At 24.7% G+C, this 72,089-nt stretch overlaps 4 protein-coding genes across 7 annotated transcripts; 1 reads left to right on the plus strand and 3 right to left on the minus strand.

The window, feature by feature from the left end:
* Positions 1-5,783: 5,783 nt before the first annotated feature.
* Positions 5,784-13,774, minus strand: LOC129610308 (serine protease 7). 2 transcript variants are annotated; one of them, XM_055522846.1, is made up of 6 exons: positions 13,554-13,774; positions 7,047-7,460; positions 6,909-6,959; positions 6,770-6,830; positions 6,415-6,701; positions 5,784-6,204 (listed from the first exon to the last, which is right to left on the minus strand). In XM_055522846.1, exons 1-6 carry the CDS (start codon positions 13,639-13,641, stop codon positions 5,906-5,908), a joined length of 1,200 nt encoding a protein of 399 aa, XP_055378821.1. In that variant the 5' UTR covers positions 13,642-13,774; the 3' UTR covers positions 5,784-5,905. The 2 variants fall into 2 exon arrangements, with proteins under 2 accessions (XP_055378821.1, XP_055378830.1); XM_055522855.1 differs by lacking the exon at positions 13,554-13,774 and adding an exon at positions 11,832-11,926.
* A 9,771-nt stretch (positions 13,775-23,545) lies between these two features.
* LOC129613380 (CLIP domain-containing serine protease B8) lies at positions 23,546-30,848 on the minus strand. The gene is made up of 4 exons (XM_055527417.1): positions 30,498-30,848; positions 24,678-24,774; positions 24,307-24,614; positions 23,546-23,883 (listed from the first exon to the last, which is right to left on the minus strand). The coding sequence occupies exons 1-4, from the start codon at positions 30,784-30,786 to the stop codon at positions 23,546-23,548; spliced, it is 1,032 nt and encodes a 343-aa protein (XP_055383392.1). The 5' UTR covers positions 30,787-30,848.
* Positions 30,849-44,243: 13,395 nt separating this feature from the next.
* Positions 44,244-51,507, minus strand: LOC129610137 (tyrosine-protein kinase Shark-like). 3 transcript variants are annotated; one of them, XM_055522530.1, is made up of 5 exons: positions 51,132-51,507; positions 48,143-48,248; positions 47,198-47,277; positions 46,689-47,117; positions 44,244-46,202 (listed from the first exon to the last, which is right to left on the minus strand). In XM_055522530.1, exons 2-5 carry the CDS (start codon positions 48,222-48,224, stop codon positions 44,478-44,480), a joined length of 2,316 nt encoding a protein of 771 aa, XP_055378505.1. In that variant the 5' UTR covers positions 48,225-48,248; positions 51,132-51,507; the 3' UTR covers positions 44,244-44,477. The 3 variants fall into 3 exon arrangements, with proteins under 3 accessions (XP_055378505.1, XP_055378513.1, XP_055378523.1); XM_055522538.1 differs by lacking the exon at positions 51,132-51,507 and adding an exon at positions 48,566-48,584; XM_055522548.1 differs by lacking the exon at positions 51,132-51,507 and adding an exon at positions 48,378-48,446.
* Positions 51,508-52,566: 1,059 nt separating this feature from the next.
* LOC129609926 (uncharacterized) lies at positions 52,567-54,500 on the plus strand. The gene has a single exon (XM_055522218.1). The coding sequence runs from the start codon at positions 53,045-53,047 to the stop codon at positions 54,179-54,181; it is 1,137 nt and encodes a 378-aa protein (XP_055378193.1). The 5' UTR covers positions 52,567-53,044; the 3' UTR covers positions 54,182-54,500.
* The last annotated feature ends 17,589 nt before the right edge of the window (positions 54,501-72,089 follow it).

Here is a 72,089-nt window from a genome sequence, read left to right on the forward strand (position 1 = left end):
TAGAAATCAAAATTGCACTTTGGTGACGGTCATCCTGTATAAATATTGTTCTTGATACTCTTTGCATAATTTCTAAGAAATCATTTCTGCAACCCATACACTTCAATCTCTTATTGCAATTTAATTATCGGCATTCATACAACTTTTCTTAAAATGAACAAAATTAAAAAAGAATTCCATTGCATAATGTTTTCTTAAAGTCTTTTTAAACTTAAAATATTTAAGTGCCGTTGAACTTTTATAGTTCCCGTAAAGGATATTTAATACAATTTAACCAAATCCCTTTATTATTGTTTGTGTTTCCTTTCATATATCTCAATTTATTGTGAATTTTCCTGATATAATAATCTTTTCGAAAAGCACAACTCTACTACTACTACTGCTATTACTTCTGTATACTAAAAATGCATTAAAATAAAAAAAATTCGCATAATACGATCGTTAAAATTCAGTTCAATTTTAAGCAAAAATCTGCTTACCATATCATAAATCTTTGCATATAAAAATTAAAAAAAAATTGTTAAGGTAAAAATATAAAACAAAAGAAAAAACAAAAAATGTAAAGGAATTTTTTACGTTTATCCTTACAAAAAAATAAAAGTGTATCCATAGATATTTTTGCATTTTATTTTATTATAATAAATTATTATCCTCCAAATCTTATAAGGATACTGAAAAATCGTTATAAACAGAATTTCATTTTTACCGATCGCATTGCATACAATAAGGGAGGTTGTGTGATGGCACCAAATTTCGGATGTCGAGTTTTCAGTGGGAACGCACTTCTCCATAGTACGGAAGCGTAAAGAAACTATTTTAATTCATAAAGAAAGAAAGATGTCTGTCTGTCGGTCTATATGTGCATGCGGGTATCTCAAGTCCGATTTGAATGAAATTTTATAATATCTATGTGAATTTATTATGCCACGAATTGATCAATCAGTGAATTATGTCAGACTCTTAGAATATAACAGACCTCGGGAACTGGACGTTTTTGCGTGCCGATTTTACACTTTATGCCTATCTAAAGTGAAATAATCAACGAATTTCTTTGAAATCAAATATTCAAATTCGGGATATTAAAACAGTGAATCTATAACTTTTTTGAAAAGATCAACAATGCTTGGAAACGAATTGCGGGCCTATTTCCAACTTTTTGCCATATTTACGGATGGGATTTCTTGAAATTTGAGTTTTGGTTGTTACTGAAATTTGGTACTTTTCAGGAACTTCGGGTGGCACAAAGCGAAACTCTATTAAGAGCCAGATTTAAACTTTTCTAGGTTTGTTATTTTAAAGCTTTTTATTTTCTTTAAAATTGAAAGGAAATGTTCAAAAGCATTTTCATAATCTTCGGCAACACTTTTACTAAACAAGGCAATGCACATATTGCGCTTGATTATACGCTGATCACATCAGATTTTTTGTTGAGTTTATTGTTGTTACATGTTGTTCCGAGCTCTATATTATTATGTTTAACCTTTTTATACAAAAATGTAGCAACGCCAATATTAAAATTTATTAAAAAGTGAAAAAGAAAAATCAAAAATTTTTCTTTTTCACATTTTCAATCGAAAAATATTTAAAATTACTTTAATTTTCCATTTTTTATTTTTTTTTAAACTTTGTTTTTATCCTACCATCGCTTCACCTCATCGTTGTTGTGCTTGTATAAAATTATGTAAAATATAAAATGCAGTTAAAGAGATTTATTGTTATAGTTTTAACATTATCAACATTAACCGCCACTAAAATTTATTTAAGCTCATCCGAATCCGATCAGATTTCATATTCAATATTCTTTACCTATATACAACCATTATACATTTTATATGTTTATAAAATTACAAAATTATGGTGTGGTAACATAATGGTTACTAAGAAGGTACAATTTATTATTATATTAAGGATTAAATTTTTCTAAAGGACTAAAATTATCACTTCATTGTGAAAGAATTGTAGGAAAAGTTTTTCTTTATATTTAGTGATTAACTGAAAGTTTCTATGAACACAATAGTGTACATGTAGTGAAAATTTCTTTTAAAATTTAATTTTTTTTTGGAAAACGAAAAATAGCAATAATAAAATCTCAATAAAAATCCTTGTGTTTACTTAAAATTATTCCTTATACGCAATGGGTGTATCATCTTAATAAAAAGAAAAGCAATTTACGTACAATTTAAAGTCAAATCAGACGCCATTAAAATTATTTATTGATGGTACACGAAATCACCGACAAAACCAATATTAATATAGCAACAATGTAAACATAAATTTAATATAAAATATATACACAAAAAATTTTATTTTATTCTTTTCATATAGTTGCTATTTTTCGCATATTTTCACTTAAAATTATTTTATATTTTTTATATAGTGAAAAAAAGAAATCATAATAATTTTAGTTATTATAATTTTCGTCGCCATTCTCAAATAGGGTATAAGTACACCGGGATATGTAAGTGTTCAGCTCATAATAAATTCTATGAGAGCATTGAAATTTAATTTCTTTATTTATTTAAATTTTATTATTTCAATATTTATTTATTCACTCATCCTTACTTTTTATAAAAAAAAACAACTTTTAAGTTGGTCTGTATCAATTCGGTTGGTGTTATTTTTAACACAAAATGTGTTAGCATTACTATAAATTATATTATTTTCCCCAAATTTTAAAATACATATTATTATATTATAATCTCATATTCATCAACTCATACCCCATATATATGTACATTGTAAAATATTTTGTATTGGAAAAAAATTTGTGTAAATATGACGCGATTTACAATAAATCTGTGTTTAAAGGCGCGAAAATCGTTAATATAGCAATAAATATGTAAATTAGATATACTATATAATATGTATATGTATAATAAATATAATATAACAGATATTTATATTAATTTTAATGCAAAATAAAACCATTAAAAGTGTGCCAGAAAGAAAACTTTTAAATATATGAGTGTGAATATGTAATATTTAAAATTTACGAGATGTTCTCCTGAATTAGAATTAAAATAATGTTGCAAGATTTTGTAGTGAACAAAAATATCGTATAAATTTTTTCCACAATTAATAAATTAGAAAATTTTAAAAAAAGTAAATTTTAATGGAGAATAAAAATAATATTTGGTACATTATCTACGCGTATTTGAATGTTATGTATGTATCTATCTGCGCGTATGCGAATATGTGTGTCAGTATAAAAATTTAAAATCTATTAAAACTAAATAAAGTAGCACAACTTGCCCGATGTAATTGTATTAATACGTACACCAAGCATGTCAAACTCGCGGCCCGCGGGCCTCATGCGGCCCACAACGAAAAAATTTGCGTCCCACCAGACAATATATTTTAAGCCAGATTTGAAAACACTCGAAAATTAGCATATGAAATTATGTCCATGTTTGGAAGTACTTATCGGTGCGAGCAGTTATTTTCACTTATGAAAGGAAATAAGTCTCCAATCAGATCGAGAATTACTGACGTTCACCTTGGGTCAGTTTTAAAATTAATCACTGCGAACAAGATTTCCCCCGAAGTAGGAAAGATGGTAGCAGAAAAGAGATGCCAAATATCAGGGAGAAAATATTAACTTTACTTTCTTTTTTCTTATTAGTATTTTTTAAAATAAACCTACATAAATGTTACTATAAAAATTTAATTACTTGTTTTCTTTTTTTGCGGCCCACATAATCTTATTACTTTTTTATTTGGCCCGTGTTAGGATTTGAGTTTGACATGCTTGACGTACACGTTCAGAAACAATGTAGTATAACAATTCAAACGGTTTCAGTATGCCAATATATTATACAATATATTACTAATGTAACAAATTTACGATAAAAAATTGTGGTGATCGCAAAATGATCATATTCTTAAAATACTTAAAAAAAAATTGCATAAATTTAGGAGGCCACTTTTTTTTATTGTTAAATTTTATATTAAAGTTAATGATTTTCAATTTTTTTTTAACATCTCTTTTGCATTGTTCATTTTAGTTGAAATGGAGTGAATGATGGAAAAATTGTTTTTACTTTGCGAGCCGGTATAGTTCAATCCCAATTATAATTCATGCAGGGCCACATTCAAATTTTCAAAAATTCTGTTTTACATCTCATCAGTAATTATTATAGATATACAAATTCTATATAAATAGATAATTCCTTCTTATGAACAAAATTGTAGATATTTTAAAACATAATTTGCATTTGCTCAACCAACTTGAATATTATTTGGGATTGTTAAAGAAAATTATAAAACTGACTTCAAATATTAAATAATGATCAAATAATCTTAAATTCTCAAAATGCGAAGAAGTTTATTAAATTTGGGCAAGAGTTTTTTTTTTAAATTTTAAATATTTGTTTACACTAATATTTGTGCTACGCTATAATGATCTTTGGAAAAAATTGGTGCAATTTTCTATAGTGTAATGCTAAAAGCATAAAATCTTACTTCTTTTATTTACAAAATTTTATAATTTATAAATAATTTAAACTTCCAACTTTCAAATAAATTTAATTGAACTTTTAATTGGGGTACTCACACTTGGGTCTGGTAGAGCCCAACAGAATTTAATTTACAATTCATCAAATGTAGCGTAAACAATTTGAGAAGTTTATGTAAATTTTTAGTAAGAAGTTTTACTGTAGGTATATTTTCACGAAACAATGCCTTAAAGTTGTTTAAGTTTGAGAGACCCCAGTGTGAGTAATATGCAAATACTTGGATTTTAGTTTTTTTTATTGGAAACTTATAAAGAAATTAAATTTTTTACTCCAATTTTGGTTTTTGTCCCGATAAGAAAAGAAGATAAGAAAATTACCTTCTCTTGTAAATTCTGCTTTTGGATCATTTGAAATTTACATAGAGCATCTATTTCTCTGATAAATTATAAATTAAATAACTGGCTTTGAATAAGAAATAGAATTGATATTGCAGGCTGGAGTTAATTTTTTAAGAAACCTAGGCTTAAGCAAGAAAATAAATGATTTGAATAGTTCTGGTAGTCTGGTAGACCCCAGTGTTAGTAAATTGTTTTACGAAAATTAGTGTGACTGCGTAAACGGTTAAAATAAAATTCTACACATTTTGAAATCAAGTTTTTTGGTAATTATATTTAATTAAAATTATATTATGATTTTAGTGTAACAAATCTTGGTAATTAATTATACATTAACTAAACTGGAATATTATTTATTTAACAGTATAAAATATTTAACTAGATATTGAATGCGGTTTATTTTGAAAAAGTCTTTAAAAATTTTATTAATACTATAAAGTATAAGTTATTATAATAACATTGTTTTTTAATTTTATATGTACTATAAGATTATGATCTCAATTATATAAAAGATTTATTCTCATAAAAAAATCATATTTAATTTCTTATTTTAAGAGTAATCTGAAGCTTTTTTAATAAATAAGAACATAAGCAAATCTATAATTGTACCAGTTTTTCTGTATAACAAAAAACTTGGAGCACAAAATAGAACGATTTCAGCTGACTTCTCATTTTTCGAAAGTCGAGTATCGTTCGATATTAATTTTCCAATGCAAACTATATAATCATTTTAAAGAGATGAGTTTAATTAATAATACTGGAACCGCAATATGGTCTATTTATTTGGGCAACCTTTTTAAAATTCCTGAAAATCTGCGAATATTCAATTTTGAAGCAGTTTTTTCTCCAAAGCTCATAAAATATTTTCATTTACTTTTAAATAAAACGACACAATAATTAGGTAGAAAATGTACTAATTCTATAATATGTTTCTTTTAATTTTAAAAATTAATTTATCAAAAATCTTATAATTTACTACTTGAACTAAATAATTACATTATTAAAAAAAAAAACATCACAATTCAAAAATTCAAATATCCTAATTAATTTTATTCTTTATCTAACATTATTTCTAATCCAATTTTCATAACTTGATACTCTAGTATGAACGGCTGGCCAATCTTTAAAACCACATCTTATACCAAATGAAACTATCCCTTCAATAACATATGAATTTTTATATACTCTCATCAATGGACCACCAGAGTCCCCATCACAACTATCTTCTCTAAGAACACCACCAGCACAAATTTGTGTATCAATAACATTTACCATTTTAGCACGAAATTTTTCTGCACATTCTTCTAAAGATGACGCTCGTACACTTAGTTTTTGTTTAATAGTTGCTCGACGTGCTAATAAGAAACAAAAATTTAAAAATAGAAAAAAATTTTACAAAAATAACGTCAAAGAGATAGATGTCAATACAAAATTAAAAATAGATAACGTAAATAAATAAATTATATGGCATAAAAACCACAAAATCAAATTAGAATAAACAGAACAATAAATTTATACACTTGTAGACAATATTTGCAAAATTATGTGTTTGAAAATAAAATTACCATTTAAAGTTCTTCCCCAACCAGCAACAATAAGTTCAGAACCTGGACTAGGTGGAGTTGATTTAGCCATAAATGGTAAACAAATTGGTCGAATAAAATCCGTGAATAAAATTGAACGATCCATTTTAACTAAACCGATGTCATTGTGACGATGAACATCATTATCTTTAAAATTTTCATGTGGTATTAAACGTTCTATTCCGACTTGCATTGCTGAATCAGCACATAGTGAACCTGAACAATCAATTTGTTTTGTAATATCGTATTCTCCAAGTCTCACATATTTTCTACAAGATGGTAAATGGTTTTACAAACGTTATAAAATTAATTATATTCTGTTTACAAGTTTACTTACAGTTGTCCAACTTTCTGAAATATTGACTCTTTAAGGCAGTGTGCAGCTGTTAAAACATAACCTTAAAAAAAATTAATTAATTTTATTACAAAACCTACGTATTACTCACAAGGAGTGTTTAAAAACTGTTAATACTTACGATCATTAATCAAAGATCCTCCGCAATTCATAGACATTTGACCAGTGCTGGCTGTATAAATAAAAAAAATTAATGTTAGAATACACAAAAACAAAAATCTAAATTAATTCTTTTCAGAAAAGGGTTAAAAAAAATTACGTTTTGTATAAATAAGTAACGCCATCCATGGAAATTCTTCTAATGAAGCATCAGATCCACCATAAATTTTCGGTGAAATACCTTCATTTCCACATAATGGTGGTTTTGGAAGTGTAGCCGAATTTCCATTTGATCTTAAACGTGGTTGATTTTGTGAAACAGGAGAACTTACACTTGGAAAAGCTTCATCATTGTTAGGATTTACACCATTAAGACCATTAAAATTATAAAAGCCGACATCATTATTACAACAAACTAATGGAGGTCGTCCAAATCCTTCATAACATTCAGCTTGACGTAAAAATGCTATATCAGATTTTGATAATGGTTTTTTCATCGCAACTGATATTAATGGTGGACATTCATATAGAGACATACAGTATCCGTATTGACCATTTGGATTTAAACATTGTGCTAAAATAAAAAATAAAAATAAGAAAAAACTTGTTGAATTTATTTAATTTTGTAACATTAATTTTATAATTTTAATATTAAAAAATTTGTAAGTTTATAACAGAATTGTCACTATGTTCATAATGTTTTCAAGTACAAAGGCAACATAACCATTGATTTTCGCATAATATTGTGATAAACTCAAAATATTTTTATTTATTTTCAATTAGGGTATATTTTGGGCACATTTAAAGTTCATGACATTCGAAGTATATGAGAGTGACATAAGCTAGAGTCATATAATTGAGGGAGATTTCAAAATCTTTTATTAAGTTAATGAACAAATTACTATTGTAAGGTAATTTAGAATTCAACACCCTTGTCTGTCATAAGTAAATTTTGCTTTACGTAACAAACTAAAATAAAAAATTCCCAAAAAAAATTAACAACACCATCTTCATTTAATTATTGTCATTAAACGGTTTTTCAAAAAAAAAAATTTTTTGAAACTGGTTTTTACGTTACAAAATTTTGATTAACCCAAACCTTATGTTAGGTTGGAAATCGTCTCAATACCACAACACGTTACTTTTAATTTGTTTTGACTGGCATTTTTAGAATATTAGTATGCAAATATTTGAACGAATTTGTAGCTAGAGATTTAAAGATTTTTTGCTAATAGGTTTTCAAGTTTTTTTTTGTGTTTTTAGTTTTAAAAATATATCTTAATTAATTGTGACTCACAATATGTAAAAAAAATGTTAATCTATAAAGTATACATATAGGATTTTTAATTATTATTAAAAAAATTCCTTTGATTTATATATGATTCACTTTTTTTAATTGAGAAGTTTTAGTGTTAAATTAATTTTTTTCTATTAATAATCGTAACATTACTTTACAATAAATATTAACAAAAATTTTAAATCTAAATTTTGCGGACTTGCAATAAATAACTATTTTGCAAATAATAATTAACACAAATCTGATGTGGTCAGTACATAATCGATCGCAAGATGTATTGCCTAGTTTAGCGAAAATGATTTATAAAATTATAAAAATGTCCTTTAAATACTTCTTTAGTAAAAGTAGCTGTTAGTTAACACACCTACAAAGATGTCAATTTGGTTCTTAGTAGAGTTTCACTTTATGTTATTCGAATTCCCTGAAAAATAATTCGTTAGTTATTTTCAGTAGCAAGCAGACTTCCAATACTAAATTTTAACAAATTCTGGCAACTAGTTCCGTAGATATGGTAAAATCGAACCTCACTTCGGTTTCCGAGACCTGACCTCTCCAAAAAAATTGTAGCTTTTTGGGATATGACAGATTAAAATTCAAAGAAATCAGTTGATTGTCCAATAAAAGCAAAATACGTTGATATTAAATATAGTCAAAAACATAAAATCGGGCCGTATAGTAAAGATCCAGTTCCTGAAATCTGTCATATCCCAAAATTTGATGAAACCCTCTTATTCTCGATAAAAATTCAGATATAAATTTTCATGAAAATGGATTCAGCCGAACTTGAGAGACTGATCTGCACAGACTAGACCAGACAAACATCTCTCTAAACATACTTGTTTACGTTTCCATAGCATGAAGAAACATGTGAGATTTGGTACCATCACATAGCCTTCCATATTGTATGCAACGCAATCGGTAACAATTGCAACACATATTTGGTACTTTAAATAATAGCGGTAAAAAATTAGAACTTTACAAATTTTAAGTGCTAGAAGATTTTGCATAGTATGTATTGTTAAAGTAAAAAACAATTTGAAACTTTTTCCATTGTATTTCAAAAATTTCGACATTTACGTATTTTTTTCGAATTTTAAGTACATATTTTAAATGATTTTATTTTTGATTAGAGAGTAAAGTTTTGTGGCCTAAAAAATATACATACATATATATTGATTAATATATGACTTTATTTAAAGTTATCAAATATGTATGTACTTATGTGTAAGTTATAAACTTGCATTGCTTAAATTCGCATTTACGGTTCTGACTGTGAAAGATCTTTCTAGTTTAAACTGCACTACTAAAGTAAACTCTACCAACAGAACTACTAGAGTAGCGCTGCCAATAAAAACTCTGGTGTCAAAATCTTTGTTGACAGAACATTTTTTGCAGTGTTACCAACAAAAATTGAATACTTTTTACAGAAAACTGCAAAACCGCTCTGCCATTGTAGATCTTTGTTAGAAGTGCAAACGCAAATTTAACCGGCAAGATCAATTATTCATGTTCATTGCTCCTACGTGCAATTTATGACAGATTAGGTATGTACATAATATATTAACATCATTTAAAAAAGAACAAAATATAATACGAAAAATATCATTCTCAAACTTAAACGGCTCAATAAACTTGTTTCCTCTCTTAAAATAAAATTCTTATTTTTTTTATTCTTTAATTTAAAAGTATAATTTTATTATTAAAATCGTGTTTATTTTACATATTCTGATCTAGATTAAAATGAATAAAATTATTCAATTTTATTATTTACATACATACAAACATATGTAAAATGAATTTTGCACATGCGAGTAGAATTAATATGGTTATTGCATTTAAATGTTTTTAAAAAATTCTTATTAAATTTAAAATTCAACATAATTGTAGTTTATTTATAACTACAAATTGCATTTGCATAATATGTGTATTAAAAGAATTGACTGATTGAATCAGAAATACTTGGAAGTTTCTTGAAGAGGATATACCGATTATACCTTATATCCTTTTAGATAATTAATCGTAGTTTATTAAGAATTTTAATTGACATAATCTATGTAATATTATAACAAATAATTTTAAAAACATTTAGAACGTTATTATGTACATATATTTATGTATATAGGTACAGTCATTGATCACTTATAAGCACGTCGAAAATTGCACGATTTCCGTTGTTAATATGCGGCATTTCTTATGAACGAGGTTCTCAGCTTTCTACACATGTAAATAGCATGACAAAAATTTCAGATATGCAAATAAAATTTCGATTTTTTATAAGTTTATTGAAGTTTTAATTTAAGACAACTGCAGCGTCAAAGCTCAATTTTAGATCATTCAAATTTTAGATTTTAAATTTATAGACGAAAATTGTGCAGCTTTCTTTTGGGTGTAAAAGGACAGTAATGAAATACAAAGAGGAAAGACCTCTGTCTCTGAATGTATTTATAAGCGTGTATATACGAATTCGACTGTATATTCAATGTTATATGTCATGAAAATATATAAAGATGTATGTAAGTGTACATATGTATTCAAACTACAGATATTTAATAAAATATCCTCTACGTAAGCCCAAGATTTTGGAATATGCTCCCTATGAACTCAAAAATACTTAAATATACAATAAAATACACGCATACATGTGGTCACATAAACATATTTGCTATCATCTTAGTTTCTAGTTATGATTTGGTGGATAATGAACCTCATTTTTGATAATTCAATTATTTTTATTTAATTTGGAATATTAAGTTTAGTGTACCCGTGTACCTTATTAAAAACCGTTTTAAAAATTACTTCCCTCAAAAAAAATAATTAGGTAACAATATAGTAAGTATGAATGGTAAAAAATTTATGGAAAAAAATCATTTACTAAAAAAAAGGGTGAAATATAAGCACACTTGAATGCTTCATACCAAATTATAATAAAGCAATTTGTTAATTAAAAAAAATCTACTATTCACCACCTTCATTATGAACAGTTATAATATGCGAGCACATTTATTCACACATATATAAAATTACTATTATCGTAAATTTTTTTTTTTGATTTTTTTTTGGAAAATCAGAAAGCTTATAATTGAAAATTTTCAAGTTTAAAACGCAATATAACTACTTTAGTTTGGGTTTTTTATATTCATTTTTTTTTTTTGGAGAATAATTCATAAATCAAGTATCTAAAATCTAATTGATGTTAATTAATCAAACAAAGCGAATAAATTGCTTTTTCGAGATGAGAACTACTGAGATATTTGTATTTGTAGGTGATTTGCGAAAAGGCAAAAGGTTAAAATTTTAAAAAGAAGTGAGGTAAATGAACTTGTATTTAATTAAAACAAAAAAAAATTGAGGCAGTCTCATTAGTATATTATCGCGATAATTAATATATCAGGAAAAATTTCAAATACTATTTGTGAAAATGAAATTAAAATTGTTCATTCACAAAAAAGATGAACGAAAGCCAAACATTTTAGAATTAAGTCAAATCAATGAAACGACTGGGTACGAAAAGGCATATTGCTAAATTACACTGAATCATACTATCAATGAGCTAGTATACTATTTTTGGTAAACATATTTCTATAATAAACCGTCCTACCTATCAAACTATTTTATTAAATAATTTACTATAATATTTTATTTACGTACAATTTGACTTGATTTGCGGTTGGATTCGTTTAGTAGGATTTGTAACACTTTTTAATTTTGTCCGTTGATGATTTCTTTCTAATGGAAATTTTAATACTTGTGATGGTTGTTCTAAATATCTAAAATTTCTAAAATCATTTCCATTTAAATTATCTATATTATAAAATTCATTGATATCATAATGATTGCAGCATACTAGCGGATATCGACCATATCCATTATGACATTGAGCTTGTCGTAAAAATTCGATATCATATTCTGTAATAGGTTCTTTATTTGCGATTGATATTAATGATGGACAATTATATATTGAAATACAATAACCGAAATGTCCATTTGAAGAAATACATTGAGCTGAAAAAAGAAAATTTTTATTTTACTGAAAATTGAAAATTTTGTGAATTGAATTGAATTAAAACAATAAAATAAATTAAAATAAAATAAAAATCAAAAATGTGTTTTTAACAAAACTTTTAAAATAAATAACAAACTTAATTTTTAAATTACCGAAATTGCGCAAATCAAGAACATTTAAATTATAAGTATCAGAAAATTACTTTGGGAACAAAATAATATTTTAATTAATTCTTTTGTTTTAACAAGTTAAGCAATTGAATTTTGTTAAACTTTCGTATAACAATTATATAAAAAAAAATTAAATTTTCATTATTAAAATTTCTATATAAAAATAAATTATATTAGGTCGGAGCTTAAGTATTCCAATTAAATAGAAATCAGAAAACTAACAAAAATTTTAAGTAAGAGTACCTAAATATATTAGAATGGAATATTTCACTAGATATACTATGTATAATTAAATTGTATACGGATCAGGAAATATATATAACAATGAATAATATAATTTCTAAGGTAAATCTGGGAAACAAGTTTTCTGTATTTTCTGTCGAAACGACTAAAATCATGTTTTATGTTTCTAATGACATTTCATGCTTCTTTTCAATGATATTTTAATTTACATGGTCACTTGTGCATAATTGCCTTCTTTATAGTTATGAATAATTTTATTTTCTTAGTATATTTTCCAAAAAACAAAAATTATTTTTTATTGTTTGTAGATTGCGAAAAAGTAAATGTAATTGCTATTAAATTCGTTCTTTTTTTATCCGCAAAAATAAGTGTGAAATTGCAATTTGTATACAGAAATTGGATTTGAAAAGATCATCACCCTTTTTAAAAAATTTTCAGAATATTTAGTGGGAATAAAAATGTATTTATAAAATTAAATTCTCTGGCGTATAAGAAAAATAGTAATTAAATTTAAATTGAATTTCAATCAAATTATGCTTTGATCGTAGACTTTACGTGCTTTTTTGCTGTACTTGTTCATATACAAATTTCTCATAGGCAACATTGAATAGCATTGAACAGTGTTTTGTTTCTTAAACTATATCCATTGCTAATATTTCACTGTATATAATAATCGAGATTATAAATTAAATTCTTAAAAAATTTTAAATATTTTACATTTAATATTGATCTAAATTCTATGAATAATTGAATTACTAATTATATTAGTAAATTATTTTTCCATTGTTTCAATATGATTCATTTTTAAATTGCATAAAATGACATTTTCCTATATTGACAAATTGTACCGCATTTTATAATTTGTAATTTATAATTTTAAAGATCACGATCAAAAATTTACAAAATTTATGTATTTATCTCTACATATACACATATTTATTTAAAATTACTTACAATGCACATTTTGTGAAAATAAACTAAAGCACAATAGTATAAAAATATTGCTAGACCACTTTTTAAAATTCATGTTTTTAATTGACATTTTTTTTTATAATATTGTTAACTTTTTTGGTTTAGAGCAGGATTTTTATTTTAATAAATAATTTTATTTTTCATTCAAACGTTACATAAAACACCTGTAAGCGTTTTAATTTACTTAATATGTTAAAATGAAAATAAAAGCTAGTGTAATTCACTTAACATCTAAAGTCAGACTATATTAAAATAAAATTTGTAACTGGTATTTAATATATAGTGATGATGAATAATAGTAATTTTGTTGTTCTTTTACTTATTGTTTTTTTTAATTTGATTTGATGTTAACGCGACCACTTGACCGAATAAACTGGCGATAAGACATTGTCTTTTTAGTCTTAAGAAAATAATTCTTTTCGGTATTTTTTTCTCTGATTTCTTATTTTTGTTCATATTTTTTTTTGTGTTTTATTCTGTTTTTGATTTTACTAACCACCTTAATTTTTATTTTTTATGTAAAAATTTGAAAAGCTGGTTTTAAAAACAGCTTGTATTCTGAGTCTAAGTGTTACCGGCAATAAGTTTAACTTAAGTAATTTATTGTTTTATTTTGGTTTAGTTGCTTAAACATATTATGAGAGGTGAAAAACGTTATACTAAATTGAATGATTTGCTTACACATACCCTTATTATTTCAATTTCAGTTGGTTCAACTTCTTAAATTAACATATTCAATAAAGTAACTGATTCGTTGAATTCTTTTAAGAAATTTAATTTATTTTATTCTAATTAACATTATCTTACGTAAAGAGACTAAACGGGCAAGTACACACATAGTTTATTATTGCCATTTTTTTAGTATTCTTTTAGTATTTTCTTAGTCAAATTATATAAACTGCAATTAGCAAAACTGATTGTTTCAAAATATCAATTCCTCTGTTAAGAAATTTATTTCCATTGATTTTACGGAAAAACAAAACAATTAAAAATGTTTCACTCGACGTTAACCGATTGAATTATACGTTGACAAAAGCAATCTAACTTTAAAATAAAACCTAGTAATCATAGCTGAAAAAAATTTTAAAACGTGTTTAAATTGTAATTCGGCATTTTTTTACAAAATTATTTATTATTTATTAAAAGGTACTTACCATTCAATAAAATTTTGTAATATTTAAAATTAGTGTTTAAAGTTTCATTTGAGACTGACCACATATCTGTCAAGTCTTATGCAGCTTAACTTTATTAGTTTGTGAAATATATTGAATATATGTTCTTGTACTTTAAGGCAGCTATCCAATCTAAACGCGTTGTTCAAAATATTTCACTTACAAATGAAGTTGTCTTTAGCCGAAAAGAAGAAATTTCTGAAAGTTTGATGGTGTTTTCCGTTTCCGTTAGTTTTTGAGTTATCGTTCTAACAGACGGACGAACACACATGTTCATATTGCAAGTAATTAATATTAATTATTAATACACCAAACTCCATACACCAAAATTAATATAGTATATACTTCATTGACAATGATTTACACATAAGAAAATTCTTATACATACAATGTCTAAGCAGCATATGATTCACTATAAATTGCCAGTAACATTAATTGAGGTACAGTACATGTCTACACAAAAATATCTATGCATATATTGTACTATATAAGTTATGGTAAAAAGTAAAATTAAATGAAAAAGAAAAATAAAAGTGCGAAATTAAAAAATAAGAAAAAAATCATAGGTCGGATATTACCGGTTAAAAAAATGATGAAAAAGAAAAATAAGAACTTTATAAATAATGAAAATAAACAAACAAGGTGAAGGCGAAGGCGATCAAAATGTTATTGCTTGAAACCAAGTTAAAATAAAGTGTAAGAATCAATTTTGTAATAATCTTCATTGAAGGCAATTTTAAATGGACATTCGTTGATGAAATTATATATTTACTTACATGGACGAGATATTTACATTCATATGGGCATATTTTCAAAATTTTATGCATCAGATTGTATTTTTAAACAATTTTATAGTAGGATGCAATATGTTGCATCTTTAAGTCATTACTAAAATTACATTAAATTTTAGCTATGAACTTTTTAGAAGCTATTCTTTTCTCAAAAAGAAATTAAATATACACAGCAAATTTTAAAAACAACGTTTTGAATAAAAACAAGGTTCGTAATCTACTAATGTTAAATATCTACATATCAGGCTATTAGATCACGTATCTACATATCAGGCGAGCAAGAACCAAGTATAGAAATGATTTTTCGATGTATTTTGAAGAAATTTAAAAAAAACAATACTTAATTTATATTCCGAAATATTCCAATTAAATTTTTTTTTATTTAATTTATGATTTTCATTTTTTTTAGTAGGTTTTTAAAAGCTATCGAGAAATATTATAATTGTTACCGGCCGCATTACATACAATAAGAGAGGTGATGTGATGGCAATAAATTTTGCAAATCGGTTTTTGGTGAAAATGCACTTCTCCATGGTAGAGAAATGTAAATAAACTATTTAGCAAACTGTCAGCCTGTCAATCTGTTTGTCTGTGTTTGAACGCGTGTATCTCAAATTCGGTTTTCATGAAATTTCATTAAATTTTATATGTAAGCTTGTTTTGATTATGTAACGGATTGATCAACATTTGAGATATATCAGGCCTTGGGAACTGAACTTTTTTGAGGGCTAATTTTAGATATTTGCGCATATAAAGAGAAATTCAACCGATTTCCTTGAAATTTAATATTTAAATGGGCTAAAACAATAAACCTGTAAATTGAAACTGAACTGGGGGTTGATTTTACATTTTTTATCATATCTGCAGAACTAATTGATGGAATTTCCTGCAATTTAATATTTGAGTTCTGATTGTTACCGAAACCTAGTGGTTTTCAAGGAATTCGGATGGCTAAAAGTCTATGAAATTCTATAAGACTCAAATTTACATTTTTTTCTAAGTATGTTAACTAAAAGCTTACTATTGCCTTTAAAATTGGTATGAAGTGTTTAAAAAGCATTTTCGTAATTGTCTGTAACACTTTCGCTAATTGCGGTCAGTTATCTGCTGACCACATCAGATTTTTTTTTCTTATGGGAAAAAGAAATTGTTGAAATTGCTTTCATTTTTTTTTAATTTTAGAATCAAATATTTTTTTCTGTAATTCGCAATACCTTTTTATTTGAAAGACTGAAGAAAAATTCGGTTGCGTTATAACTTGCATTTGAATTTTTCAAGCGGATTTATATTCTTACCGATTTTATTGGAATTTGAACATAAAATATTTAAATAAAATTTTTTTTACACAAATAATTTGCTTGTGATTTTCCTAGAGATATGGAAATTATTTTTGATTTACTCTCTGTTTGCACCATTTCCTGCTCCATTGGCCAGTTGATTTTCATATACTCATTATATCAATAAAATTGCATTTACAATTGCAAATACATTTTTGGTTTTTCGAATTTAGTAATTGAAATTCTTGTTTTAAAGTTCTTATTAAATATTATTCTTATTAAATATTAACGCTACAAGATGTCATCTAAATAAAAGTTTATCACATTCATACCGTTAGTGAATTCTTTTAAGATAATTAATTAATTAATAAAATCTTCTTGCGCATGAATCTTTATGTTTATTTGTTTATCATCGACCACAAATGCTGTTTGTTTATAACATACCCACAAAATTAGTTGTGGTTTCCAATATTTTCTTAATTTTTTTCCCTATCAGCTAACACATAGTTACGAGTACACATTTATGTAAACATGTGTATAGGTGGTAACAAAGTATGTCTTTAAATGTAATGAAAATTTGACGTCAAAAACGTATATATGTATATGTATTATAGTAGTCAAAATTAATAAATCATTAAGAGGTTAATATATTTGGTATTTCAAATACCTGTTTATTTACATATTGATAAACAAATTCAAAAGATAATATGTAGATTAAAGCTGCTCTTCTATTCATCCATATGTGTATATATGAATGAATTTGTGGTTATAATATTATGCTAATAATTTATACAGTTTATTGAAAATTAAATTTCAAAAAATATTAAAGATGAAATTATGTGATATACAAATAAACAAAAAGTATATTCAACTTAATGTCGTCAAACATTAATTGATGTTGATCATTTGATAATAATGAAATTGTATTCATGATTAGTAGCTGTACTAATTATTAAGTATTCCTTAATTTCCTTACTAATTATTAAGTATCCTTAAATTTGTTACAAAATTTTGGAAATTTTTGTTTCCATAGCTGTTTCTGAAAAATTATTCATACACAGGTTAAATTTTGCTAATAATTTATATCTTGGACTCACTAAACATTTTATTCAAATTTATTTTTTACAAAATTTTCCATTTTAATTTTTTTCCACGGAAATCATGCTTTAAAAAAAGAAACAGGACATTTACTTTTTTTTTAACAATAAAATATATGGGCTGGCAATATAAAAATCACTTGAAAAGCACATCTTAACATCGTAAAATCATAAAATTTCAAGAATAAGAATTGTCAATGGTCTTCTTACTCAGTTATCATTAAAACATCGAAATAAAAAACAAATTAATTAGTAAAAGTTTTGAGAAATTTTATTTCATCGGGTTTTTCTGCACAAACGGATATTTCGACAAAATATCAAAAATTTGTATTTTAAGTAATCAAATTAAGAACGATAATAAATAATGAATTTGAATAAATAAGAACAGGGAGGAAAAAAGTTAATAATTTGGAAAATCCATATTACTCGAGAGAAATATGAAAACGATTTCACTTGTAATCATTTATAAATTTTGTATATTTTTGGCATTCACTTCCCAATTATATTTTATACTTGGTTAAGTTCATGTATACATACGTTAACTTTATACGTTTTCTTATGCCGTATAGTACATTATGCCTTGTTTTGTTGAAATCAACAGAAATATACGAAAAAAATCTGATATGGTTAGCGAATAACTGAGCGAATTGGCGATATGTTGTGAAATATATTTTAAAGTTTCAGTAACTACAATTATTCACCTACATATATTAATTTGAATAAATACTTACAAGATAGTAAAAATATTTTTTGAAAATTTTGAAAACCTCTTTTGTAGATTTCATCACTAAATATTGTGGCATATAAAGTAAGTCTCTTAATAATGTAGCTCCGAAAATGTAAAACCGCGTGTTAAGAGATTTCCAATTGCAATGTTGATGAGCAATTTGTTTACTTTCGTTGCTTACTTCCATAGACAAATTGAAAAAATTAAAATATTTAGATAAAGTTAAGTCCCCGAGTCCTACACTTACCTCAAAAAAAAATTGTCACTTTCGTTCTTTTGACAATAAAACCTGAAATATAAGAGAGTTTGTTAATATTTTTTTTTTAAATTATCAATATAAAAAATTTACCCTCATAAGAAACATTCAGTTTTCTGCTTTTTCCAAAGAGCTTCTGGACTCGTTCTTTTGTCAAACAGAAAATACATAAAATATCCATAATGTACATATTCAAGGAAAGTTAATGGGCGATGGCATGAATAAACATAAGAATTTTGTAGAAGATTAATTTTTAACATAAATAAATTAATTCTCTACTAATTTTTGTGCTCTCAGCAAAGTAAACTTTGCGCAGTATTTATTTACATAAAATAAATAATGATTCTACGGAAAAATCCAAATTCTCAATACAATTGGTTTATTTTCAATGAAAATGTTTTATCAAACTAAAATTGCATAAGTTTGGGCGAAACACGCATTTTTAGTAAGAAGATAGTATGAAGATAGTTATGTAGAACAGAAACAATATTTTTCGTAAGAGTAAATTACATAAATATAAGCAAATGATATTTTATTAAACATATAGCAACAACAAATTGGAACATTTGTTTTTTCATATTTATCATATTTATATATAAATATTTGCATATGATATAAAACTAATGTTAATTTTGAATGTTATAATGTCACTAATGTCATTGATTTAATAATTTATATACTGACTTCAAATTACTGATAAAAATTTTAAAATGATGACCATGCCATATAGAAGATATTGCAAGCTAAATTAGTTATCTTAAGTTTACTAACCGCAAGATTATATTTTAATTGCAACCTGTTTCTAATTTGTTGAGGTGACTTAGATTTTATTGACAAAAACATTAGAAACACAAAGAATTGTCACATTTGTGCTCTATTTCCTATTTCATACATTTTATGTGCCTAATATCACATTGAACTTGTTTCTGACCTTTCAAAACCACAAAATAATCGTATTGTAATATATTGAACAGAATTTTTCTTTCTTTAACAGTGAGTCAATTTATAATTTATATTTATAATATATTTAAATTCTTGTACATGGCAATAAAAAGTATAAAAATTCGCAACTTTTTAAATGTTAAAGTTAAAGCTTCATATCGGCTTGCACTCTTAAATTATACATTTTAATTAAAAAAATACGCTTTTTTTATTAAAATAATTTATAATTAAGACTCATTTAGCCCACCGAAATGCAACTGGTTGTATAATATATTCGTGTGACCAAAAGGAATACTCGCTAAAGTTGATTATTGTTAACTTTGATGAGAGAAAAAATTACAATTTACACAATTTTTTTTAATCGTTTTTTTTTAATGTTTATAATTGATAGCAAGACTAAGGCTCAAAAGCTGTTAATTAGATTGTGGAGTTTACTTTAATTTTTCTTTAATTTTTGTATATTTTATACAATTTAAGTGACTTTAATTTATTTTCAAAATTTTCCATTTAACAAATTCCACTTTTTCGCTATTTCCAAATTGTTTCGAACAAATTTTAGAGGCTATAGCTGGAGATCAGTCAGGGAGTTGGGCGCGAGCTCCGCAACACTAAGCCTCGCGCAAACTATCTGCACCTCCTGGCGGCCAGAGCAGGACAGTCACACAGTATAGCGTATGTATCGTATGTATTTCCTCACCACTATCGCAGAACCTACACAATTTGGAGTCCGATTTGCCCAGTTTATGCAAGTGATATTTCACCGGACAATGCCCAGTGAAGTAGCCAGTAATATCACGAACCCGGTTTTGATCCATCCCAAGCCAGTTGAGATCTGTTCTCACCAGTTTGAGAACACAAAAGTAGGTGTGTGCCTATCTTTCTGCCCTATTTATTTTTATATTATTAGAAATGTTATTATGTACAGTGTCAATAATTAAAACCAACTGTTAAGTGGGGAAGATTTTCATATAACTTAATAGTAATGCAAATATTAATTTGTAAAACTTATTAATACCGGAACGACACTTAAATACTTAATTTTTTTGTTTTATTATTTAATTTCTTCTCTATTCCTCCAGTAATATTCCAATAACACATTAAATTAATTTGAATTATACATTCTAAATTTTTAATATTGTATAATTATTTCTACATAAAAAGGTTCAGTAATGGTTTACAGCTCACATTAAGCTCCAAAATTTTTGATCGAATTGCCAAAAAAAAAAAAATTACCAAGGAAAATTCGCTTTAAATTATTTAATTAAGCATTCAATCTGTCAAATAATGTATATGTAAGTCCAAATTAACTAAATGAAAAAAAGCAAGCTCAGCAAAGTTACCATTACTGTTTGTATCATAACATATTTTTCGTGTAATTGTCGTCTACACTTTATTAAATATATTTACTACGTATAAGTAAATAAAAAGCACCCAATATTAATAATGTATGAAGTTTAACACTCGCATTGTATTCTAAATAATTTTTGACCTAAAATTAAATTTATTTTTAAATTTACTCGTTCACATATTTAAATTAAAATTAAAAATAACACAACATGTACTTTACATTCATACAAGTTTCAAAAGTTAAAAACAACAACAATAAGAACTGAAAAAAAAATCAAGTCAAGTTCACGAACGTATAGACTGTTTATACAGTTTTGTTAGTGCACTTTCACTTTTCTTTAAAAATGAAAGAAAGGCGAAGCAACGAATACAAAAACAGTACGGAAAAAATAACAAAAAACAAATAAGAAAGCATTTGTATAACTGCAACAAAATATAATAACAAAACAAAAAAAACTATTATTTTTCGGAAATGACATAAAGCATATTGCATCATCACCTATACTTACATATACTTGAAGTACTCACACACTCTTATATTTTCATATATGGTAAAAGCTATTGTTATTAAATTCGATTTTTGCTTCTTAGTATATCGTATGTGCTTTCACCACACTACAATTTTAATCAACAAAATAAAAAAAAAATACATAAATAAAACATAATATGCCGGCTTCAGTTAACATAAACATTAATTAAGTTTTTGTCTGCTTGTTTCCTATCATTTTTCAAAGCTTCTTCGTTTGTATTTTGATCACCTACATGTACACATACTATGACACTCCTTTGCATTTATTAACGGATTATTACGAGATTATATTTACTGATTGACAAGTAAAATACGAAAACAAAAATTATTAAAATATAAAAAAAAACATGAAAACGAAAAATTATTATGCAAATAACTGTTTATATTCAATAATCGTCAGCGGCAGAGTCCCACTTTAATTTTCGAAGAAAAATTAAAACAAATTGTCATAAATGTAATAAAAAAAAATAACAATAATTATGATTATTAATAAAATTATTTTAAAATTTAAATAAACTGAATATAAGATTACCAAGCTGAAATTATTTGCCGAAATATTCCGAAGTAAAAATATTTACAAAAACAATCTATCAGACAACTAAGCTGAGAGAGTAAATCAAAAGCCATTTCTAATTTTGTTCGAAAATCAGAAGGTTTGTTCAACAATATTTGTGTGAGGCAAAATTAACTAATATTTTAATTGTGCTGGTTTTATTATATTTTGGTGCTTCATCACCAAAAGTCGAAACAAGTTGATCGAGACACTCTTGTCTCGATAATCCGCGCCGAAAATCGTAAAAAAATCATCGCACGAAAATTTTCACGGGACAATTCCATTTTTTGACCGAGATGAATTTTTCAAGTCACTGTAAACAAAACAATTCGCGCTCGAATGACAAAACGTTCTGAGTGAAGTTGTCCTAAAAAATGTCAAACTTTCCAATGGAAGTGTCAGATTGCACCTGGCAGCACTAGTATTGCCAGGACCCGAAATATAAATTGTGACCCTCGTACTCGTAATTTGTAGAATACGTACGTCGTCATTTGGATTTTCTTCAAAATTCTTTGGAAAATAATTTCAGCGTTGGTTTACATATATGACATTATACTCGGCATTGGATTTAAGTATTCGGATATTGTACGGCAGTTTTTATATTTTCATATTTTTAAATTAGTTATTTAAATCTGTTATTTAATTTATTATTAGTTAAAATTAAATTGTACTAAATTATTGAGAATATTCCAATTTTATATTGTAATCAACGAATTATTATATAATTTAAATAATTCCAAACAACAATTATAAAATAAAAAGGAAGTATGTATATAGTTATGACAAAATATATATGAAAACAGTGAAACTATATTGCTATTGAAATTGCATTCGCAGTCCCATTACTTTTTCTGTTCTTGTTACAAAATTAAAAATTAAGCTCTTGCTAAAAATTTTAAATTTTAGAAATTCATTTTGCTTTCCGTAATTCTTTTGTTTTTTTTTTTTTTAATTTCAATTTTAAACCACAATCACGCCCAAATTTTATTTAGATTTTTGATAAATTTACATGAATTATTCTACTAAAAAATCGAGAACTGTAACTTTTAAATATGTTAAAAGTCAAGCATTTTAATCTCATTTTGTTAATAAAAAAAAACCATTCTCTTCTCTTGAGCTTTCTTCTTCTTAATATAACCATAATTCAAAAAAATTTAATTAAACAAATTATTTCTAGCTATTTAATATTATTTATCTATATAATTCGTTAAATATCTAAAATAACAATAAATTATATTAAAAAAAAAAAAAACAAAAAATTCTAAAACATTTAGTATAGTGCATTATTTTCCAGAGCCATGCATTACAGAATGTATCCAGTCAACGTATTCAGTAACATTTGTATATACAGCCGGATGACCTGCTAAACCACATTGAGAGAATCCATAACTAACAATTCCGTAAGCGATCCATCTGTATACATTTTTATCAAAATACATTAGTGGTCCACCACTATCACCAGCACATGTATCTTTTGATAGTTCACCACCAGCACAAATTTGTTTATCAGTTATTTCAGCTCCATGTTCTTTTAAAATTTCTGAACAATTCTCGTTGGTTACATAAGGTACTTGCAATTTTAATTTGATTGGACTTCGAATATTTGGAAAATAATCATTGACTAAAAAGATAAAATAAAACAAAAATAATTTCTGATTAGCTATGGATATTGAAATAAAAGTTTTATTGAAAAGTTTGAAGTTCTTGTGACCTAAAAGTATGCAAATGATGTGAAGAGAATTTTGCATCTTGTTTTTACCATTGTTTCAAATTGATCAAAATTTAATAATTTTAAATTCAATATTTGTAATTATTTCATAAGGTAGTCTTTTTTGAAAAAGCAGAGGCAAAAATAAAACTATAAAATTATATTATAAAATTCAAAATATAAAATTTAATTCAAATGAAAAAGAAAAAAATGAATGCATTGTTCAAAACAATACTTGATTATAAACTTGTGTCAAACAGCTTAGAAATAACATTAGAAATATAATGATTTCCAATAAAAAATTTAAAAATATAATGTTTATTGGTTTAAACTTACATAAATCAGTACGTCCCCAGCCAGAAACTGAAAAATATTTTCCCTCTTGAAATGGATTCTCTAGCATTTTATTACTAAATTTTGGCAAGCAAATTGGCATTATAAAATGTGTAAATGAAACATAATTTTTTAATCGAATCAATGCAATGTCATCAGACTTAAATGGTGAATCTTCATTATAATTCGGATGAACAAAAATTTTATCAACTTCAACATCAATAGCAGCATCAGCACAATTCAAATAATTTTCTTCTTCAATACAATCAGGTTGTGAATTTACATTAAATTCACCGAGCCTTATTAATTTCCTAAAATTAAATAAAATAGTTTTCATAATATTATTTTATGGTTAAATTTATATACGTACGTACAATCCATTCTTCTTCCGTACAATACCACCTGTTACACAATGTGCTGCTGTTAAAACAAAGTTATGACTAATCAAAGAACCACTACAACCAAACTCATCTGGAATTAACAAAAAAATGTTTTATATTTATTATAAAATATTAAAAAATATTTCTTTTTCGGACTATTTTAATGTGAATACTTTAAGGTAGAAAGAATGCATACATATTTAATAATTCAGGAAGTAAAATAAATAATTTCAATGTTAAATTGTAGAAGAATATCATAGCGCTTAAAATTAAGAGATCTAGCTTTATTTGATGTAATGCCAGTCATATATAACGAATGAATACATTGCATGGCAACTCTTTTCTGTTCTCTGTAGCTCATCTTTATTACGAGTATTTTATATGTTCTTTCTATTGAAAATCTTTTCAATGTCCTCGCGAAATGTTCTACGCTTATTAAAATTTTGGGTATATAGATAATTTTACGCATTTGGCAGAATTTAATTTGGCAGAATTTTTAATAGCCGACGTCAATAAAAATTATTTAACAATAAAACTTATAATTTTAAAACGCGCTTAATCTTATAAATATATATACATGAAAATCTGTTATATTTTATATAAAAATTATTTAAACAGATGTTTTACTAATAATTAAAACTGAAAGTTTCAGTTTTAATTAAGAAAAATGTTATCATTCTATGTTTATATTTTGACATTATTCATACAGCATGAAGGAATTAATTGCCCACATTTTATAATTAAAATATTATTTGAAAAGTCTGTTTGATATATTATATGTACAGTTAAACAGATTACGATTATTAATTAAGGAAGATATTATTAAATACATATTTGGATATAAAATTAATAATACAATGGCCAAGGAATTTGTTCCAAGAAAATTGATTTTTCAATAATAATTTTAGAGAAATTTATGATATTTGTTGAAACTTTCACTAAAAATATAGAGCAGAATAGAAAGATATTGCTTATAAAGTTTACAAAACCAATAAGAACTTAAAATATTTTAAATAAGAACAATTATACAATAAGTATCGTGCGTTTATTGAAAAAAAATTTATTGTGTCCGGCGTATAACAAACCGCACAACAAAGTATCTGAATGATATTTGAGAATAATTTACAAAATTTATTTATACAAGATGATTCACTAATCAGTAGCATACAATATACCATCAGTTAGGGTATCAGAATAAGGCTAAAATTTTTGTTAAGAACTGGGTGTCAAACCTAAACGATTTCCGGGATAATTTCTACTTGTTTAAGCTTTTTTGCTTATAACTTTCCTTCCGCAGAAAACAGAAAATTCAAATGAACAGTTTCTGAAAGGGCTTGAAAGAGCCATTACTTGATTTAGAATTTTATGTATTTTCGGAAAAACAAGCATTCGAACTTTAGGAAAAAATGTACGAAATGTCTTGTACGAAATTTTTTAAAACTTTGAATTTTTTTACAGATTTTTACCCAGTTGTTTTAGTTTTAATTTAAATCAAAAACGTTAAAAATTCTTTTATAAAGTACAGTCATGATTTTAAGAGCGTTAATAAATCGTAAAAATCATAAAATTGTCACTATTTTTTATTTTTATTGTTTTTAAATGCTGTTATTTTCAACTATTCCTAATTTGATTACAATAGTCACTCTGGAAAAATGTTGACATTTTTAGGAACCGTTATTTTGGTAAAAAAAAAGAAATTTTAAGGTTTTTATTGAAGTACAATAAATTTGCCTAGTTCTGAACAAAAATTTTACTCATTTCTGATGTCCCAAAATGATGGTACGAGTATATATTATTCCAGTGATTACTGAATCACCCTGTATATTAGTTTATATTGTCATTCTAGTATGTACAATATATGATTAGTTATGCATAACTAAAGTTGAACTACGATACTGTGAACGTCACAAACTCCTTTAGACAGTTGTTTTATTGTTTTTTATTTCTGTATATTGTTTTAAATGATTTAATCCTTTAAGCCGCTTTAAATTCGTTCATCTTTTAAAAATTAAAATTCTGAACCACATATTATGTGTTTTTTTATATAGAACCGGTGTTGATCTTATATATAGAATATTAATATAATTTAGAATAATTAAGGTCTTATATTAGGCGTTAAACATGAATAAAATTAATATGTACATTTAAATTTTATAATTAAGATATTAACATGACGTCAGGGAAATCACCGAACTATAATGCTTTCGTTTAAGTATTTAAGACTATAAATTATAATTTTTTTGTTTTTTTTTTTTTGAAAATAAAGCCTAAAGTCGTCTAGAAGAATTAATTTGAATATTTATAAAAGAATATTCTCTTACGGCTACTGTTTCAGATTAAGATTAACATTTCAACCTGATAGTTAGTTGAAAAAAAATAAGAGTAAATTAATTAATTTGTAAAAAAATTTGTCGTGTATTAATTTTATGAAATAAAATAAGTGATTAAATTTGATACCATCTTAATATTATATTTGTAGAAAAATTTTATTCATTTGATTTAAATGCTGCATTAGTGAATTCAAAAGTACAAAAAGTTGATTGATTACAATAAAAGTGTTTATAGTGCTTAGGGTTTGTTAAAAATTTTCTAATCAAAGAATTAATTATAATTGACTATTCTAAAAAAGAACTCGAAATCGTTTTTACATTAGGTAAAATTAAAACTACAATTTATTGTCGCTTTTCACTATAATTAACAATATTACAAAATAAATTAATCAAATACTTGCTTATTGTAATAATCATAATATAAACAAGATAGGTGCCTGCTAGTGTAACGTTGATTATCCTGGATATTTTGGTTGATTAAAGATTTATAATGTCTATTCAAAAATTTTACTTACTAAACCAGACAAACTATTGATTATAACAAACGGTTAATGAGTAGACGATGATATAAAAAATTGTGCCTAAATAACATTTTAATAAAAAAAAATTAATAAATAAATTTTTAATTAATGAAATATTTTAATAAGAATATTTGGAAGGTTTTCCGAAAACAAAAATTAATTTGTATGTGATTAAATAATAAAATAATTTATAACTCTCTTTGATTCCAAATTATTTATACGTTGAGTTCGTTCCAACTACATGAAATAAATTATAGGGAGTAGTTAGAAGCAGTCCGTAAATAAACGCTTTTCTCTCTAAAGTAGGATTGCTACACAGGAGTAATAAATAGCAAATATAATTTTAATTTAAAAATTTAATGCCATCTACTGAAAGTGTGAGTATTGAAAGAGAAAGAGTAAAAAGAGAGAAATAGTGAGTAAAAAATATTTTTCTTCACTTGTCTCTGCTATTCATTAAATTGTTGCTACACTTTGTAGGCAATGTTATACCCGGGTATTTTGGACTGCATTATACGTCCTTTAAGTTTTTTACCTTCTTCTTATTAAGCATAGCTTAAAAATTTAGATCTGTCATAAATTATGTGCGTATAATGATACTATTGTTCCGCCTTTTAATAAAGTTTTTTTTACAAAACAAAAATCATATTTCCAGTTTCTTTCTTTTAGAAAATTTTAACTCCGCCTTTCAATACATTTGTTATTTTGCATACACATTCTTTATATCTTCATACCATAAACAAAACAAGATATAAGCCTATACAAAAAAATAAATCTTTTGTTTATAAAATAAATTATTTAATTTTAAAACCAATCGGAATCAATAAAATTTAAGTGGCGCGAAATTTTTCCAATATTTTATTAAATAAAAACAAAAGAAATTCTTGTAAATTTTTTTTGATGGTACTTCCCCCCTGAAAAAATGGAGTAGATATTAATTTAGAAAATTTTTATAATATTGGATTTTTTTTCTTAATTTGTTTTACAAAATAAGACAAAAACAAAAATGATGATAAAAATTAAATAAAGAAGAGAAAAGAAGAGAAAATAAAGATAACCGGAAAGGACATTTTTTTTTCTCCATAATTTATTTTTACACGTGACTCAATCAGAATGCCTTTGACTTTATGTTTTATAATCTGTTTTTTTTTTTATTTTTATTGTTATTTTGTTATCTATACCTTAATTAGTTTATGGGTATCATAGGTCAAGTTTTTGTATAAAATTATTTTAAAATAGATTTTTTAATTAGGTTATAAAAGTCAATAGAATTTACAAATTTGGATGCAAAAAAATAAATAACGCGTGTAAAAAGAGTGCTATTGGCTTCTTTAAATTTCACACAAAATTGTTTATTTTTAATATAAAACTTTAACGATATAGCTTTCCTGAGATTTTATTTATTATAAAATATGGTGGAGTTAAATAAATAATGGTTAAACTCATTCGATTTTATAAATTTCGAAATTCTGGAATCCAAATAAATCAAATTCTGGATTATTCGAATTTCTACATCACTCCTTTTCTCCTATCTAATAAATCATACGGAATTCCACTACGGCTATTAAATGGAATTCCATTATTTAGAATTCCATTTACGGTTTATTTGAAAATTTTTAGCACTATACTAAATTAAATTTAGTTTCCATTGATTTTAAAACAAAAAATATATCACAGGTCAAGCCTTAATGAAGCTTTTTTAAAAATTGGAATTAAAAAAAATATTATATTAATATATTACAACATTTAATTTTTCTAACTGAATTTGTGTTGTTTTACTAAAATTCATAAAAAAATTTAATTTTATTTAGTTTGAAATATTTTAAATTATTATTTTTACTTTTGAATTTTCTTTTACAATTGAATTCCGGAATTATACCGGAATTCCGGTTTTAATTCTATGTAATTCCGATAATTCCGGAATTTATATTTTGACAAAAATTGAATTCTCTACTTTCAACGCAACATAATTACATAAAAAAAAGTTTTCTTTTAAGTATGCAATGCCGTAAATCACCCAAAATTGTAAATAATTCCGACTCTCAAATTGCCGTAATGCTACAACTTAAAACTGAAGCAATTAGAAGTCATAAACTGAATTGAGTAAATGAATAATATTGTACTGCAATTTTGGACTCAAAATAGACTTTCTGCCAATGGTCTATCCAGTTCAAAATTCAGTTTTTAAGAAACTTCATCAAGGAATTTTGAGAGTATTTATATTTTTTGTCTATTTTTGTATTTTTTTATGGCTTCTTTTTAGTGTTTTTATTCCGGTATATATTTTATTATTATTGTTAGTTATTCTATACGCGACCTTTAGTTTTTCTATAAATTAATTTTTTGAAATGAAAAATTGTATTATGAATTCTAAAAGTTTTTTACAAAATAATTTTTCTTATTTTATTTTTAAATTATTCGTTCAAATTCAATTTTAATACTTGTACAATTCCTATAATTTATACTTTTATAAATATTAAATTTTTAATAAATTTTTATTCATTAAATATTTTTAATGAATTAAATTTAATTCTTTACTGCTTTTCCCAGATTTGATTTTTTAATTAAAATTTTCTTATAATTTGAATTATATTAATGTATACTTTTATGAAATTCGAATCAACAATCGATTATAATTAATTTTCATAATTTTAAGCTTTTTAATAATCACGCAAACTTAATAATAATTTTTTAATAAGTTTTTCTTTTTAAATGTTAATTTATTTGCAAATGATTGCAATAACAAAAAATATTACATTATTATTATAAAAAAAATGTAAAATAATTTAACATAAATTTCACTTTTATAGCATATGGTAAGTTTAATAAGTATTTGCTCGTGGTAATTACTATTAAAAAATCAAATACTATTCTGGAAAATTTGCGTAAATATTGTAACAATATTATTGAAATATTTAGATATAATTATAGAATTTTGCATTTTATAGCATTAATTGACTTACCAGAATTATAAAATATTAGTGCTAACCAAGGATATTCATCTAATTCAGCAATTTCACCACCATAAATACGATTTGTTATTTGACGTCCACAATCCTCATACATTGAATCCATTCCATTTATTTTTGTACTAGCAGCACCTACAACAATTTTTCTAATATTATTTTTATTTGTATTTGTAACACCCATTGTAGCTGAACTACTATATTGTACTCTATCACTTAATTTTGGTGTTAAAAATTTTAATGTTTTCTTTGTTGAATTAATTTCACTTGATGTTTCCGATGACATTTCATTACCAACTAAAATTCGAGGTTTTACAATAGGTTTTGTAAAATTAATAATAGGATTTAAATAAGTTTCATTATCAGATTTAATTGAATCTTCAGAACGTTTATATTTATTTCGTATAGGACAGCATACATGTGGTATCCAATTTTCTAAATTGAAATTATTTAAATTTAAAAATTCAGTTTTATTTTCACATTGAATTCTTTTCATAAAATTTATATTTTGTGAAGTTAAATTATCTCTTAGATCACGTAGTTTTAAATATGGTTCACATAATCCAATTGGAAGACATTCACCTAATTCATTTTCATTTGGTATAACACAATATATTTTATTAATATTATTAATATTAAATGTATTAAAAGCATTTATAATAAATGGTAAATTTAAATTATTAGTAACTGAATCATTGGCATTTAATAAATTTGTTTGTTGTATAATAATTGTTATCGTATAAATTAAAAATAATGTTAAATGTTTTTTTATTGTACAATGTAGGCGTAAATAATTATTATTTAATAATTTTCTCATTATATACATTTTAAATTAAAATTTTTATAATTATAATTTGAATATATATTTTTTTTATTACAAGCTATAAAAATTTTTAATATTTTAATAATAACTTCCGAATTGTAATATCACAAAAATATAACTGATCAATATGAAATAAAACTTTTCACGTAATCGCTTGATTTCACAAGGGCTTTTGGACTTTTTCTTCTATTTTCAATCGGCTTATAAATAAAAACGGTGGTGGATTTTATTTGGTAGCATTCGTTTAAAAAGCTAATTTAAAACTGATTACGATCAAACTTTCTTAAATTAAGCTTTAAGGTACATTTTATATTTATAGTCAGTTTTATGGATTATATAGCATCATTTTGTATCGTATAACATAATATAAAATAATCACAGGTGGAAAATGATTTTGTTTCTTTGTTTGTTTTATTGTTTATATTTTGTTTTTTGATAATATGTAAGCATAACAATATTTTCGAACTTTTTAATAAGTTATGAATAAAATAGAAGAAAAAAAAATAAATGAACCTGATAACAATCTTTTTTTATTATTGGTTTTTTATGATTCTTATTCATCTAGGAATTTTAGTGTGTTTTCAGGTGATCTTTCTTTTTTTTTTTTGGGAAAACAAATATGAAAAATTACCGATATTAATGAAACATAAATTAATATTTTTATGCAAAAATATAGAATATTAGATCATCTTAAATGTAAAGAAAAATTATTTAATAAAATAATAAAGTATTGTTTTTTATGGTAAAAGCAAAACGAAAACAGAAAAAAAATTTCTTATAAAAATGTTAAGATAGGTCGCCGTGATACAAAGGGGAAAATTATGTCTGAATTTTAGAAATTAAAGAAATAATTTAAAATTACTTATGCATATTTAAAAATTTCGTTATTAATTTATTATTTTATTACAAAATTCACATAAGAACCGATTGATGTATTTATTAATACAAAAATTGATATATATATATGTGATTTAGTTGAATAATTAGATAAACAAATTGCTATCAAAACATCCTGCAATTAAATCTATTAACTCTCATTCATAATTATCTTATAAAATTTATATTATCATATAATTTAATTACTTCTATAAAATACCCTTACATGTCCTAGAAATACCCAAATAAAGATACAAATATATGTATATGTTAAAATTTTTGAATATTAATAGATCTAAACCAATATAACCCGCTTATGGGTATTAAATATCTGCAATTTAAAATAACCATGCGCAACACATCTCAATATTAAATAACTAAACAAAAGAAAAAACATAATTTGATTTTTTGGATTTTTTCGATTTAATTTTGTAGTTATGAATGCGTAGATGAATGATGCCTCTAAAATCTATTTTAAATAATATAGCATATTAGGAAATTTTAATTAGCAAAAATATTCACTTTTTGAATATATAAAACAAGTTTAAATTTTATTTTTAATAATTATTTTTCTCTTTCAATTAATGTATTCGGAAATTTCAGAATGATTGCGGAAAACTTCTTAAAAAATTTGTTTGTCACTTTTTCTTTTGTCGCACTATCACTGTAATAATAAATATTAATAGATTATTATATGCAAAAGTGTGTATATTTACTATTTGCCTTTTTTAGATTCAATGTTACGTGGGTACAATTATTGTATAACAAAAGAGTAAAAAATTTTTGTTATCAATACAAAAAATTTTAGTTTTGCAGTAAACAAAAAATTGGAAAGCTTTCAATACTATCTAAAGCTCTAACTATTTTTATAATATCAGAAATTATTTATACATAGCACAGTAATATAAGAATAACACACAATAAACGTAAGCTTTGGTAATTTTAAGTAATCATTTTCCTTGTTTTTAAAATTTATACATATACATAGTTAGAACAAGATAGATATAAATGTATATGTACAAATATTGAGAAATAAATGTTGAAATAATTGTTAGTAATTGTTAATATTAAGCAAGTTCGTAATATGTATTTCTGGCTAAAACATAAATTCTACGAAAATTACTTAAAGTATCTGAATATTTTGTTACTCTGTATTTGTGAATGTAGAAGAAGGTCAAATTAATTTCAAGTGGAGACGAACACAATTGAAAACATTTTTAATAAGACTATCAGAGATGTAGTCGGAGTTTTTAATATAAGAGAAAACCTAAGTAACCAAAGAAAATTATGCATTGAATACAATTTGTGTGGTTAAATATTTTCTTCAGTATAAAGATTTTTCAGTAAAATTTTCTAATAAAATGAATATATACTTAGAGTTTGGTAAATTTTTTAAAATTAAAAAATTATTTTGATTTTTGTTTTCTAATTTGAATCAGAATCCTTTTAAATGGCAATGAGGAAGGTCTGCATCGATTGCATTTCTATAAATTTAGGAAAATATATTTTAAAATAAAAAACTTTCTTCCTTTAGCTATTTTTTTTGCAAACAACAAGAAAATATTTAAAAAGATTTTTATAATAATATTTTTGGATGAAAATTTCTTAAAACATAAACTCTATACATTTTTTTAAAAATCATGAAAGAAAATGAGAATTGCTCTTCCTGCGCGGTTGCTTAAACTTGCAACGGCAGTGACTTGTTATAAAAATGAAATACGAGTACATAATATTTTTAAAACAAATTATCAACTTTTTTAATTTTTTGAAAATGTGGCTTCGCATCACATCTGTTATCAGAAACACCCAGATAATGTTTTAGAGCAATTTATAAGCCGTACGAATTTGAATGACGCCGAATGATACACAAAAATGTATATATAAAGTTTATGTATATTCTATAACGTCATAGTTCTTGACTTTCTTTTCCTTTTAGAAAAAAAATTTGAACTTTTCAACAAAACATCAGCAGCAGCAATTTTTACTTAGCTTCTAATAGAGTAATGGCCGAAACTAGTCCATAGGCTTAAAGTTTTTTGTTATGTTCAAAATTTTAAACTCCAATTCATATGATAATATTAAAGACAGAATTTTTTTTTCAGATTAAATAAACAAAACAAAAAAAAATTTAAAATTTTACCTAAAACCAAATAACAATGAAATGGCCAACGATGAATTTTTTAACAATTAATAATTAATATTCATAAAATAGGTAAGTTATACTAATAATTTATTAATTTTAAAACCACAAGTATTTCTTAATGCTTTTACGTCAATTAAAATTTCTATAAGAATGTATACTCGTAACTATAAATCAAATTTCAAGAAGCATGTGAAAAAACCATTGATCTTTGGAAATATTATAGGTGTGGTTTAAATTTAGAAAAAATATTTTCTTACACAAACTGTCTATATATGCCATGTTTCAAAATAAATGTGGTATACTAATTCTGTATTCTGGTTTAAATTTTTTTTTAAAATTAAGGACAATATGCATGTAACATCTAATATAAATTTTAAGAATTTTAAATTATCATAAATATATTAATAATTAATGATGTTATAACGTTTACTTTACTCTTAAGGACATAAATTTCGAATTTTGATTGAATTTTATTTACGCAATAATTTCATATTTTATTTTTTCATTAAACTCATTTTTTGTTTATGATTTTATTTATATTACTTCCATACATACGTATACATGACATATATGTACATAAATATAATTATTTAATGGAGAAAAAAAAAAATAAAAACTCCTTGAAAATTTATGCCACCAGAAATAATTTCTAATTTGATGTTATAAGAACGGTGCTAGAAAGAAAATAAATTAAATTTTATAATAGAATTTTAAGAGGGTAAATGAGAAAAAAAAAATTTAGGGCATAATAATAACCAGAATAAATAAAAGTGGTTTTATATATAAGCATAAAAGAAGTAAAAATGCATGATTATGTAACTTGTGTTTCATATAAGTACCTATGTATACGTTATATATATTCATATGACGTTGTCTTGTCATCAGAATAAAAAATTAATATTTATTTTCCTGTTGAATATTTCCTATAATGTAAAGTTGATTTTCTTAATTCTAATATAGACTATATAAATAAGGACTATTGAGTTGTCCTGATTTTACATTACTTATAATATTACAAAATACGTATATATAAAGAAGAAAGTTTTTTCATAAGGGGAAGTTTTTGTATATTTTTTTTATATTCTTAAAAATTAGAGGAAATACTCATAAAAAGTAATTTAGAAAATTAACTTTTAAATAATTTAAAAAATAAAGAAAATTTTTTTAACTTAATAAATTTAACATATTTATATTTATTTAATAATCTAAATAATATAAAAATAAATACAAATTTAATTAATAAATTAATTGTGCTCGATACAAAATTTTATCGATTAAGTATTTCGGCACTCAGAATTCTTAACATTTTCGGGAATATCTATGGAGTGGTAATATTAAAGACATTATAAATGAGGGATCATCATATCTTCAAGCTAAATTATTCGATAAATAAAAATTCATTAAATTGATCAATAAATTCGTTAAAATTCGTTAAATCAATATTGATTTCAAGCTATTTATTAGATCTTTCAAAAGGTGTGTGTTTGAAGTAAATGTTTCTTTCGGAACGGAAGTTATAAGCAAAACAACTTGGACAAGCAGAAATTGTATGAAAATTCGTTTAAATCCCTGTTTACTTTGAAACCCTTAAGATTTAGTACTTTTTCCAGAATAAAAGTTTTGACAATGGTATATGTGTTTGTATGCCTTCCTTAATCACCCCGTATATAAGTATGTATATATAATTTTATATATATGTATGTATATTGTATGCACAGTATGTAAACGTATAAGTGATAACATTTAAACATTAAAGTATACGAAGGAAATCTTTAATTCTAAAAGAATATTTATTGAGCAAATTCAAATACGTATAATATATTTAATTTCGTTAATATAGATCCTTGCCATTATACAAGTATTACACATTTATTAACTAATTTATTTCTAAATGTTAAAGTATATAATGTATAACAAAATAAAAACTTTTAATAATTTAATTAAGTTCTAAACGAGAAAATTTCATTTTAGCTGATTTTGCAACAAATCAAGTTTTGATTAAACATTAATCAATTTGCTGTACGAGGGTAATCGAATCCTTTTATTTTGTACTTAAGATTGAAACTTTCATTCATATATCTACATACATATACCTATAAATAACAACGCATATACGAGTACAATGTAGCAAATGAAATTTAAGAAATATTTATGGCTTTAGTGTAAAACATTGAATTCGATTTTATATCCTTTACCATTACACACGTTTATTATGAATATAGTATTGATTTGTATATATTTTTCTATAATATTATGTGATATTAAGGTGTCCAGTACCAGAAAAACATTGATTAATGAATATTTAAAAATATACTGATACATTAAGAAGAGGAAAGGTGTTGAAACAAAAGTTGAAAATAACAGACCCATATTTGCCGAAATGTTGTTCAGTAAATATGTGATTATTTCTGTAAATATAGTATAAGAAAAACTTACTGCGACGCTAATTTTAGAATTAAAAATTTTCAAAAAAACTAGTGCCAAAAGAAAATTTCTTTGTTTTAAACCTAATTAATTAGAATATACTTGCGCTAATTGGGATGTAGTGGATTTAATGCATTGGCCACGTCAAGAAAAAATTTTGGATTAAAAAACAGTTTTCTCGATTTGTTTTGATATATTAAAGAGCTTTAAAAATGTGACTCCCTGTTCCAATATTCGCAAATTAGTAACCTTATATAGTTATATAAAAACTATGCATATAAATAAACATATTTATGTATATAAATTAAATCATAGAAACGACCATTTATTTTAATTATAAACAAATAACATTATCTAATTTTCACAAAAACTCATTCTGATGTCCGTTTATTACTCGTATAGGTTTTTCTGGTAAATCAGAAGGGAAGAAAAGTGTTGAAATCTTCTTCTTGAATATTTTTTCCTGTTTGTTCTTCGATTCCAGATAAATTTATATACCAAAAATTACAAAAAATTCTACTTCAGAAGATTTATAGAAACAATTTAATAATGGTTTTAGGATTAAATTTGCTATTCTTTAAAATCAGAAAATTCCATCAATACATTTGTTATTCAATTCAATTTTTGCGAAATTTTTAAAATGATTATAACAAGTAATTATCGTTATAAATGTGTAGGTATGTATATGAAATTAAAAATTTCAACACAAATTTAATATTTACGATATAATTGAAGAAAACAATCAGTATACTTTAATGTAATGGAAAATACATTTACTGTAATTAAATCAAACGTAAAGTAACCTTATAAATTGTTCTCAAATATTTTTCACCTAATTTAATCGTTAGTTAACCTAATTTGTACATTTTTGCAAATTGGTATTATAAATTACTTTATAATCTAAAGTACACTGTTATATATTTTATATACATAACAGTGTTTTGTAAGAAGCAGTTATTTGTTGCTTAGCAGGAACTTTGAAGGCTTAGAAAAGAATTTGCATGTAGTATCAGGCAGGAAGGCACGCATCAACAAACTTACAAACTAGCAATTTCGAATATTTATTTTCATGGTTTTCTGAATATTGAACTAATTGTGTATATTAATGCTTATATTGTGTTCAAATAATTTTTCCACATATATTCTAAATTTTGAAGAGAAAAAATGTTGTGAACTTCAGAGAACTTAATAGTTCTCAATTTAAAATTTCAAAAACTATATTTGAACCTTTTATCCCTTACGCTTTATACCTCAAAGTAAATGTATAAGATATATTTATGTATCATATAAAAAGAATAGTAATTACTTCACCCCCATAAATTAGGAAAAAATAAATATTAAAAAATATTTACTGTCATTTTTATTTTTTTGACAATATCCGTTTTTCAGTATCCTTATAGTCTTTGAATTTTTGCACCATAAAGCAAAAAAAAAAAACAAAAATTTCAAAAGAGAGAAATTTTCCATACAAAATGAAAAAAATAATATGAAAATTCCGGAAATTTGGTTCGTTTAACTTGTGTTTTGTTAATGTCTTCATGGTGCCATTACCATCATCCTTATTATTATTATGTAGTCCTGTATTAAAATAATATTATTACAATCTATAGCATTTACAATTCAAACTTTCATAATTTTTCAAAATTTCTCTATGTAAAATTTTAAACAGCTCTGATAAAAATTTAATAGAATTTTCTTTGCAATCGCAAATAATTCGTAATTTTAGTCTTTATAATCAGTTGAAAAAATTTTAAATTAAATTTTAATTTGTATAAGATTAAAATTCGACCAAATTGTTTGATAAAGCAAAAAGCAGCTTCAATAATAATTATCACAACAGTATTCCTAGGTGCATATATACTCGTAATACAGTATTATAAATATATTACATATTAAAATAGTATGTATGAAAATGAAGCCTTATGAATAGTTTTATAGTAATAAAAAAATATAATCAATTATTATATAAATTATATGCTTATAACAAATAAAATAAAGGCAATAAGCATTAAAGTTATTGTGGTAAATTCGATTTCAAATAACATATTTCCCTTTAACACATATGTATACATACAGATATAATGTATCAATACGCTTCTTAAAATAATCTTATATATTTTCATAACATTCACATTATTGTAATATTTATTATATGAAAAAAGGATATTTAAATGGATAACCGTTAAATGAAGCATAAAAAAAGTTAGTTTTTAAGCGATTTATTTAGGTTACGACTGTCTTTTGTTGCATAACATAATATACAACTCAATATTTTGAAATTTGGAAAAAATTTAATATTTGAAGAAAAATCTCAACCAAAATATCTTTTTTAAAACGTTATACATAGCTTATGTATTCTGCCTTTGAAATCTGTAACCTTAAAAGTGTACACTTTATCTTTGATTTAGTTTATTTGGCTTATATAATTTTTACTTAGAGTATAAAATAAAAATTATTTCTGGAAACCGTCCAGTTTACAACCGAATTATCTCGGAAACAGTAAGTTGAAGAACAACTCAAATTCTTTCAAATTATGAAAAAAAAATTAATAGAGTAAATTTTTTAATAATTGGTCAGTTTATGAAAAATTTGACATTATTTTTATTTTTTTTTTATCACTTTTTTTCACAATAACTTTTTAAGGAATACAGCCTTCCACTGTATATTTATTTTTTTAAGTTCGGTTAATAATTATGGAAATTCTGCCCATTTATGTCGATACATCTTTCAAATTATCAGTAAGGTTTGGATTAAGCATTGAAAAAGTAAACCACACTTTTTTCAATACTTAGAACTTTTGAATTTTCCGATAATTTTTTAAGCAAAAAATTATTAGTTTAAGAGTTTTACATACTCTTTTAAAAAAATTTTTTAGATTGTGGATTTTCCAATTGATTTTCAACTCATGAAAATATATTTAAACAATCCTTACTTTAATTTATACAGGAATTCACAATACTTTAATATTCTTCTATAAACTAATAAGCAAAACGCTTCAGTAAACCTTAATCTATCCTAAATTATACCCTATATCATGAAAATATGAATACAGAAACTATAGTTTTTAAAATATTATTAAAATTAGCTTTAAGAGTTATATGGCAGCCAACCGAAACCCTTAATCCATTCCACAAAAATATCTGGAACACTTTTCCTACATCTAGTTTTATTATTTGATCAAATATTTAAAATTGGTTTTAAGTATTATATGACAGGGCTACCTAAACCAAATAGTTCGAAAAATTTCGTGTTATCATTTCCTAAAGTTTGAAATACATATTTCAGATAATCTTTTTAAGTTTATGGCAGCAATCCGAACCCGTTGTTCAAATTACATAATCCAATTACAATAATAGTCGTACTTGGCAGAAAAGAAACAATTTCTAAGAAAATTGTTTGGTATTCAATTTTTCTTTCACATTCTTTAAATAATCATGCCATTGTTGGACATATTTAAGTCAACGCTGAATTTTACGCTGAACGAGAATATTAAAGTTTATATTACAAACGACTCATGCAGGTGGTTACCGACAAAATACTAAAGTTAGTGTACTCTGTAGGGTATGAAAATTATTGACGAATAACAAAAAATTCTATTTAGTCATGCAAAACAAAAAATTAATTTTTTTAAAGAACTCTTGACAATGTACGTGACTTTCAAAGGTTCTTAGTTTCTTTTTTATACTTTCCTTATTAGAGTAAATATAACGTAAATACCTACCACTTTTATATGACAATTTTTTGAACATAATTAAAATTGATACATGGAGTATGCCAAAATAATATTATAGTTTATGAAATTATTTAATTTCTTATCACATACTTACATTGAAAACGAAAAAGAAAATCTATATTTATTGTCCCTTATTTTTATTAATATAACATGCCTATAGTAAGAATAAAGAATTTAACTAAAGCAACGCAAATTGCTAAACAAATTTTCCTATAATTTTAAGAAAAAATTGCATATAATACGCGTCACAAAGTACTTATGTAGTTATATACATAATATGTACATATATGTATTCAAATAAACCAGAACACGGACTATTAAAGACCGTTTTTAGAATTGTCGATTTAAAGAATCATTCTAGAAATGAAACAACTTTCTAATTTCTACTTCCTTTACATAAGTAATGTAGTTTTGCTTAAGTATAACCATTTAGAATAAAAAATGATAATTTTGTACTCACATATATAATGATTGCATGTGAAGTTACAGATGACACATACTCGTACATATAGATAAATATACATATACATATATACAATTTTATCTCATGTTCACTTTCTGTTATTTGAAGTGTACTTGAAAATCATTTTAACAATACATTTTCTCAAGTACTTAATTTTTTTTTTATGTATTTTATATGCTCCATACATAATTTAATTCAAACTTTTACTTACGGTTTCGAAAATACATTTATAAAAATTTTTGAGGAGATTTTTACCTTAAGAAAAAATTTGGGCACAATGCTATAAAATAAAGAATTTGTTTAACACTTGGAATCATACATTATGTAATCTCGATTTTGTGATGAAAAGTTTAACATCCTTGACGGGTGCAAAAATTCTACATAAGAGTCTTCTTGATAAATGTGTTACTTTTTCTTATATGGTACATACTGCTTATTGGGAAGTTTCATTTTTACTTAAAATAATATAAAATATTTGAAAATACATGAGATTTTAAAATTTAAAAAAAATTTTTTAGTAAAATAAAGAAATATAAACATGCAAAACATATTAAAAGTTTGAAACTTTTAAAAAATTGAAATAGGAAAAGAAAAGATGTTTAATAGTCAACAAAAAACTTTAGTTATATTTGTAAAACTTTTTTGAGCATTCTGAACAGTAACTAGGTTACCCATTACAAGAACATTAGAAATAAAAATATTAGAATAAAATTTTGCAGTTTTTACATTCTTTCTTACATTCCACGAAATAAATCATATTCTGCAGAAGTTTAAACGCTTTTCCCTGCAACAGAATTTAAATCAAGAGTATTTTTTAAATTAAAACCACAAGTTCTAAAATAATTCTTAAAAATCTTTCCACATATGCTTGCAAATGTGGAGAAAAATTTCACAAATTTGTAAAATACTAGAGTAGTTCTTCAATATTATGTATAACATTTTTCTATTATGCTCTTCTTTTAATTTATAATATCTTTGCTATGTATTAATAAAAAAAACTTCAAAATTTCTTTAGAGCTTTAAGAACAATTGTCATTTTGGAATATGCTGTTTTTGCAGATTTTGCTGATTTATCAAACATGCTTTATATTAAGACTTAAGTAAGAACTGATTTATCGAAAATGCATCAAATATTAGATTTCCTATGAAAAAACTAAGATTGAATAACTTTAGAAATAAAACAAATAAACAATTTAATCATAATTTTATACGCCAGAAACAAAGAGATATTGTATAGATGAATAATAAAAGGATCAGTTTGCTTTCATATTAAATAATGAGACCAAGTTCCAACTGATTTTTTTTTTATTAGTTTTTTGTTTTAAATACCCATTCTAATTTTTAATTTTATTTTAGCTATGAAAAAACGAAAAGACGCATTTTTGTGGTCATCGAAATTAAAAAGAAAAGCACTTCTCTTTTTAGAGAAATCTTTTTTTTTACAATGTCTGTATTTGACAATATTCTTCATTTGTGTAAAATGAACAAAAAAAACGTTTTGTATTATTCCGAATCTGAAATCTAAATAAAAGTTATTTGTTAAATAAAAAAGGTTTCTTTCACATATTTTACTTTTCGTTGAACGGACGGAATTTAAAATGTTGGTTGTTGTCTTTAAGATATCAACACTTGGATGCAGATACGGTACTTTTTTTTAATTCGAATACATATAATAATAAAAATAACATAAATGAATTAAAGAAAAGCAAACAAATTCTTTATCCTTCTAAAAAAATATTTTAAAAATTAAAACCTTAAAAAAAACTGGTAAGAAATACTTAAATCTGTTTACTTTTAATAATTGATAGTTAATGGACATTTTTTCTAAGCAATTTGTTTGTATTCTAGTACCAGGCTACATTAAATCCGATTCTTGATTTCTTTTTGCAATCACCCTAAATTTTTTGCATCATGTATTATTATATCCAAAATTTTTTTTTGGCTTATTATCCCTTACTCCATCTTTATTGGTTGCACACCAAAATTCTTTAATAATTTTTTGTAATATAATGTCCGTCTACCTAAGAAAGATGGCATCTACTTTGTATATTTTTGATTATTTAATATTGTTTAATTTTCTTTTTATTTCAGTTATTTAATAAATATATCAAGGACGCTATTTTATGTTATAAAAAAAATGTTAAGTACGATGTATACATATATTATATTATATAAATGTATATTCAGTATTCTAATATGCAGTGGCTACTTTTACTAAGTATAAATGAATATATTTAGAGTCTAAAAATAAATCATATCAAAATACTTTATTAGAGCCAGCGTGAGATTTACGCAATTAGAATGAATTATGGGTGACAAGAATGTTAAAAGAAATAATGTGAGTTAATAAGCGAAAATCCCCTTTTTATTTCTTTAATTTCCGTAAAAATTGTTGATTCTAAAAGCCAAAAGGAATGAAATGGAAAATGAATATTAAAACTTTTACTTAGTTTTTACCATAATTTTTTTTATATCCTTGTATTTGTTTTATGTAGAAAGATCTTAATGGTCAATATATTATAATTCTTTATTTTGGTTTTCTTCTTAAAAATCATTTCCAAAAGGATGATGTTGACATGTAATAGAAGTAGTGTTTCTAATTAAATATAATTCGTTGATAAATTAAAATATAAAAGAAAATGAAGAAAGAAATTAATCGTCTTAGTTCTTTTATAACTAAATTAAATATTAAGTAGATTAAAAGATTTTCTTTTATCTTTAATAAGAAATTTTACTATACGTATTTTTTTTTTTACGAAAAAAATACTTGATATGCAATTCTTAGATTTTAAGTTTAAAAAAATCATAAAACCTTCCATTAAAATTAAAAAACTTTTAGAAAAACACTTAAATTCTTCCAATATTTTTGATCAAACCTTAATCACAAGTAACTCATATATAAGTTGTTTGTGCATTACTTCACAATATTTTTTATGTGTTTTAATTTCCATATTCGCCGGCATCCTTTAGTTTTTTCTTAGTTATTTACAACATTCAAAAAATAGTTATTTTAAATTAATTTAATATTTGAGTTTATTTGTCAACTTTTATTTTTTTATAAAAGATTCTTTCAATAAAAAATAATGCAATACTAAAATAAAGCAAATACATATGTACTTAATTATTGCAACCTTAGTTTTTAAAAATATCTATGTAATAAAAAATATATTTAAATTTTTTGTTCACATAATTAACAAAAAAAAAAAATAAACATCAAATTAATATCTACAATTTCTTAAAAATATATAACAATTAAATTTTGAACTAGATTGTATGTGAAATTTATTTCTTAATAACAAAACTAAATCACAAAAAATGAAACTAAATAAATAGTTGGCAAATTTTGAATTTTAGTACAAATTAAATTTTGAACATTTTATTAAAATTAATCTGCTATTGCATATTTTAAAAAAATGCTTTCTTAGTGTTATTATTTTGTGCAAAAATATTATTAATGAATTTTGTTATTTAAATCTAAGTTTTATTGACCTTTTATCTTCCGTTTCTTTCTTCTTTTAGTTATTCGTTGTAATATTATTAAAATCGTTTTTTTCACTTGCTACTATTACCGAATTCGTATCACTTTTAATATCAAAACTACTATTACTATCTGTACTTTCCAAACTATTTCTATTCAAACCAACTGGTTCATTTTTAATATTTGATGAAACTACTTCAATATCATAGCGGTTATTAAATAATAATTCACAAGATAATACGGCGCTATTATCCTTAATACTTCCGTTCTCATTATTTTCTTTGTCTGTGATTTTATCGCCTTCGTGATCACAATCAGTATCATCTATATATTTATCACCATCTTCGACGGACTTAATTTCTTCTACTGATTCATAAAGCGTGGTATTATCATCTATATTAACTTTTTCACAAATATCATTTACACATTCAACATTGTCGACTGAAGTTATAGCACGATTATTTGTTGGTACTTTATAAATAGGATCGACAAAACTAACTTGAAAACAAAGGTTTTTCATTAAATCTTTAGCTGACCTTATATTAAATTCTGGATCATTCAGTTGTTGTTGTCGTATTAAGTCGTCGACGTCGTGAAATATTGAACGCGGTTTACATGATGGTTTATCCTCAGATAAAGAAAATTTCAATGGTGATTTATTTTTAGATTTTCGTAAGCTCCTCATTCCATCTATAATAAAATTCTTTTTTGGAGAAGTTTTGGAAAATCTTAAACTGGCAAATATCGAATTATCGCGTGGACTATTTTTTTCTGAATCATTTTTGTCTTCCCCTAGTTCACAATCTATTTGATTATTTGACGAATTACCTGATGATGAAGATGGTGTTGGACTTCTTTCAAATAAACCACCAACACGCTTTAGAGCATCGTCACCTGGATGTGAAAAATATCGAAGCGGAGTTTTTGAAGAAGTTTTTTCTGGAAGCTCTGGTAGTGTTTCGACATTTAAAGATTTTGTTTGAGAACGCTTTTTTTCTGATTTTGGCATTGTGGAAAATGCTGGCAAAGGCGGTTTCGTTTTGGGAGGTACTGGAAATCTAAGATTGACTGGTAGACCGTCAGAAAAAGCAGAATAATGTTGCACTAAATGTTCTAGTGATAAGAAATAAGGTCCCTCATCTAAATAAAAATGCTGTATGGATTCGGAAATAATAAAATGTTTTACTTGGTTGTCTGACCACAAACTTAGAGCATATCCTGATCTCGCAGATTGTCTTATTAAAAACACCCCTTCGGTTGAATATTTTAATGGATCATCATTGTTCGTAGAATGTAACGATTCGGCTAAATTTTCCTTTTCATTTTCTTCATTGATAGATTCAATATTAGCATATATTTGATTTTTATCACTTTTTTTTATTTTCTTTTTTTTCATTAATTTTTCTCTTAAATTATTTTCATACTCCTGAACTAGTTTATTAGCTTCCTGTCTATCCAAAGTTCCATGATACCAATGTATTCTTTTAGTTTTAGCTGGTTCTACTGAGTATCTCTTTAAATATTCAGCGATTTCAAAGTGACCGGCTTCAATCGCTAAATCTAATGGAAATTGTACTAATTTCGTTCTTGGCATAGTTGTTGCACCAGCTTTTAAAAGCATCTGAATTGCTTTCATGTTACCAAATTTCGCAGCATCATGTAGTGGCACACAACCAGTTTCTGGATTCCTCATATGAATTGTATTTACATTTGAATCTATTAAAGCTTTGATAAATCCTGATGATTTAGTTCGACATGCATACTAAGAAAATTCAAATAAAGCAAGTAAAATTAATTTTATAATAAATTTTAATTGAAAATTCATATATATTATATGAATTTAATAATATATAAATTCTATTTGTACTAAAAAGAAAACATGCATGTATATTAACGCGAAAAACAGTTCCCACAATCGAATAGAATAAAATACAATGCTTTCGCAATAAAAAAAGTTTTGCAACTGAATAATAAAAAAACTAATGAGTAACGATTTTTTAATACATAAAAAATTGTTTATGTATTTATAAGTAATGAAAACTACAACAAAAAACACAATTATTGCAAATGTATATTATGATAAGAAATCGGTTAAATAAAGAGAATAAATATATTAAAGTTTTCATATTTTTTAGATAAAACGCAAAATTTATGTTGTGCTCTCCAGTATAAAGTTCGCAAAACAAAGAAGGAAAACAATAATTCTGGAATAGAAAAAATTACTAAAATATGATTAAATATAACTCACATGTAATGGTGTATTTCCTGAAGCATCTTTACATTCAATTTTGGCACCAGCTTTTAATATACATTTGAAAATTTTCTCATTGCACTCATACAAACAAGCTAAATGAACCGCTGTTAAATCATCTTGATCACGAGCATTAATATTACGTTCTTCTTCCTTTAACAATTCCAAAATACGTTTTTCATCGTTTTCAACTATGGCTTTATGTAATAAATTTGTACGACCATGGCACAAAATATCTTTTGGCGGCAATTCACCCTTTATTGGTTCCCGTAAATGAGTAATTATTGCGTTTTTGGTAATATTTTTGGAGTCAGAATAATAATCAACAATTGTATCGACTCCGTGAAATATTTTTGCTCCATTTATTGAATAAAATGGATCTTCATTATTTTGATTTTTATGTATTTGATAATGTGAAACTTCATTCTGCGAATTAAATTTTAATTAAATTTAATAAATTATATAAAATGCAAATAAGAAGTAAAAAAAGTTTAGAATGTTTTTACCTCATATAAAACAGAAAGAATTAAATCACCATTCTGCAATGAATTTGGCATTATCAAAAAAGATCCGTTTTCCGAATCATCTGTAAGAATACATAATTATTTATTTTTTTTTTCAATTAATTTTAAAAAACAATTAAAAGTAAGTTTTATTAGTCGTATTGGTAAAATTACACAAAATGCTGAATTTTCATAGTGCTTCTTTATTACCTTGAACTAAATTTGTTAACCGAATTAAAAATTAAGTAATGTGATATGTTACGTATAATTATTATGCATTCATAATAATATTGAATTTATAAAAATTTATTTTAAAACTGTAGTAAGAAGATACTACTACAAAATTTTAATTCAAATGATTCATAAATTTTGATTTTTCAAATTTAATAATGCACAATATTATACTTTTATAATTTTTAGAATACAGAAAATTTATATTTCAATTGTAGAAATATTTCCCATATATTGTATTCAGTAAGGGCATTAAAGTTTTATAAGTAAATAGATTTGAAATTAATTTAAAAATTAAAAATTCTTGATATCTGTGAAATTTTTGCAATAAAACTTTCTATATTTACTTGAATTTTTAATTTTATATTACTAATTTACATATGTGTTTAATTTTATATAATTAAATAAAATGCTTTGTTTAAGTAATCATGACAAGCTCTTTGTTTTAATAGTAATACAAAATTCAATATGCGTTAATAATTTCAATTTTAGGCCCGATGAGTGTGACTAAATTCGAAATGTGATTAAAAATGAAATTTGATAACTAACAATATTTTTCATGTTTTCGTTAAGGTTTTAAAAATGTCTTCTTTCCCATTTTTGAAAACATTAATTTAAGTTAAAATCACTCAGGAAAATTTATTTAAATATTGAAAAAAAATCTGCAAATCAATTCCTTTGATTATTAAAACATAATAATGTTTAATAAATATTTACCTGATTTTAAAAGTTTTTCAGCCTCTTCCTGTAATGATATATTATGATACCAATTTGATTTTTCATTGTAATATTTAATCATGGTACATGTTACTATATTTCACCCCTGAAAACATAATATAAAAAAATTATTTTATTCTAATTTTATTTAAATATTATATTTTAATTTGTTTCATTAAATATTAATAAATATTTAAAGAAACTATAAAAATAAGCGTTTATAACATTTTCGTACATTAATACTATCATAATATATAAAATACTCAAATGAAATAATTATAAAAAAATGAATAATATGTGAGTGATTGCAGTATTTCCAGCTAAAAAATTAATTATTAAGTGCAGTATTTCCAGCTAAAAAATCTTAATTTTGAAAGGAATAGAATGTTTTACTTTTCTTGTATATTCAATATATGGTCAAACCTCAACTTATATATCTATTATGCATGTCTATCTATATAATCGCTTGCTCTTTATATTTTTTCTATCATTTTAGGAAATTTCCACTAATTTATTTACAGCTCAATGTGAATTGAAACTAATGATATGGTTCCGGTATTTTTTTTTCTCATCACATCTTATCTATTCTAAAAGCAAACTATGGAACTTTTCTACTTTCTTTTCAATATAATTGATACTTTGCAGTTACAAACCCCTTGTAGTTTTCTGAAATATTAGAACGGTATGTATAAATTTTAAAATGAAATACTATTCTTTTTATTCATGTTTTTTATTAATTAATATATTTATGTATTTTTGTCGCATTTTTGTTTTGAACTATTTTTAATTTTGGAATTGTTTTATTTTTATAATTTGAACTTCCGCAGATACCCAATTAAAATTACAAAACAAGAAAAAAGGAGGGTTTAAAAAAATTCTTTTGCGATTAAAAAATTGCAATTTGCAAATGACTCTTTGTACTAGTATGACCACATTGTATATTTATTCAATAAAATGGTATTATCCTAGTGCTTTTAGTTATACATTTGCTTGTTATATTTTTAAAATTGCTCGTCTCATAAACAGAGCCTTATAAAGTTTTTTAAAGATAAACAAGTCTACAAACACTACCGAAAGGCTACAATTTTTTTTGCAATAAAATACTTCTAGTATTGAATATCAAATAATCTATATTTGAAATAAGTCTGTAGTACGAAAACACTTTTTAAATCAAGAAGGTATGACTTGTACAAACCTATGTTGCTTTTTAAAATATAAATTTGGAATTATAATATACTAAATAATGTAGTACACTCTGTCTGAATGCATAAATTTTTTATACTAGGGTTCAAGATTTTGATAATGAAAGTTTTCAAGTTTTGAAACCAAATAAATATGAGCATTTAATGCAAATACTTGTTACCTTAATAAATAACTCAATATATACATGGTATCTTATAAGATTTACACTAGATAAAGAAATCATAGATGTAACATTAGGGCTAAAATAATAATACAATGCTTTACATTGTAGAATTATAGCAAGTTGATAATTTTATTTTACTAAAATATTGGTAGGTACTGAAATATTTACTTAAAAAAAATTTTTTTTTGAAGTGTGAAGAGGTTTTATAAGTATATAATATGTATATACTCTATAGATGTGGGAATTTAAATTCTAAAGCGAGCCCACATAGTATTTAATTAACAACATAATATTTATTTAATAATTATTTAGTAAGAAAATGAATCAGTTATCAAGCCGGTAAATATAAATAGTTACCTACCTACATATATATTGCACACGAGACATCAAGATAAAAAAACAAAATATTGTGTTAATTTAATATAATACCTAGCTAGGTAGGTACATACATACATAAATGAAACTCGTATAGTAATACAAACTACAAAATTTTTTAATTCAAAAAATGTAAACTATTAGTCATTTTATTTTTAGCTTTTTAATGTCATCATTATTTGCTTTTTCTAAATTAATTTCATTCAAAAATTGACATTATAACACATTTAGAATAGCTATACGATTTAAGTTTTATACGTAATAATAATTTGCCCAAACACATTTTACATAATGTTATTATGTTTGTTTACCAATATAGAGTAACGTTTATATACGATAATCTTATGTACATACCTATATGAGAATGCTGTAGTATGTTAAAAACAATATTACTTTATATACATACAGATATTACTATATAATAACAATTTAATAATATAGATTAAAATGAATATGAAACAAAACACAATATAAATTTTTAATACATAATCAATTAAACATATGCTTACTTCCTATTCAGCTTTTATACATACATAAGTTATTTGAATTAAAAAATATATTGAATAAATAATTGTTAGTGGACTAATAAAAAAATTCATGAATTTTAATTATAATTTAATTATTTTTGAGTTTAAGTTCGATAACAGGAATTTTTTCTTACGATAATGTTAGTTAATGATTCATTATCCATTCTTCTCGATTTTATGTCTTTCTTTACAAATCTTTTGCAATATACATATAATTATTATAATTGATAGTAGATACCTATGTATATACATGTACTCAAAACAATTTTTTTTTTTCAAAAATACAAGTACGTACGTATGTACATATATTATTCGTACTTTCACACAAACTACAAAATCTTTCCGAATTTCTAAATAAAAATTGATGTAAAATAAACAAAGTCAAAAGCAATGACTAATAAGAATAGTTTGATTATTTTAAATAAAGCGGTTTTATATAATATGAATGAATATATGTATGTATGTATGTACATAATATTGGTTTTTTGTTACAAATTAGTGTGTGCTTAACTAAACCAATATTTTAGTCTAGAATTAAAAGCGACCTTGAAGCTTTGCAAATTTCCTTTTTCCATTCATCTTAAACTCCAATGGTGAAGTTTATGATGAATGGATTTAGTTCAGAAATTTATTTTATTATAATTTATCTCGCTAATGAAAACTATGATATCTACAACTCAAATACTATTTTATGGAAATATAAATTTGATATCTTACTTACCCTTATACCAATAAGAATATGTTAGTTACAATTTTTTGCAGAAATGCAAAATAATAAACTCGATTTTATAAAAATTAAATTTTACAATTTAAAAATTAAATATTTATTTTTTTAAAATTATGATAACACAATCAAAATATTTAAATATATTTTCAGTTTTTGCAAATTTTGTTTATTATAAGAGTAAAAATTAATCACAAACACTTAAAAATGTTTAATGGAAATATATTTTAATTACTAAATTCCGAGATGTCAAAAGAGTAATCAGCTGTCGATCGTCAAAAATATCCCAATAAACATTTTGACAGATAATTGAAGTAGAAATTGATCCTCATATTATATTTTATTGTACGGCATTGCATTTATTTGACCATGGTGACTGGTAAGTAAGACAAGTTATTAAAAATTTTTGATAAGAAAAACTACATAAACTCTTCGTTGAATTTATAATAAGCTAAACTACATAAATTTTTCATCAGAACTACCAAAATAGGGTAAAAAAAATTTTTGTGCAATTTTGTGGCTTCTTTTACTAACACTCTTATGAAATTTTTAAATGAACACGATGTTTTGACGTTAATAACATAGCTAACTTAACATGGAATACAATAAAAATATATTGCGTTTCAAATAAAAATATTACTTTAGTTTATATTATATTACTGAAAAATAAAATTAATTTGAATTGATGATAAAACCATGAAAACATAATAATATAAAGCATTCTTTCATTTTTATATTCTGTAATATTATAGAAAATACGTTTGTATTTTAAGCTAGTCAGTAAACATAGTAAAGAAGCATAAGCAAATATTCAATAATCAGTAATCATTATAAAGTAAGGTAAATATATGCAACACGTAGATACTAATATTCGAAGAAATTCCTAAATCTTATACAATTATAAATTAAACTAGTTCTTTTTTTGACGATTTGGTAAAATATCTAAGTAATTATAAATTTAGGACTATTTATATATTTGTAATACCATATAATAAACAGTTTTTTTTATATTTTGCCGACACTTTTTATCTTTATTTTTGTTTATACCTTTTTTTTAGAAAATGTAGCACTAAAAATCCTTTTTGTTACCTTACGGTTACTTATATTTAAAAAATTTGTATACTAAACACTATCAAAACTTATTTTGAATATATATATACTATCTATAGTATAATTTATAAAATTATAATATATTTTCAAAAAATTTTAAATTATTTTTATGTTAAAAAATTTATTATTTTATGCGCCCATTTACATGAATATATAAATTTGTTTACTGACATTTTTCTACACCAACAATATTATGTACCTAATTCATTTATCAAATGCGCATGTTCTATTTTACGACGTAATGGTATAGATATGTCAAATATTTACAATGAAATATTAAAATTTTTATCGATTATAATTTAGTTGAGTTTAATAGTTTCACTTTAATGCTTTTTTTTTGTGCACGTTGGAAAAGTAAATTTTTTTTTATATTGGTTTTAAAAAAAAAAAAATAATGTAATACTTTAACAATATCTTTAACGAAATACAACATTAGTCAGTTTTTGTGAACACAGTTAATTTATTATTGAAAACTATTATTTTGTGTAAATTTAAAATTTTATTTTAAGAATATTGTATAGCAGAAAATGCATTGAATAAGTGTGAAAGCACTGGTTATTTAGTTCAAAAGATCACATGTGTTTGTTGGGTTATATATGTTTTTCAAAGCATATGGAGTTTAAATGGATTTCAAAGCATAATATAAATATTTTGACATGACCTTTTGTTTACCTTTACTTTATTTACATTTTCGTTCCTGTTCAATTATTCATAACATAATAATTATGCACATACTTCCACTACTGCAATTTATGTATTTTATAAGATTCACTTAAAGTTAAACTTTCACTTATATTACAATGTTTAACATTACTGTGTCGTGTCCAGGGAAAGTGATTCTTCACGGAGAGCACTCTGTGGTGTATAAGAAACCCGCACTAGCTGCAGCTATCGGAATTCGTGCCAAAGCCTCTTTAGAAATCAACGAGACCAATGAAATTAATTTAAATTATAGTAACATTGATTTGAATTTTACTTTGCAATTATGTGAATTTCAGAAATTTTACAGCGAAGTTTCAAAGGGCCATAATGTTACCGAAGAGGAAATTTTATATGCAGTAAAATGCTTTGTGGAAGTTCATACCAAGGATAGAAAGTTGGAGTTTCAAAAAGCAAATTCAATAGTTGCAACATTTTTCTTATTAACTTCTATTTTATTAGACAGAAAATTGGATGAACTCGAATTCGGTTTTGATATAGAAATAAAATCCGACATAAAAATTGGAGCTGGTTTGGGAAGTTCTGCATCTTTTGGTGTTTGCTTATCTGCCTGTCTTCTAAAATTTATCAAATTTTTAAGTAAATCAGAAGATTTGATAGATATTCATTCAGAAGCTAGTCGATATGCGTTTTTATCGGAGAAAGTTATGCATGGTAAACCGTCTGGAGTTGACAACACGGTATGTGCATTTGGGAATATAATTAAGTTTTCGCCTGGTGAAGGAACAGAAGTAATAAATATGAAGGAAAAATTACCCATATTACTAATTGATACCAATGTGAGCCGTAGTACGGCGAAATTGGTACAACAAGTAAGTGAATTAAAACAAGATTTGCCAAATGTTATTGATCACATTTTGTGCGCTATGGGAGAAATAGTTAAAGCAGCCGTTCCCATTTATGAAAACTATACAGCCACAGATTATGAAAAATTTAATTGTATTGAAAGATTTGTTACAATTAACAATAACCTATTGCGAGCAATAGGGGTTTCACATAAAAGTTTGGAAGAAATTTTTGAAATTGCATCTCAACACGGCTTTAGTTGCAAATTAACAGGCGCAGGTGGAGGTGGTTTTGCTATAATTGTTTTGCCACATGATTATAAAGCAAGCGAAAATTTTAAATTACTTTGCCAAACATTAAATGAAAAACAGTATGGTTATATAGAAACTGTTGTTGGTGATAATGGAATAAAATTTGAAAGTAATATTTAAATTATGTAGTAACTATAAATGTATTGACTAGGAACTGAAGTTTTAGAAAATAAATTAAGAGTATAAAAGAAATATAAGTATAGTCACATTTAATAATTAATAAAAAAAAGTGTAGTTCATAAAAGGTAATAATAAATTATCTACAAGAATGTGTTTCATAAAAAGTAATAAAATTATCAAAAACCATTTATAATTTATTTTCTAGATTTTTATTAAATTTATTGGAGCAATTATTAGGAATGTACAGGTAGAATCGCCCTCAAACAAGGTAGAAAAAAGTTTAAGGGCGATGGAAATTAAATGAGTTTTGCCAATTTTAAAATTTAATAAAGTACTTATAACTAAAACTACATTTTCTTATTGAGTTACCTTTGTGTAAGCGACAAAACTTACTGAAGTCGTCTTGGAATTATTAAATATAAATCGACTTTTAAACTCATTTAACAAAATTTATTTAAAGACTAGTAATGTGCTAACATAGTAGACGTGTACTCAAAAAGTTATATTCTTTTACTAAAAAGAAATTTTTTCTTGTTTAGTTAAAGCCAACATGTAAGCTTTGTTCTCATATAAAAAGATAAAATCGCACACATATACACTTATTTTATTAAATTTGAAATTTTTTATCCTCGAAGTTTTACACTTAATTTAATTTCAATTTTGTTTCAATTTCTACTCTTCAAATTTTTCTACTGATTTAACAAAAATAAAATTAATATTTAATATCCGTTTAAAAACGCGGATTTTTTTTTTCGCGGGTAACTTTCATTCGTTTCTGTAATATTTTAATAAAAAGTACAAAGAAAGGGATTGTACTTCCTATAGTAAAGAATTTTGTTTAATTTTTGCGAACGCATGCAATTTTTAACATGACTGAGTAACAAATTGCTCAACTTATCATAATGATAAAATTAAAAAAATCTATATTTATTACATATTTTAAATTTATTTTTTAATACAACGTAAAAACATCTGTATGTTTTTCACATTTTCATACAATAATATGTATGAAAATGTGAAATATAATGTTTTTTCACATTTTCACAGATACATAATATTATCGTTTATTACTAAATGTAATACCTTCCTTGATTTTGAAATATAAAATACTTACATACTTAATTGAATTGAGGGCTGAATAAATTTTCTTCAAGGATGGTTTTATTGGAAAATTCTTGGAATATTACAATTTAAAAATTTGCAAAAGATATTATTTATTCAATTGTTATTTCAAACCTTATTAAGTCTTATTAAGAGTTATCAAACAAAATTATAAATCGAGTTGGAGTCGTTTATTTGAATTATATGAGCAAAATGAGTAGATATAAATCTAACAAAATTTTATAAAGTTGAAAAAAATCAAAACAGTACCAAACAGTAAAATTATTAATTCGTATTATACACCTTTGAGAAATACACTGAATGTATACACGCATATGTACATAAATACTTTATCGGTAAAATAAATTAAAAGTAGAATTAATAAATTTAAAAGTATAATAATACATATTGTAAATATGTATGTATGTATGTATGTACATTAAATTTACATAAACAATTATAAAACTTTATTTTGTTTTAAAATTATTTTACTTAGTTTAGAAGTTATTCAGTCGTTACAATGAAATATTGGATTAATAAAACACTATAAATATACATATACACAAACGTGATGTGATTCATTTATGTATACAATGTATGTACTTAGTGTAAATTTTATATAGAAAGCTTTATATAAAATAAATACTTTCGCAACGTTATTACATCTTTGCACAAGTAAGTAGATAAAACAACTGATTAAGGAAAAGGGTTAATTAAATAAACAGAAAGGGATGTACAATTAATATCTTTATTAGAATATGGGATAAATTTTAATTTACAACACTTTAAATCAGGTTAAATTGTTTTTCAAAATTTCTTTCTGTTTTAAATTATATATTTCATAATTAACAAGATTCTTGTTGATTTTGTATAAAAAAATTAAAACGATACAATGAATTTCATTAATTTAAAATTTGTTTGATTTTCAATTCACTGCGTTATATATACACTATTTAGTATAATGTCGTATAACGGATAAATGTTACAAATATATAATATGATAAATAATAAATTTTATTTATATATTTTAGTATAGATAAGTTATGTATCCTGTGTTACATCACACATACGAGTATACCGTACATAATATGAGTTATGTGCGATAGGGTTATAATGTGAGTGATGTGCGATTGTGGAAGCGGCGGTCTTTTTTGATTGAATAAAATATTCTCATAACTTTATAGAATTCTCATATATGTATTATGAATTCAAAAGCAACGTTTTGAACGTTTTGACGCATTAAAAAACGCGAAACTAAGTTGCACTTAGAACGGGAAAATTGTTGTTATGACAACTAAAAACAGTTACTGGGAAAATTGTAGAAACTCAAGTTTTTGAGATTTTGTACGGTTATTTTGTTATACATAATATTGTTGTTAAATTTTATTATTGTTGTTAATAATATTGTTGAAATCTAAATTAAAAATGATAACGTGATCCATTACAAAATTTTATGTTTAATGTATTGTTATTTAAAGAAAATAAAACAATTTTCGGCGTAATGGTAGGCTTATTTGCAAGAATGTTCTTACATTAAATCAAATAGTGAGAATCAGATTATATACCCTCTTTTATTAGCAAAGAATAAAGTTAAATAAAAAAAAAACTTTGAAACATAACCTTTTTTTTGATAATAGTACTAATATTTTGACACGATTCCTGCATCTAAATCTCTAACTCCAATTTTCATATGGTAATATATACTTATGAGTGTAGGTATAAATCTTTTATTAGATTATGAGAGTATGTGTGTATGATTATGTACATAGATATAAATTTTTTCAAAACTAAATTTAATTCAAGTTAATATTACTTGTCTCAGAGCAACTGGTCTATAAAAATAATCTGAAATCCTGAGATTAAAAATTAAATCTTTATTTGAGAAGAAAAAATAATATTTAAACAAAAATGGTAATAAGGGGAGAGGTCCTTAAGAGTATAAAAACTGTATTATGTGACCTACTTGTTCACAATACTTCCTTGTTCACAAAACATCTTAATCAAGTTAAATTATTTTGTTCTACAATCTAGATTGATTTTTTTTAAAGATGTCTAATACTCTTCTTGAACAAATAGTTAATATTATTATGTGTGTAAATATATACATATGTGTATGTATATCATATATTCAAAAATGTAAAAAGAAATTTTTTTTGTTGCCTTAGTTATTCATTTACAAATTTATTTTATTTATACTTAAATTTTGTACAGTATGATAATGAACATTATGCCTGTTCTAATTCATTAAGAAATACTTTGTTTTTAGAAGATAAATTAAATTGGTATAGATACAGTTACAGTTACTAATTGCATAAATTCTGTTAAATTATATTAAAATTTAATTGAAAATAATATTCAAGTGAAACGGCATAATTTAAACAATATTCTATATTTGAAAAGAATAGTTAAATTTTAATAAATAATAATATTATACGATTAATTAATTATATGAAATTTTTACATGCTATTTGAGAAGTCAATTTGAGGAATTATTTGAATTACAATTCTAATTTGAAATTAGCTATAAATTACGTTTAGTATTAAAAAACTAGCATTTTAGTTCAATATAAGGTTCCTTACTGAAATAATTTCGAATAAAAATGAATCTGGAAAATTTTAAGAGTACAAAATGTACAGAAATGTATATCTACGAATAAAATTTAATTAACTGTGAATAAAATTTAATTAATTAAATTTGTAACTTTATTCAAAATTTTTTCTCTCTCTTAAGTTTCATAAATGTATAAGACAAATTAAAATTTTATTTCAATTTCAATATTCACAGTATAATAAGTAGCTACATGCATATACATACATATATATATACATATATATATATTCACAATTACAAAAAAATTTTAATGCAAATGGTAATGCTTAAGTTTCGACATTTATAATTTAATTAAAATTTTAGAAATTAAATTGAAGTTATAACATGATAATGTTATAAAAACCCTTACCCATTTTATTTATTTTAAAATGTTAAATATTTACAAGCATATATATATATATATACATATGTATATGAAAATAAGAAAATGGAAAATCTCTGCGGTATATCAAAATTTCAAAATTATGAACATATATCATTAAATGTTTGATTTAATTTAGTCAAAATTTTAACCAGATTCCAACACTTACCCTTTTATATTCTACTTATTCTTAATTATATATATGTTACATTATATAACCTTATGTACCTACTACTTGTATCTGTTTTTACTATTATTATTATTATTACTATAATAAAAGATTGGGGTTACTACTATAGACAAAAAGTAAACATTTTATTGAAAAAATAAAATTTAAAATGATGTGTCAGTCAGCGAATCACTCAACCCGAAAAGAAGAAAAGTTTTATATAAAATAACCGCAAAAAAACTATATGTACATTATATTTTATGACATTATATACATAAAATAAAAATTGAAAAGTTGGACAAGTTAAATAAAACAATTTCCTTGATCTTTTAATGTTTAAATATTATATTAATTATGGGGATGTAGATAACATGTAGGTATAAATAAAATGTCGTAAAATCAAAAACATAAAATCAAATAAAATAATTTACACATTAAAGAATTAGATGTGCATTAAACACAGTACATCCTCCATAAATCTTAACCTCAATAGTAAGACCACCTTCATAATATGACCAGATTTTAATCGCTCTCGAACAAAGTTACATTTTTCAATAGAAATATATATGCCCTCTTAATGAGACCACCTCCATTTTCCATTTGTCGACCGCTATTTTCTGTCATTTGTATATTAAAATGTATATAGACTATTAAAAAATTATTGGTTTTTTTCAACATTTGAATGACAAATTTCAATGAACATGTTAAATACATATTGTCATAAAAAGGAAGAGAAAAGATTTAGATAATGAAAACAGTTTTCAACTTAACAATTGAAAAGATTTTGTTTTGGTGCGAATTATAGACCAATTTTATAATATGATCATTTTGCTCCTTCTTGGTTCTGGTTGCCTTATGGAGGTTCTACAGTATGTTGTATGTTTAATGTGAATTTTCATAAATGTGTTATACAATTTCGACCATACTTATCTGTACCATATTAAGAAGATATTCTTCTATTTTATTTGCCTATTTAATGAAAAATTTGTCTTAAAATGGTTAAAAGATGAATTAAAACTGTAAATTAAAAAAATGTTAAGGAATCCTATGAATTCAATTGAACTTAAATTTAAAGGGTATGTAAATTTAAAGGTACTCTAGAAAATAGCTGACGGGTGCAGAAGCAAGAATGCCTAACTCTCACTCCCAAAATTTTTCCTTTTTCGTTAGAACTGTAAATAAAATTAAGCCCAAATTTAATTTTATCGACCTTTCGAATATTACCATTATGTTTTTGGCCTAAACCGAAAATTTTTTCTAGTGCAAAAATGGACCAACTCACATATTGTGGGAAAAGTTTTGGGAGGTTAGGCCACTTTGCTTCTTAGTTCCTCAGTTCACCTTTTAAATAGTTTTAAATGATCATCCCTTAACTACCTTTAAATTAATGTTTTGTATATGCAAATCTTATTGAAATTATTATTTATTAAGTGTAACACGCTTTACAAAATATATTACTGTACTAACAATTTTAAACTTTTATATCAACAATTTAAAAAAGACATTTAGTGTTCAGGATTTTTTGTAAGTTCTTATTATTTATTAATATAAAAAACAAATTGAATACGCAATTAAAATTAAAATTTTTACACAATTTTTTCCTTTAATCAAATTTTTTAATTAAAAAGGACTTTCTTTTAACTTATTTCGTTGTCTTTCAACTGTCGGAATACCGTTTGGACGTACAAAATTATTTTGAATAGATTTTGGAGGATTTTGTATATTAACTGGATTTGTTATAGGTTGTTGTGGAGCTCTAAAATCTCTATAAAAATCATTATTATTTTGTTGTGATTGAATACGTCTTGCTTGTATTTCTTTTGTAGAACTAATAACATCTTTAAGAAAAGTTGTTATTTCAACAATTTTATTTGCAATTCTTTCCAATTTAGACGTCTAAAAAAACAAACAAATAATAGATTTTATGATATTTTTTTATTAATTAAATTTTTTTATTATCTTACGAAAGTTCCTTGTTCATTAGTATTGTTTAAATTATCCAAATCATCAGCTCGACTTCTATAAAAACATCCTTCAGATACATTGAAAATTGTAAAAGTTAATAAAACAAGTGTGAAAGCGAATGCTTTGTAATTCATTTTTGATTATTCGTTTTTTAAGATCTTCACTTTATAAACTTTGAATTCAATCTATGTGGTTTGAAAATTTTTCAATTGATTTTATATATTATTGGAAAACAATATGAACTTACGAATAAAGATTTTTAAATACATACATATATAAAAATGAGCATAACCGTACTTATTCTTTACAAAATCTTTATAAACATTAAAACATGAGTCTTCCTTAACCACCAAAAGCTTTATGATTGAACAAAATAAAAACTTATACATTACATATTTATACACTGAAAAAAAATTGTCTTTATTTTGGTAGCCAAAAGACAAAACTACAACTTTGCTAAAATATCTGAAGTTGCTAAAATAAATACGAAATTAGAAATATTTCGGCCTACACATTTATTCTGTAGCGGCATACATAGCTGATTTGTGGCATATAAAATATAACTAAAATTTATGACAACATTTTCAATTGGCCTTGTGAGATTCTTCATGTGTACATGATAAAACAAAACCTTTCTAAAATTACTGCACAACAATGAAAATTTAGCTAAATCTTAAGACTGTTTCTATAACAGAGTATGTTCACTTTCAACTCTCACTGTAATGTTTTTTGTTTGGCAGTAATAAAACATTCCTGTAATATCTAAGATTTCTGTTGACAATTTGGTCTTTTGTAATTATTATCTTTTTCTATACATAAAATCTGGAAAGAGAATGCTTAAGGTAGCATAGTCTTGACTGAAATAAAAAACTGCAAAAACAATAAAATTTTATGCTGCATCTGCGATAAAATATTGCTCTGAGAAACGTAAATGCATTGTACTTTTAACAGCATAAGATAAAAAAATTGGCGACTAATGTAAAGAATGTAATGCAATAAAAAGTGGCGGAAAATGTTGTTTTTCGCTTTATCCCGACTTCTACTAGTTTTTATCACAAGGAACATGCAAAACTATGGCATATGTAGAAATATTTTTTTGAGTGTATAACATAGTATATGAAAGTTTTTAAAACAATAGGAGCTAAACCAAAGGTATTGTGACTAAGTTATAAAGATTGAATTTTGGGATATCCCCAAGTAAAAACATTATGCCTTTTTAAAGTAATATATAGTATTACGTAGATACTAGACAAAACCTTACTGTGGCGTGAACTTGTAAATTTTATATATTTTAAAAAAAATTGAATTATGAATTATTTTCTAATTTTATGTTTCTGAGACAAGAATTAGATACGAATTGATATTAAATAAACAGGGTTATTTTAAACATAGTCTGATATAATACAGAATGTCTATGATCTTCGTTCTCAAGGTACGCGAGCTCATATATAACTCGGGAAATATGACAGGCAAAGCCAATTTGAGGTACTCATTTTAAAGCTCATGAAATACTTATTTGAAAGTCCTCCTGGCCATGTATCTATTCACTAGTTTCACAGAAGTTTTTAGTTTTTTCAAAGATATTAAAGTCAAAATTTTTAAAATTTTCCTTTAATCGTCATTTACTCATAATTAAGCGTTAGTAATTTGTAAATATTTTTTGCAGAAAGTGATTTCCGATATTTTGATCTTTTAATATAACATAGAGATTTTTCGTCTTAATTTGAAGTTAAAGCATTAAGACAAATAATTTAATCAAAGTATTTTCAGAACAACAGCAAAATTTAATAGGCTTTATTATTCTGAGTTATGCATGCTTAAGATGTCACTTTTCCTTTTCAAAATGAAAGGCATTTGCCTCACCTTCATTTCATTTCCAAATATTTCCAAAAATTTTAACAAAATTAAAGTAGCAGCAAATAATCAATTAAAATCCCATATTTATGCAAAATTTTTTTTCATATTCTTATTATTAGTAAAGCAAATTGTAAATCAGTGGAAAATAAAATTTTTCATATTAGCAACTGATGGTCATTAATTGCGGTTTAAGCAATAATAACTGTTATAACTGCTAATATTCGTTTTCTATAGGAACAGGTAAGTTTAATTGACATTGTTTGGAGGAAGGTTTAATGGAAACTTTGTAATATGAAATAATAGGTATAATAAAGTATAAGTAAATAAAATTATGTTTTAGATCCACGTATTAATCCTGGAAGAAATGAGAGTCTGAAATGACTCGTCAGTAGAGGTATGATTTTAATAAATTTTTTTTTTTTTTTTTTTTTTTTTTTGAAAAATCTCGAAAGACACTGCCAGTCGAAAAGCAGTAGTGTGGAACTTTAATCCACTAAAAAACACCCTCTTCAAAATAAAATAAACTATAAAACTAGTCGAAAACGACTAACCATTAATTTTGCTCTAACGTTTTTGATTATTTACACGTTTTTGATCTGGCACAATAGCGTACTAAGTACTCATTGTTCCAGATAAAAAACTCTAAACTAACTCGAGAGGTCTCGTACGTTTAAGTTTCCTAACAAAGTTTTGATTGTCAACCAATCGAGCCGCCTCGATATTGACATGATTGGATAAACGCATTTTATGATTGGCTGCTTGCTTTTTAATTTCGTCTGTGACACTTAGGATCCCTGTGTATATCGGCGTTACGGACATACCAAGGGGCGTTTACAATGTCCCGTAATACTCTATTTTGAAATCTTTGTATAGATTGGATATGAGTCTGCGCAGCGCAGCCCCATAACTGAATACCGTAAGCCCAGACAGGCTTAAATATTTGATTATATATCAAAACTTTGTTGTATATTGTCAATTTGGAACGCCTCCCCAAAAGCCATTCGAACTTTCTGTATTCCTCCTCTAGTTGAGATCTCTTTTTTTTTATGTGATCCTTCCATCTGAGCTTCGTGTCCAACGTCATTCCCAAATACTTCGCTGTGTTTGCGGACGGAATCAAGACGCCATTTATTCGAACCGAAAATGAATTGTCAATTTTCCTATTAGTGAAATTCACGTGTACTGATTTCACCTCGTTAAGTTTTATATTCCACTTTCTAGTCCATTTTGAGATCTCATCACTGGCCCTTTGCAATTTTTGTGTAGATTCATTTTCATTTCGTCCTATTGCGATAACTGCTGTATCGTCAGCAAATGTAGCTGTTGTCACTCCTTCCGATTCAGGAATATCACACGTGTATAGCAAGTATATTTTTTAATAAATTTGTTCATATATTTTTCTAAAAGATTTTTTATAACATGAAGTAGTACAGCTAAGTTATATTATATAACATGAATTTTTAATCCGATAAATTCTCCGAAAAAGTGACATAATATCGAAAAAATGACATAACAATTATTTTTTTTTTTATTTAATTTGTTGCTTTAAATTTTTAATCCTTGTTTAAAAGAAAACCTTGTTATATTTTTTTTCCTTGAATTTCGATTTACAACTACTACGTCATGTCATGGGTTGTTAATTTTTCTAATCAGGATGACTGAATTTTTCTCTAAGTTTTTTTTTCGAAATAAAATAAAAAGGACGGGTTAATAAATAGCACATTCTATAGTTTTAAATTTTCTTTAAAAAAAAATTGTATAATAAATAAAAATAAAAGGGAACACTATAAAAATTTTTTCCTGCTCGTTTTTGACGGTTTTTTTTGTATTAACAAAATTTATTGCCGAAACATGTATGGAAACATTTGCACATACATACATACAGTTAAGTATATAACGGTAATAGACAAAAAATAAAAATTACATATGGGAATAAGCTTAAGTGTGTGTTGCTCCGCTCATTTTCGGTTGTAAATTTTTTTTTGTTTTTTTACTTCTTTTAAATAAGAAAGTTTGAGAAAAAATTTAAATTTGTATTTTATATTTTATTTTTAATGTAATTTTAATTATAGCAAGAATACATACATACATATGGGAAAAAAAAACTAAAAGTTCATACATGTACATACAATTTGATCTTTTGGGATTTGTGAATAATATAAAAGGTTAAATATTTTATTTGACATGAGTGTGTTTAGGTTGAAAGGATTTTAAATCAATTTTAACGCTTTTATAATTTTTAAAAAGGCTAAATTTTTCATGTCATATGCATAAATCATTGTTGTTTACACACATATATGAATGCATTGTACATTCAAATATGTACATATGTATAATTAAAATTGTCAATTCAGCAATCTTACAAAATATATATGTAAATATGAAAAAACTATACACTTATAAAATATTCAAATCTCTGGTGGCAAAATATAATATTATGTACAGCTTTTCAAATAAATTTATATAAAATAATCATACACGTGAATTTATTGGCTATAGATCAATACAATGTTTGTAGAAATGGTTTTGTTTCACGAAATATATAGCTATTTTATGTCAGTACAATATACAAAGTATTCAAAATAAAAGAAAATCTGATATATGACTTGTACTTAACCGCCAGCGTTTCTGAATGGTGTTTATAAATTCTCGTGATGAATTCTTATTAATTTAGCGTAAAAATCATAAATTATTTCAAATTTCAGTTATTTCAGTTATCAAAAAAGTAAAATCGATATCATCAATTGTAAATGTAATTTGCTAAAGTCTGTAAAGTTTCATCAACTCGTCATGTGTACAAAATTAACTCAAGTATTAAAATTCATGATAAATCGAAACTAAAATATATCCAAAAAAAAAATAAGTGAATCGGGAAAAATACAACAACTGACACCTTGCTAAAATTAATTGTTATATATAATTTGTTCTTATGTAGTAGAGAAGAGTAATTGCATCAAAATATCATCATATAAAATTTGATTCGTGTCTTCATTGGTTGATGCAAAATGTTATATGCCGATGTATAGATCTATCAACGCAATATTTTACACTACAATTTTACAACAACAATTTATAAGTAAAAAGTATCTATTTATTAGAATAAATCTGCTCTTCAAAAACAGTGTGAAATATTTTTTCTGGAGCAAAATTTCAAAAATGACATTGAAATATAATAAAAATAATTTACGGTAATAGAAAATATAATTATAATAACAATAAAGTTTTTTATTTTCTGTGTATAAAGTTTTTTCAAAAACTTCTTAAATATTTTTAAACAAATTTTCTCAAATATTTCCGAACAACCAACTAAAAAATGATTGTCAATTCTTTCCAAATTTGACATAGAAAATTTTCCATAGGTCGTCCACTATAGTTGGGAGAATATAACATTTTTTTATATTTTTTTGCACAATCATCAATTTAGTGAAAATCGTTAATGGCTTCCCTTACTGTAATGCAACACGGAATGTTAAAAAAAAATTATTAATAAATAAGTTCTATTTTTTATATTTTCGTTTACACTTTCAAAATTTATTGATATTGAAGGCCATCATTTTTTTAATATACAGAAAATCAAATTTTTTAAGACCTTGAATTTTCCAAGCTGCTTAAACTTGAATTTAAGTTCTTGAACATTAAAAAATTTTTTATGGTGTAGAAGATATAGGACAAAAACCACAAATATTGTGAGCAAATAATTTAATTAAAATCAAACCAGATGTTGATAAAACTAAAATTAAATTCAATTTCATATTCCTTTACAAATTTCTCAAAAAATTTACCAAATTTTCCTATGAAGTTTATCTGAATCGGAAAAAATTTATGTTTTTCTTCTTTCAAATCTATTTCTATCCAATCGCATATTTCAATTTAATTGCTTTCCTGGAATTCTTCTTTAGTTGCATACCAATTTTAGTTTTTGTAGAAATATGTTTGAAATTTATTAATTCTCTTAAATTATTTATAAATTATTTATTAGCTTAATAATGTTAATACCATATCACTTACAAACTCCATTTTGTTAAAAAAAATTAAATTTTCCTATTAAAAAAATTTTTTTTCTATTAGAATAAATGTCAAAATTTATATGGCATGTCTTTAAAAATTCGCTCCAGCTGGATAATTTTTATAACTGCAGATGCTAAATGGTGTCTAGATTTCGAAAAATATTTTTTTAAATTTTTAAGTTGCATGAAATGCGAGAAAAATGCATTTAAAAATTTCAAACCATATAGGTACCTTTTCTTATAAAAATTGGCAAAATAAAAAACCTATAAATTTTTTTTACCAAGAAAAGTTTCGAAAAAAAAATTTTTGATTACTAGATTTTTTTTTGTTTTTCCTAATAAATAAAATTCTAGTTTTTCTTTTCAAAAATTTCAAATTTTTTAAAATCAATTTTTGTTTTTCAAATTAAAAGTTTGTATAAAATTTTGTTTCAGTTTCGATAAAAAGATTAAAATTTAGATTTTTTATCAAAATAATGGTTCTTACAAATGTTAACTGTTTTCTCGAGTGTAATTAAAAATAAGTAAAAATCAAAAATAGTGAGAAATAGAGCTTTTAAAACCTTGAACTAGAAATGGTTTTTTTGCTATAAAATATTGCAGAAATGGTCTTCTATACCGTAACAAAATTTTAATATTTGAGGACTTAAATTGCTGGGAAAAATTCTATAAAAAAACCTTCAAGGTTTCAAAAAATTTCGGCCCGTTAAGATTTTTGGAAATTATGAATTTTAATTCTTATATTTTTGTTACAAATATTGATTTAGACCAGTAAGAAAGTGTTGAAACCATAGTTTGTTTCGAGGAGTGGAAAGCGACTGTTCTATAAATCAAATACTTATATATTTAAACAAGTTTAATTTACTTATATTTGTAAACAGTAGATCAGCTAAGTGAATTCGAAATTTACTGAATATTCTAATCAGAATAAATTATTAAAAACTAATTTGAATGAAGATTTTTAGAAAAAAATGAATTTAACCTGAAGCAAATTTACAATTGAAATCGAAATGCTGTGCGATTCTGTATTAATACAAAAATATATAGAGAAGTGGAAATTAAGATATATTAAGATATAAACGATTACTATTGGGTAAACGACTTTTAGCCATGTTCGGAAGCATATATTTGTGTGAACAATTGTTTTCGATGTTAAAAAATAATTTAGCAGTTTAAGTTATTTTGATTGTGCGGCCCGGAGCAATGTGCGGAAACCCTTAAATGACCCGCGATGATAATGAGTTTGAAATGCCTGATTCATACAAGGAAGACTCTTCAATTACATAAATTTCTTATTTTTCTATAATAATAATTTTTGTCTTTTTAAATACAATAGTCCCACTCCATATAATAATAAGTAAATGTTGATTTTATAGACATAAAGAAACTATACGGGAATATCCCAAAATTTCATAAAAATCTGTATGAATAAAATTATTAAAAATTAACCCTTCCTCATTTTATAAATATATAATATCGCACATAAGTCATACTTTGACGTCATACTTTGGTGGCTGAATCTAACGAAAGTATTTTTGAATTTAATTTTCATAAAAAATTAAATTTTTTCATTTTTAGTAAGCAAACCACAAATTTAAAGCATAATTTTTTCAAAAATGGATAATGAAAAAAATTCTTCAAACACACAGCGTCAACAAATTTTTTATTATTCTAAGAAATTATATAGCAAACGCAATAATAATATTGCCCTATAACAATTTATATCTCCGTTTACATAGTTTATGAATTATTTTTGCTAAGTAACGACGAATATTAAAAAGTTTTGAAGCATTCAAAAACTAAGAAACGCTGCTTTTCTTTGAGAATGCAAAGCACAATTTTTGTTTGTATTATGCATTAAGAATGAATTAGGACAAAACTTTTATAATAATTACATTTATTATACCCGTACGAACGTATATTCGAAGGGTATACTAAATTTCCCTTACCGTTTGGAACGCTAGGTTCGTCGATTTCTGATCAGCGTCGAATTCTGAGTCGAGTTAGCTTTGTCTTTGTCCGTCCGTCCCAACGATAACTCAAAAACTAATTGAGCTAAGTTCGCCAAATTTCCACAAATTGTTTATTGTAGTAAATGCCAGAACCCTATTAAAACTGGGTATGATTGGGGTACTGATTTAGGTAACTTCCACAAAGCTTCAAAATTTATTTGACTTTATCTTACAAACTATAAAAGCTTTGGCATTGATATTTCCCGCAAGTAAATATATTAGTAAATATATTAGTAATATATCGTTGAAATTGGATGGCTTCTTCTGGTAGCTGCCATACAACTTCAAAAACTATTTGGCTATATATCAGAAACTATAAAAGCTGTGATATTGAAATTCCACACAAACGGATATATTGGTAGGGCCAATATATTTGATAAAAATCGTTGAAATTATTTGGCTCTTACAGACAGCTGTCATACAACTTAAATATTAGTTTGGAACACGGAACTGAAATTTTGCATAAATTAATATGATGTAATAAATTAATATAATACGGCAACTTAAAGTCAAAGTCCATCCCATAGTCAGCTATAATATATTTATTCGCACATAGGATAACAAATTCTTACGGGTGACACGATCAACTCTATTTTTTCTCGTTTTTATTTCAAAAATAATAAATCAAGTCTATTTTATTCAAACAATTTTCACATCCTTATATAAAATTTTGTTTAGTATGTACATAAATATGGTGCCGTTTTAATTAAGATTTAAATAATGAAACAATTTAAATGTATACATACATACACAATCATGTGTAACATGTGCATAAATAGTTGCGAAGAGGCATAAGCCTTTTGTTATTTTGAATATTTGCATAATAAGCCAAGGTCGATGCCACTATAATTTATACACTTATGTACATGCTTACATACATGCATACCCAATATATTTAAAATTTAATAATCTTAGAGAAAAGGAAAATTGCATAAAATTTTCCTCTTTGGTTTTCTATCTTTTTTTAATGAAATAATAACCAAAGAAATCTTAAATTTGCTTAAAAAGAATATAGAATATGTTTGTGAAAGTATCAAACTGAATATGTTTGTAAGTTTGTAATATTATGTGACATTTAAATATTTGAGACAATATAATTTTAAGAAAGGATACTTAAAATAAATAAAATTGAAAAAAAGGTCAATCTCAAGGGTAGTATTATGGCTTATGCAAGAAATCCAAAAAACAAAAAAAAAAAAATAGTAAAGAGTTAGCTTTTTAAAAGAAAGTCCTTCCTTTGTCTTTATACTTTTGTATCTTATCACTTTATGCATTTTTATATATGTAGATTATTTTATAGATTGCAATCTTTAAACTTATATTATATTTTTATTAAATATTAGATGACATTTCATATTTTGTTTTTTTACTGATCATAAGAAAACTGAATAATGCTCAAGTAAAAGAAGACAATTTTATATGCAAATATATAGTAGAACACAATTTATTTATATGTGGTCTTAATATAAAGTAATTCATTTGAATAAACAAATTTTTTATGATGACCTGAGATGGATTCTTAAATTATGATGGTTAAAAATATAAATTTTATATATTATGTATATAATGTTCTCTATCTTCATCATCATAATTCTCATTGTCATCTATTGTCATTGTTATATAAAATATAAAATCATCAACAATTTATTAATATGACAATATGTGGTCATAAGTATATATGACCACAAACTAATATAGTTATTACATTATATGAATATGTACACACGAGTATATTAGTTGATGGACTTTTGTCATGATGATATGAAAAAAATTCTGAAGGGTCAAAAATTATTCAAATAATTTTCAATTTTATTAATATAAAAACATTTTTAGATCATAACATTATTATCAAATATATTCTTATGCATATATAGTTTATATTATACTCTAATATTTACAAAGGATAATATCTATAAATCCTTAATCATACACGAAATTGAATTCAATCTGAAAAATAAATTTTGTATTTAAGAGAATTATTCTTCTTGTTTTTTTGATAAATTTAAATAGCAACAATAAAACACATGAAAAAAATGGTAATATTAAGATTTTGATCAAATATAAAAGAGAAAAAATTTTGGCACATTTTTTATTTAACTAAAAAAAATTTACTTTCTCAATTTTAAATCAAAAATATTGTGTTGCACTTTTCTTTCTAGATTCATTTTAAGCCCTGAATAGGTAGAGCTTTAACTCTGTGTTACCAGTACGAATGAACGCAAGTAAAAGTTGGATAATCATTTAAATTCAGCTCTGTAACCTGTTTATTACTTTAAAATGATTTAAAATTTCTGAAACTACTATAACCAAAATTACCATAAGAACCTTGCCGATGGATTGGCGCGGAGGGGATCTGGGGCTGACTTTGTGCAGCCGCTGCCTTTCTGTAGTCTACTTTCCTCCGCCGTGCGGGCTAGGCTCGCCTGCCTGCTTGCGGCGGAATGCGGTCCTCACTGATGGGAAACGAAAGGGTACCGTAAGGCGAAGATGTTTCTTCCAACAAGCTAGGGGAAATTCGCTGCGGAGCTATTGGGGATGAGCAGGAGCCGGGTTCGCGCTATTGCGAATTTTTTCACGGGCGTGACTATTGTAGGAGAGGCGTGGGGAGGCTGCAATAAGTCGCGAATGGATACGGTGGCCCGGGGGATACTCCTTCCCCACTCGGTTCCCTTGAAAAACTCTACAAATCTACCAAAAGAACCTATACAATGACATATCAATGACATATTTCGAAAAATAATGGCCACATTGCCTTATTCATTTCTGCGATTTTCAATACTGCCGTTTTAATAGTTTTTGCAACAAGGTATAGCTTCTGACAGTAATTTTATGGCAACTACTATAAAATTCCTATAAGTTCAACCACTTTTATCAAAAGTTGTTGCAAAATTACTATTTTTATTTAAACGAAATTTCGATGCTGAATATACAGTTTCAATAATTTCTGGGGTATGACCAAATAATTTTGGGAACTGTATGACAACTATCATAATGACAAATATAATCTAACCGACATTTACAGAAAGTAATGGTCATATTACCACCTCTACCTGTGCAATATTTTGATGCCATGGCATTAAAAATTTTTGATGAATAGCTAAATTAGTTTTTCAGTTGTATGGTAGCTACCTGAAACACTGTCTAAATGACAGCCAGTTTAATTAGACTTCTGGCATTATTATTATAGACCATCAGGCAAATTTTGATTCACATAGCTTAATTGATTCGAAATTCAATGCTGATAAAAAACATATGCTTGCGTATATATCTCATGTGTCTGTTTTTCAGCATTATGACCGAAATAACATATTTATAACATCTTCAACCATACGCTCGTACGGGTATAATCATTGGCACTTTTACAATAATTTGCAAGTTATGCCAAGCTTTCAATATTACACTTGAACATGTCTTGAATTTAAAATATATTTTTGTCTTATTATGAAATTTTTAACCTATTCAAATTGTGGGTAAAATTCTATATGCAATACGAAATGTATTTTTGCGGTTTACTGCAATATTTTTGTATTAACAATTTATGTACATACCTATATAGTACAAATGAACGTAATATATTTCAAAATGCTGGAAAAGCTCATGTATAGGTTCATATAGTTTTAACAACCAGAATTCAAATATTCTGTAGTAAAAGCCCATTCTGTTAACACCTGATATCTTTGAAAAGTTATATCACTGATATTATATTATTAATATCATCACTGAGCCGCCGATTACTTTTTTGAAAATAGTCAAAAATTCTAAAATCGTCCCGTAGAAAAGATCTAGTTCCAGAGAACTGACATATTCCAATAGTTGATTAAACTG

Source organism: Condylostylus longicornis, unplaced genomic scaffold (genome assembly GCF_029603195.1).
Source record: "Condylostylus longicornis isolate FDR11 unplaced genomic scaffold, ASM2960319v2 ptg000004l, whole genome shotgun sequence".
Classification (NCBI taxonomy): Eukaryota; Metazoa; Arthropoda; class Insecta; order Diptera; family Dolichopodidae; genus Condylostylus; species Condylostylus longicornis.

What these genes read in the sequence shown, in the direction of transcription:
- LOC129610137 (XM_055522530.1), bottom strand. Translation starts at nt 48,224, where the DNA reads ATGATTAAATATTACAATGAAAAATCAAATTGGTATCATAATATATCA. An exon ending in TGAAAAACTTTTAAAATCAG is followed by an intron (nt 47,278 to 48,142) that starts GTAAATATTTAT and finishes GTATTCTTACAG; the next exon opens with ATGATTCGGAAAACGGATCT. An exon ending in TTCTTTCTGTTTTATATGAG is followed by an intron (nt 47,118 to 47,197) that starts GTAAAAACATTC and finishes TTTAATTCGCAG; the next exon opens with AATGAAGTTTCACATTATCA.
- LOC129613380 (XM_055527417.1), bottom strand. Translation starts at nt 30,786, where the DNA reads ATGTCATCGGAAACATCAAGTGAAATTAATTCAACAAAGAAAACATTA. An exon ending in ACTAATATTTTATAATTCTG is followed by an intron (nt 24,775 to 30,497) that starts GTAAGTCAATTA and finishes TGTTAATTCCAG; the next exon opens with ATGAGTTTGGTTGTAGTGGT. An exon ending in GTACGGAAGAAGAATGGATT is followed by an intron (nt 24,615 to 24,677) that starts GTACGTACGTAT and finishes ATTTAATTTTAG; the next exon opens with GAAATTAATAAGGCTCGGTG.
- LOC129610308 (XM_055522846.1), bottom strand. Translation starts at nt 13,641, where the DNA reads ATGTCAATTAAAAACATGAATTTTAAAAAGTGGTCTAGCAATATTTTT. An exon ending in ATTTTCACAAAATGTGCATT is followed by an intron (nt 7,461 to 13,553) that starts GTAAGTAATTTT and finishes TTTTTATTTTAG; the next exon opens with CACAATGTTTAAATCCAAAT. An exon ending in GTTACTTATTTATACAAAAC is followed by an intron (nt 6,960 to 7,046) that starts GTAATTTTTTTT and finishes TTATTTATACAG; the next exon opens with CCAGCACTGGTCAAATGTCT.
- LOC129609926 (XM_055522218.1), top strand. Translation starts at nt 53,045, where the DNA reads ATGTTTAACATTACTGTGTCGTGTCCAGGGAAAGTGATTCTTCACGGA.